Raw genomic sequence first — 72,089 nt, 5'->3', positions numbered from 1 at the left:
AATTGAGTCGAGTCCGATTTGTAAATAGTCCGAGCAATTACTCCAGCGTAGGTGATGAAATGCAGCTTTTTCACTCGCTCTCTCGATCCCAGGTCTCAGTTGCAAAATAATTAACAACTGTGAGGCCTGATTTGTGTGTTGGTGGAAATTAGTAAAAAAAAACATCTAGATGTTTGGTGGGAAACTAAACAAAATTGACATCATAAAAGGAAATAATGGATTCAATGTGTTTCGTATGGCCACATTGTCAGTCGACTACTGGATGAAGGCCAGCTCTGTTGGTCATGGGGGTTTAGTGGCCATACTTCACCACGCTGGTCACTGCTGTTTGGTGAATACGGATATGGGAGCAGTTGTGGTGGAGGGTGGTGCCCAGTACCGGTACAGATATCACCGCTCACCGACCGATGGTGATATCACCCCGCTCGCCGCGCTGCGCCTGTTCATCGCACGTGCGCGGCTACGTGGCCCGTGATCACCTTTAGACGACTGCGGGTTTCACACAGGCTTCAACAATCTCGGATTGAAAATGAATCGCGAACCAAATGATCAGAACCACCGATGGGTGAAAATACATCGAATTATCAAGTGGATCGTTACGAGCTCACTTGAAAGGCCAAAATTAAAAATAGTAATCAAAAATAAAAGTCCGATCGGCTGTTGTTTTCCATTACCCTGCATCAACCCAGACGTGAAACGGCGGGAGAGCATTCTGAATGTAAAAAATTATTAATGTTTCCGAGCGTAAATGGAAAGAATGAAATAAAAAAAATGTAGCGTACAATACTGGACACGTATCCCTCGTGTACAGTATTCTACACTCAAGGAAAGAAAATTGCGCGCGTCTGAACCCCCTCAACGGAGAGGCTGGGAGGGCCGCGTGGCCAGGGACCGGCGATGGGCCGCTGGGGAGACGAGTCGGACACACGGAGACTCAGCGTGTTCAGCGGCAGCAGCAGCAGCAGCGGCAGCAGCGGCAGCAGCGGCAGCAGCAGCAGCAGCGGCAGCAGCGGCGGCAGCAGCAGCGGCAGCAGCAGCGGCGTCATCGCGTGCAGGAATCTCGCAGTCAGCCGCGAGTGGTCGAGCGATCGGCGAACTGCGGCTCAATAAATTTGCCCGCGAATGCACAAATCCACGGCGGTTTTGGTGCTCTGTCATTTTTCCCACCAAACATCGCCACGGAAGGCTTCTCCATCGGGTCGCGCGTTATGCCTTTTTGCGAGCTTAGCTTTGGCGTCACGATGTAAGGAAAACTAAAAGTAATAATTCGTGTCGTGGTTGCTGCTGTATAATTGTAAATTGTCATATTTATTGTGCCTGTTCATGAACGAAACCCGGTAGTTCACGACGAGTACACGTGTTCGGATTGTGGCCGTGTTGCCTCGGCAGTAACGTGGCTTCGATTAACTTGCGCAATAGTTGTGTCACGTGTTGCAGTGTTGCCGGGCTGTGAATTAAGCCGCAGACGTTGTCGTGACTTTGGTGTTGACGATAGTCGGAGGCATTTACTCGATCTCCAAATAAGCAAAACGCTTTGTGCCACGGTGGGGAGATGTTAACTAGCTCGCCTGGTATACAGGAGGTCGTGGGTTCGATCCTGACCCTGACACCTGCTGTATATTTGGGAGTTTGCGTGTTCTTCCCATGGTCGCGTGGATTTATCTCCGGGTCCTCCGTTTTTTTCCCCTCCACATTTAGACTCGATATGCATTTAGAGTATTTGGCTGCTATAATGTCCACGTGATAAGCCGCTTCGTTGAGCTATCATTTGTGGCCAGCTCGCTTCTGATGAAGAGCTATGCAGCTCAGTGGGCCTTACCTGGTAAAATACAAATGGTTTAGAGCTTTCACCGGTCGTTTTCTGCAGTGCCCGATATTCACGGATGCGACCGCGCGTCCGCTCAAGCGAGGTCAAAAAGTTTTGAGAGCGACGAGTCCAAGAACCGCGATGGCGTTAAACCTCAACACAAAAGAGCGAAGTCTACGGTACGCAAAGTCCAAACTCGTGGCGGTTGGTGGACTGGCACAGGGGTTTGTGGGAAATGTGGACTTTCCGTGACCGTCTTCTTGGTTCTTTCGGTAAAGTCACGTAGAAGGGAAGTAATAAAATAATAAAAATATGTTTTTTTCTTATTGTATTACTTCCCTTCTACGTGACTTTACCGAAAGAACCAAAAAGATGAATCCCTGCAGTCACGAAAGCTTTAAATCGAAATTTCCATGACCGGCTCGCTGTTTTGCCAACAGAGAGATATATATATAAACACAAAGTCTGAAATGCTCATTTATCCGATAATGGATAAGCGCATCGATTACATGTACACTTGATTTTGCAATTGTTCACATATTTTTGAATCTCAAACCTCTTTGACACGGGCCGGTTCTGCTACTACCACGATACTAAAACGTGATGCTCAGCCTCGACTTCAAATGCTCCCTCTGTGGTTGTCGCTTCGTTCCCGCACACTGCGCTGCTGTGCGCAGTAGTGCTGGAACCAACCCCTCGTTTTGCATTCGCCCGCTTGTAAATACAGACGACGCGTGCCTGCTTTTTCGAACGACATCAAACTCCATGTGCCGAACGACGGAGTTTGACGACCCGCCCCGGACGCGCCGCTGCTGCCGCCAAGTCCCCCCCCCCCCCCCCCCCCGTGTACAAATCTTCGCCGCGTTGGAATTCGTTCCACGCCTTTTTCTAGATATTCGCTTTGGGATTTTCTAACAGACGCGCGCGCGCATCAAGGGCGTCCATTGTGGCGGGCTCGCCAATCCCGGTTCGCCTTGCGGTTCACGTGGCGGAAAACCCGCGCGTGCGGTTTCCACGTGGAGAGCTGGTCGCGGGGGCCTTGCCGCGGTTGAAACAGTCGACAAACGCAGAGGTTGGAGTTAGGTTGGCGGTGAAAACAAACGCGAATCAAAATAAACGAATGCATGCTGCTCGGTTTTTTCGTGGCTGCCCGCCACCCCACCTCCATCGGAATTCTTTTCCGTGAATGTCCATGTAGGTTCGTGAAAAGTCATGCAATAAAAACTGCCTCTTCAGCAACGCGTGTTTCATGAATGTCACGTTGACTCGGCTTCAAATGAGCACCCGGTGCCGCGTGTGAACAGAGGGAGACAAAGGTGGCCGGGCATGGTGCTGGCCACCCAACCCGGTCGGCCTTCATTAGGTGCTACTCACCATTGGAACCTCCTTTTGCAAGTGGAAAAATATGATAATTGGTTTTTTACCCTTTTTATCTGGCAACAAAACGGACACCTTTTTTTACAAGGAGTCATGTTTGCATTGACCACAATACCTGCGGTCGGAATGCAAACAAAACACACAACTCTGATAATGTATGCACTAAATTTCGATTTAAAGCTTTCGTGACTGCAGGGATTCATCTTCTTGGTTCTTTCGGTAAAGTCACGTAGAAGGGAAATAATAAAATAATTAAAATAAAACATAATAAAATAATTCTCACGTTTCGGCCACAACACAAGCAGCCGTCCTGTTCTCCACCTGAGGACGGATGCCTGCGTTGTGGCCGAAACGTCGTGAGAATTATTTTATGTTTTATTTATATTTTATTACTTCCCTTCTACGTGACTTTACCGAAAGAACCAAGAAAATGTATGCACTGTCCTTGAAATTGATTGGTCCACACCCGAGACAGCTTTCCTTAGAGCCTAGTCTCACATGGTGTTGGACGCCTTTTGGCGTCATCTGGTCCAACACCATGTGAGACTAGGCTCTAAGGAAAGCTGTCTTGGGTGTGGACCAATCAACTTCAAGGACAGTGCATACATTATCAGAGTTATGTTTTTTGTTTGCATTACGACTGCAGGTACTGTGGTCTATGCAAACATGACTCCTCGTATGAAAAAAAGGTGTCAGTTTTGTTGCCAGATAAAAGGGTAAAAAACCAATTATCATAGGTGCGACTCGCTAACAGCACTTGCCCCAATGAGTCTTAAGGCTACACAGGGGATCTTGATCTTTGTTTAAACATGTCCATGAACCCTCATGAGTGACGGGTGAGGTGTCTGCGTGGGCTGAGGTGAAAGCGTTGAGCTGGCGCCGCTCAAAGGCCTGGGCTCGAATCTCCAGGCAAGCTCCCTGCGGGTTGAGGGAAGAGTTGCTGGTCTCGGGCCGCTCACAAATAACCGAGATGTCAAACATCACGTGGCCTGACTGCCAGGTGATGAGCATTACCCTCAGCGGCACGGCTCGCGGGCAACTGCTGCCTCTCTGTGGTCCGAAGTCACTTGGCGGGATCTCGGAGGGGAGCTCTTCGCTACGGAACGTTTGTTTACCGTCGGTATGCTTGTGCACAGCGTTAGCTCGTCGTTGGCGAGGGGCGTGTTCCCGAGATCTTCGTGAATAGAACACTTTGCGGGTAATGATAAAAAATAACCCTCATCTCATCATTTTCTTTTGATGCTGTCGTGTAGAGTTCCAGAAGGCGCTTCGCGGGTAGCCAAAACCGCGGACAGAAAGTTCGTGAATAACCAGGGAATGCTGTAATTTAAATGTCTGATGATCAACGGCACCTGTGTTATGGATTGCCCGTGTTGTTAGTGAGCACTTATTATGGTTGGCATGATGCAGGATGAAGCCTCGACTATGTTGTACCACCTTTGTCTCCCCAGTGATGATGGAACCTAATCCAGTACTCAATTAAGGCTGAGTTGACCTAGGAAAGGCCCAGAAGAGAATGAGATACACACGAAGCCTTCATCGTGCAGCAACGACCGCCAAAAGCCATTACTTGTGTCAACCCACGGCGCTTGTACCAGGCTAGGTGCACTTTGAGGTGAAGGAAAGTGTTGACGTCTTGTTGGCAGGTCACTGCACAGGCCCAGATGAAATGGATGAACTGAGATGACTGGCACACACGACACACACACATCTAACCAAATATAATTTAAAACAAAATAACGCTGCATAGACGATCTAAGCAAACAGCCAAGCAGATGTCTTTTTCTTTAAAAAAAAAAAGGTGTAATCTTTCTTTTTATTTCAACACATACAGCCGACAGAGTCACAGATCTCATGAATCTCATCGGTGGTACGTTTTGCCACGCGCCGAATCAATCGCTCGCTCGCACACACACCTTCTTGTCCACGGAAAGGGGGGGGGGGGGGGGGTGAGTGCGTGCGTGCACTCACTCGTTCGCTGTAAAAGCCGGAAGTACAAACGCCTTCGCGCGACGACCCCACCGCTAAAACGCAAATCGCTCGCGCCGAGTAAAAGCACGGACGGTCGGCTCGGTCGTCCCTCGACACGGCCGCTCTGTCGGCTTGGTGGGGGGGGGCTCCGTTACTCGAGACAAACGCGTTCCACGTTGCCACGGCTCGCTCAGAGCTGCTCACAGCAGCGTCGACGGCACTGCGCTTGGACAGCCCCGTCACCCACGTTTGGCGAGTGGGAAGAAAAATATTAGGGCGGGCGGGCGATGCGACGGACATCGTCACGAGGTCGACACCAGCCTCGCAACTCCGATAACTTTCTGGGCCCTGCCATAATAACGTGGAATTTCCACCGGCGGCTCGAGAGCCGTAGAAGGGAGGCGACGGACGCCGCCGCGCTCGTTGGGCCGTGGAGACGTTCCCCGCTTGTTCCGCGACATCGTAATAAAAATATATTTTCCAGATGATCAGACAAGACACTGTAATGTGCTTCGCGGTGACGTAATGAAGTGAGTAATCGGAAATTGAACAGTGTGGGGAGAATATTGTGCAGGAGACGTCAGGGGTGAAACGATCTTGGGTCATGATTCGATTCACAGATTTTTTGTTTTTGCAGCGGTCAATGATAGCGCCTCTAGTGGTTGTGGAGGTCAAGTGAACCTATTACATACACTGAAGCAAGTCGAAAATCATCGATTACCACGCACCTTATTCAACGCACATATTGTGAGCTCGATAATCGATACTAATCACTGGATGGATCCATCGCTCCACTCCTTGAGTTAAAAAAAAAAACATCTGCCGACGTCAGCACGGAGAAATTTATGTTCAACGACAACCAAGTACGCGAGAGAAACTCGGATGAGGTCAACGTCCCACGTCCCAGCTCCAAATGAAATTAAAAGCAACATCGGATAGCCGCTTACAAGGGGGAGGGGCCTCGGGGGACCCTTTAGGGCCTCGAGGTCAAAAGGAACAAACAAAAAACACCCCGAGACAGGCCGCGTCTAAACCGGTCGTAAAATATATACACGCACACACACGCGCGCACACACATGCGCGCACACACACACATGCACGCACACGCGCGCACACACGCACGCACGCACACACGCACGCACACACGCACGCACACACACGCACGGCGGCCCATTGAATCGGAACGGAGCAAAATCTCGCCGCCGAACTGCGGCGGCTTTCGCAAAAGAAAACGCGTCACGCTCTCGACGGGAGGGGGGCGGCTTCGTGGACATGCGCCGCCCCCCCCCCCCCCCGGATGTCGCAGTTGGAACCCCGTGGGGTCAGATCCCAGCCAAGGGGGAGGGTGGTGGTGGAGATTCTCCGAGATTCCAAAAACGACGAGAGAGAGACGCGACGTCGAAACCAAATCGACAGAAACGGGCCACCCCCCCCGCCCCCCCCGCCCCGCGATCACCGGCGCGTCGTCGGCAATGACCGCGAGCCACCGAAACGAGCCACAAATCGCCGAGAACAACACACGGGGGTGGAAAGGGAGAGGGAGGGTGGGAGGTGGGGTGGGGAGAGGGGGGGAGCGGCGGCACCGTCGCTCAGTTTTCGTCGACGGCCGAGCCGGCCTCGGCGTCGGCGGTGCGCTCCTCCGTGGCGCCGGCCTCGTGCTCCTTGTCCTCGCGGCTCCGCTTGGACTTCTTGTGCTTGTGCCGCCGGTGGCCGTCAGAGTCGTCGTCGTCGTGGTGCCTCCTGCGCGTCGCGCGCACGCACGCACACGACAGCGCTGTCACTATGGGAACCTAATTTGCTAGTAAAAATATGATAATTGGTTTAAAACCCTTCTATCTGGCAACAAAACTGACACCTTTTTACAAGGAGTCATGTTTGCATAGACCGCAATACCCGCAGTCATAATACAAACAAAAGAACATAACTCTGATAATGTATGCACTGTCCTTGAAGTTGATTGGTCCACACCCGAGACAGCTTTCCTTCGAGCTAGTCTCACATGGGTTGGACCAGATGACGCCAAAAGGCGCACAACTCAAAAAAGGTGTCAGTTTTGTTGCCAGATAGAAGGGTAAAAAACCAATTATTATATTTTTACTGGCAAATGAGGTTCCCATAGTGTAGATGCTTGCCCCGAGCTCTCATACTCTGATGGTGCATTGTCTTTGAGTTGTGATGTGGTAAAAAAACAATTATCAGCGCTGTCACTCTCGACGGCCGCGGTTCAGAGCCAGCTTCACGCCGCCACCGGCTGAAGCGAAGCTCTCGAGTTTAGCGGATTACTTTACACTGGTCAACACACTTTTTCTGGCAGAAGATAGTCCAACGGTTTTATGTCTTTATTTTCATTACTTTCGTGAGACGGCGTGCAATTGAAGCTTCGCGGTATCTTGTTAACAACAAAAAGCTTTTGATTAGACTAATTGATGGGTTCTGTTATCAAGGGTCCTTGGAGTGTTATGTGCAAGGGTGTGTGTGTGTGTGTGCATGAGCACGTGTGTGCGTGCACAACACCAGTGACGATTATACACTGGTCAACACACTTTTTCTGGCATAAGGTATTCCAACGGTTTTAAGGTAATTTTGGGGTGCTGATTCCAAATCTGGCATCAGTTTTTGTCTATCACATCAGGTTTTTGAGATATCGAATATTGCATTTTCAATAAAAACTGCAGAAGAAAACTATTAAATGTGGATTTCTACATAAAATGATATGATAAACACACTATCCTAAAAATACAGCACCGTATTTTAACACTAAAGCAGTCACTGACTCGGGTAAAATCAATGAAAATGGGGTGGGGGGGAATTCATGTTCTTTGGGTCTTTCGGTCAAGTCACGTAGGAAGGTTCAAAGAAGAAACTACGACGTTTCGATCGCAACACAAGGCCCGATTTCTGTCTTACAACCATTCACTGGTAAGACCTCCTCAGCTGGACTTAACTCAGCTCACTTGGTATCGTTAAGAAATCTCACTGTCTCCAGGTGATTTGCTCGTTAGTTTCGATGTAGTCTCTTTGTTTATTAAAGTTCCTGTGCCTGACACCATTGCAATCATTGAAGACTTGCTCCAACAAGGACTGAATGCCGATGTACCAGCCCTGATGAGACACTGCCTCACCAACACTGACTTCACCTGGAATGGAACTTTCTACAAACAAGTTGAAGGTACCCCAATGGGTTCTCCCTTATCTCCAGTTGTAGCCAATGTTTTCATGGAAAAATTTGAGACAGATGCCATCCAGGCATCCACTCGACGTCCGTCCCTTGTGGAAGAGGTACGTAGATGACACGTTCGTCATCTGGCCACATGGCCTACCAGCTCTCAACCAATTTCTCAAGCACATCAATTCCATATACCCAGCCATCAAATTCACCATGGAGGTGGAAAAGGATGGCAAGCTACCATTCCTGGATGTTTTAATCGAAAGGAGACCAGATGGCTCAATGGGACGCTCTGTCTACAGGAAAGCCACCCACACGGATGCCTACCTAAAACCTGACTCCCACCACCACCCTTCCCAGAACCGTTGGTAAAGAACCATCTGAAGACCCAATCAAAACAATCCCTTTGCCCTACATAGCAATGGTCACCAAAAATATCTCCAAAATCATGAGCAAACACACGATCCAGGTTCGATTTAACAGTACGTAAAATTCGTGATCTGATCCAATCTGTGAAGGATGTGATCCCATACATGCAATACCCCGGCGTCTACAAACTAAGCTGTGTCTGCGGCAGTGGTTACATTGGGGAAAATAAGCGACATGTCTCGGACCGTGTTCGTGAACATAAGGCAGATCTCAAACACGGTCGGACCAATACCTCGGCCGTGGCTGATCATTGTTTTAATGCGGTGGGCTCACACAAAATTGATTTCTCTAAGACGAAGGTACTCTGCAAACCCACTGGCTATCAACAAAGATTCGTTAATGAAGCCATCCACATATACAGAAACAACTTTAATCGAGAAGATGGGTACAAACTGAGCAATCATTGGAAGGACGTTATCAACCAGTTTAAGTGATAACTACCACCTTCCGATGTTAGTTGTTCTTTTCGGCTCTCTGATTTTACATGAACAGGTTAAACTTCCCACTCAAACACAGCCACCTCGCTCACCAAGCTCGACTTTGCTACTCTGTGATCCGCCATTAACATGCTAATCTCTCACAACAGGACCCTGCGGGGTGGGCTGGTAGGAACGAACAATTGAATGGCTATAATAAAATGAAATGGCAAAAAATGGCCGCCAATAAGTGGATGCCCCGTGGCCCCGCCCTCCACCCGCGTAACCCCGCCCCGGCCACTCGTGGCCCCGCCCCATCTCGGTGTCCCCGCCCCCAGCTCGTTGCCCCGCCCCTTACCGCCATAACCCCGCCCCAACCCAGCCCCAACCCCGCGTAGCCCCGCCCTCCACCTCGTGCCCACGCCCCCTGCCGCCGTTGCCCCGCCCAGCCCCGCCCTCTGCCGCTGTAGCCCAGCCCAATACACCCCGAGCGGGGGAGAGATTCCCAGGCCTGGCTCTAGGCTGGAGAGCCGCCGACGAGGGGGGGGTAGGAAGTTGTTTTTAATGTAAAAGCTTTAAATTTAAATGTTTCTATTAAAAAACATCAGGGAATGTAACATTGTTAAACATTAACTCCCTTTCACACACGCGGGGGAACTATACGAAGGGAGAGTTTGAGGCCTAGGTCTAGCCTTTAGGCCTAGCTGTAGGCTTTAGGCCGCCGTGAGTTAATTGTTAATTTAAATGTTTTAATTATTTATGTAAAAGCTTTAAATGTAAATGTTTCTATTTAAAAACATCAGGGAATGTAACATTGTTAAACATTAACTCCCTTTCACACACACGGGGGTATGATACGAAGGGAGAGTTTGAGGCCTAGGTCTAGGCTTTAGGCCTAGCTGTAGGCTTTAGGCCGCCGTGAGTTAATTTTTAATTTACCTGTGTTTATTATTTATGTAAAAGCTTTAAATTTAAATGTTTCTATTTAAAAGCATCAGGGAATGTAACATTGTTAAACATTAACTCCCTTGCACACACGCGGGGGTACGATACGAAGGGAGACTTTGAGGCCTAGTTCTAGGCTTTAGGCCTAGCTGTAGGCTTTAGGGCGCTGTGAGTTTTTTATTTAATTTCAAAGTTTTAATTAAAAGCTATCTCAGGGAATTATAAGGGAATGTTACACGTGTTTAGCCAGGAAAGCCTCATTAATTTAAATGTTTTAATTAAAAGCTATCTGAGGGAATTATAAGGGAATGTTACACTTGTTTAGCCAGGAAAGCCTCACAGAGTCTAAAGGTTTTTGTAGGGTCATGCCAAGTGTTTGCAGTAGGGGGCGATGTTGCTACACGGACGGACGATATAATCTATTGTAGGCTGGTCCACTTCGTTCCTACCAGTATTAACATGCTCATCTCTCACATTAACATGCTCATCTCTCACATTGACATGCTAATCTCTCACATTAACATGCTCATCTCTCACATTAACATGCTAATCTCTCACATTAACATAGCCACCTCCGCGCCCTTCGTCGTGGAGGCCGCTCTCCGATCTTGCATTGACATGCTAATTTATTACATTAACATAACTAGCCCCGCCCACTTTGTTTATGACCCTTGAGCTACACCCATTTTAATCCTTTAAAACAGTCTGCTCCAGCAGCTTTCCCCCTCTTTTTTCTTCCCGATGACGAACGCTTGTGCTGCCATCGAAACGTCGTAATTTTTTGCTATTTTCTTTGAACCTATCTACGTGACTTTACCGAAAGACTCAAACAATATGAATTCCTGCAGTCACGAAAGCATTAAGTCAAGATTTAAGGGGGGGGGACTTGTTGGATGGTATGGGGCACGGTCAGTGCAGGGAAACACGGGCGAGAGGAGAGACACAGCAGCGACAGCACAGCCGGAACAACCAACCAGGGCCCAGCACGGACAACAACAACAACGACAACAACGACAACAACAACAACGACAGCCCCAGTGAAAGCTGGGGCAGCCACGGCAGCAAGAGGCCCGTGCCCCGCTCGCTCCCGCCCCGTCTCACCTGCGGGACGACTTGTGTCGGCTGCTGCCGCCACTACCGCCCGCGCTGCTGCCCCCTCCGCCTCCTCCCACTCCGCCCCCCCCCTCCCCCTCCTCCTCCTCCCCCGTCGTCCTTGTCGCGGTGGCGCCTGTCGCGGTGCCGCTCCTCAGTGTCGCGGCTGCCCCCCCCGCTGCCCCCCCCCGCTGCCCCCCCCGCCGCCGCCCCTGTCGCGGCTGCCGTGCCGCCGCTCGCGGTCGTAGCTGCGCTCGCGGTGCTCCCTCTCCCGCACGTCGCCACGGTGATCTCGGTGCTCACGCGCCGGCGGCTCCCGGTGCTCGCGCTGCTGCTGCTGCTGTTGTTGTTGTTGCTGCTGCTGCTGCTGCTGCTGTTGTTGTTGTTGCTGCTGTTGTTGTTGTTGCTGCTGCTGCTGTTGCTGCTGTTGTTGTTGCTGCTGCTGTTGTTGTTGCTGCTGCTGCTGCTGTTGCTGCTCGCGTTCGTACGAGCGCTCCATCTCGCGCTCGCGCCCGAACTCGCGCGTCTCGCGCTCCCAGTAGCGGAAGCGCTCGTCCTCGCTGCAGGGCCCACGGTGGTGGTGGGGCAGGGGGGGGGGGAAGAGACGACGGTGAGGGACGGCCGGCACGCGGTGATGACGGGCAGGCCCCTGTGGGCTTCGCTCCGTCGATGACTTTGAGATTACCACGATGCGTTGGCCTAAGGCCGCTGCCCAGATTAGTCGAGCGGTGGGTTGCGTGTGGGTGAGCCAACCTCTTCCGAGACACATGTCCACCGTGGGACGGTAGGCAACTAGGCCACAACACCCTCTAGGGCAGCGGTTCCCAAACTTTGAGTGTGCGGACCCACTTCCCAACCTCCAAACATTTAGCGGACCACTACAAGCCACTATCAGCTCTTTAAAATTGTAAATTTCCTTTGTGAGAACCGCTGCTCTAAAAGGGGGACCCCCCTCCCCTCCTATTCTCACGGTGCTCTCCAGAACTCCCTCAACGTTGGAGGCCCTTCTGGCAGCAGTGGAGCGAGCGGGCAATTGCAGGGCTGCCCCTCGTAGATGCTCGCCGGCGTGTTGACTCGCAGCAGCGGGCGTGGGGCAGAGGTCGCAACCGGGTACCCGATACCCGTACCCTACCCGATACCCGGCTACCCGTACCCGGCCGGGTACAGGTACGGGTACCCGTTTGCGACCCTGGTGCGGCCGGGAACGGGTAGGCCGTGAGTCACTGGTGAGTCACTGTTTGTCACTCATTTCGGGTAGGGTACGGGTAGGGAACGGGTACCCGTACCCGGCCGGGTACGGGTACCCATTTGCGACCCTGATGCGGCCGGGTACGGGTAAGGAATCAAAACCCGTTTGCGACCTCTGGCGTGGGGGAACCGAGAGGAGACGGGGCCGGACACGGCTCGCTACTCCGGTTTGTACGGCGCCTTGCCAACCGCGAGGCCTCGCACTGGGGAAAGGCCCCCGGGCGAATTACATTCATCACGCTCTGATAATATATTGGCATTGTCCTTGAAACTGATTGGTCCACACCAGAGACAGCTTTCTTTTGAGCCTCGTCTCAAACGGTGCTCGACCAGAGTGTGTTTTTTGTTGGCATTTTGACCGCAGGTATTGTGGTTAATGCACACATGAATCCTCGTAAAAAGGTTTCAGTTTTGTTTCCAGAAAAAAGGGGGAAAACCCCTATTATTATATTTTGGTACTGGCAAAGGAGGTCTAATGATATAAAGAACAATGCCAAAAGGCGGACAGTGCAAAGATAATGCCACATGTATCAGAGCATTTATAGCTCGGCTTGAGAAGTTATACCTTATATATATATTTAGTTTTTATTTTACCGGGTAAGGTCCAATGAGCTCCATGGCTATTTATCAGAAGCGACCTGACCACAGATTATAGCTCAACGAAGCGCATTATCACGTGAAAGTTTCGAGCTTACAGACATACACAGAAGCCAAATACTCAAAGCGCCCATATTTCAAACATGTGGATGGAAGAACCGGAGGACCAGGAGAAAAATCCATGTCACCATTGGGAGAAGATACAAATTCCAAATATCGCAGGCATTTGTCAGGGTCGGGATCGAACTCGCGACCTCCTGTATACCAGGCGAGGCAGATAACATCTCGCTAGAGTGACACACAGAAAGGGTAATTTTTTTCATACTTTGATACTGGCAAAAAGATCCCATTTTTAAAAGGTAAACGAATCGCCTAAAACACATGTACAAATTATATCGCTGCACATATCCTATTTGCTCTCATCGAGTATTAGAGGGCAGCTTCCTTGGCCAGAACACAGTACACGCCTCCAGCGTCACCACACACAAACCACTTCTGTAACCGCAAGGGCCTTCTCGCAGTGACAGCGATTCTAATCTCACGTGAAAGAAAATATACAACAGGAGAAATGCATGTAGGTATATTGAATTTCTTTCGCAACGCACGTAGCCCACCGTGCTAACCGGAGGTGCGGGATAACAAGCAATGAGAGCATGCAAACTCCAAATATACAGCAGCAGGCATCAGGGTTCGTGATCGAACCCACAACCTCCTGCATACCAGGCGAGGGAGTTAACATCTCGCCACTGCGGCGCCCCCCGCTTGCACACGTAACATCAATTTGACCGGATCATTATATGGTTGTCTGGTTTGACCACTTGAATTTGAAATTGTAGTTGTTGCTTTGCACCCACATCAACCGTACGCAAGAAGAAGAATGACATGGAACAACTCAAAAAAAACAATCGGTTGTGAATCAGTCCATGAAAGCGCTCGGTTGGGAGGGTGAATCGTTGCTGCCGGTCACAAAGACAAATATCCCCCGTATTGCCTCAACAGACTGTTGGGGAAAGTGCTGTTAGCGAGCACCTATGAAGGCCGGCACGGCACACGAGGGGGTGGGTGGCCAGCACCACGCCGGGCAGCCTTTGTCTCCCCAGTGGCGATGTTTTTACACACCGCACCAGGTACTCATTTGAGGCCGAGTCGACCTAGGGGAGGCCCAGGACTGGTTCAAATACTCCTCATTGGTGGTGGTCGTCAACGGGAAGCGCTGCTCGTCAGACACGCACGCACGCACACACGCACACACACGCACGCACGCACACGCACGCACGCACACGCACGCACACACGCACGCACACACGCACACGCACGCACACACGCACGCACGCACGCACACACGCACGCACACACGCACACACGCACGCACGCACGCACGCACGCACACACGCACGCACACACGCACGCACACACGCACGCACGCACGCACACACGCACGCACGCACGCACGCACACACGCACGCACACACGCACGCACACACGCACGCACACACGCACGCACACACGCACGCACACACGCACGCACACACGCACGCACACACGCACACACGCACACGGGCATGTGTACACACACGGGCATGTGTACGCACATGTGCACGCACACATGCACGCAGAACAATAGGCAGCACTTAATGCATTGGAAGAGGCACTCCGAGGAAAAAACACACGCATGCAGACGCGCACACGCACCACCACCGTCAACCCCAGCAAATGACGCTTTTGTGGAGGCAATTACCCCATTTTCCACACTTTTAAATTATCTCTGCAAACGGAAACCTTAATTGGGCTCATTATTTCATTAAAACACTGGCAAATGGTGCTATAAATTGGCTTACATTGTGTATCAAATAGTCGGGCGGTTGTTAACGCTTTATGTAAATGCATTGTGAGGGCTTGGGGAGGGGGGGGGCAGATTTGACGAAAAATAATACGGGTGCGCAAATGCCCCCCTAATATTATTAAATTATCTCACGCAATTAAATCCCGAGTCGCCGGTTCCGCTATTTAGTGCGAGTGACGGCCCCTTTACTTCGCGCAATCCACGCTAACACCCACACCAAGACTCACGCCAAGACTCACACCCACACACACTCACGCCCGCACTAACACTCACACCAAGACTCACACTCACACCAAGACTCACGCCCGCAGCAACACTCACACCCACACAAAACACTCACGCCCACACAAACACTCACACCAAGACTCACACTCACACCAAGACTCACGCCCGCAGCAACACTCACACCCACACAAAACACTCACGCCCACACAAACACTCACATTAAGATTCACACTCACACCAAGACTCACGCCCGCAGCAACACTCACACCCACACAAAACACTCACGCCCACACAAACACTCACATTAAGATTCACACTCACACCAAGACTCACGCCCGCAGCAACACTCACACCCACACAAAACACTCACGCCCACACAAACACTCACATTAAGATTCACACTCACACCAAGACTCACGCCCACACTAACACTCAAACACACACACAAACACGCCCGCACCAAGACTCACGCCCGCGCCTGGACTAACGCCCGCACTAACACTCACCCACTATCACTCACCCACTAACACTAAGGCCCGCACTAACACTCACCCACTAACACTCACGCACTAACACACACCCACTAACACACCCACTAACACTCACTCACTAACACTCACCCACTAACACTCACGGTCGCGCGCCTGCCGTCAGCGGCGGTCACCGTACAGGTGACCGCCTATTACAGGGGTCCTCACACTTTTTAAACAGGGGGCCAGTTCACTGTCCCTCAAACCGTTGGAGGGCCGGACTATAGTTAAAAAAAAACTATGAACAAATTCCTATGCACACTGCATATATCTTATTTTGAAGTGAAGAAACAAAACGGGAACAAATACAATATTTAAAATGAAGAACAAGTAAAGTTAAATCAACAAACTTGCCAGTATTTCAATGGGAACTATGGGTCTGCTTTTGGCTAATGAGATGGTCAATGTCCGGTTCCATATTTGTCACTGCTAGTCGTAACAAGTGATGCACGTGTGCATCCGTTAGTCTAGATCTGGTTGGAGATTTCAAATGTTTCATTCTGGAAAAAGTCTGTTCACAGACATAAGTGCTGCCAAAGATGGTTGCCATTTTGAGTGCATGGTTCCTGAGATGAGGATATGTCTCAGAGGGGAGAAATGCATAGAAATTATGAAGGCTGCTTGACTTGAATGCGTCTTTCAGAGAGTCACAATTCTGCAGTTCAGCCAGTCCCATTTGGTAAATTGTATCCACATTTTCAATGTCAATAGAAAATGGGTTACGGAAAAGCTGTATGTCCTGTTCATGGAGATGAAGCTTTTAAAATCCAAATTGGAACTCCTTTTGCAATTTTTCCAGTGAATCCACACATGTTTTGTTTGGGAATGCAACCAATGGTTTTTCCGCTAACAGATTTTGAGTTGTGGGGAGATGGCAGAAGTTTTCCTCCTTCACTTGTTTCATGAGGAGGCCTAATTTTACTTCAAATGCTTTGACATGTGATTGCATATCACAGATGAGCTTCCCCTTTCCTTGAAGTTGCACATTGAAACTGTTGAGTAGCTCTGTTACATCTGTCAGAAAGGCAAGGTGCCATTTCCATTCTGCATCATTGAGCTCTGGTACTTCTTTGTTTTTTTAAAGCAGAAAAGCTGTAATTTGTGGAAGTAAGTCATAGAAACGTTTCAAAACTCTCCCACGACTCAGCCAACGGACTTCTGTGTGATACAGAACATCTTCATAGTCAACATTTAGCTCAGACAGAAATTCCTGAAATTGTCTGTGGTTTAGTGCATGAGCTCTAATGAAGTTAACACAAGATACCACAAATTTCATAACAAAGTCCCACTTCAGTGATTTACTACACAGCGCTTGTTGGTGGATGAGGCAGTGTATGGCTATTGGATGAGAATGGTTATGTTTGTCCATCTCTTGGTTAATGCGAGCAATCACTCCTTTCTTAGACCCCACCATGCTAGGAGCACCATCAGTTGTCACACTGGCTAGTTTAGCCCAGTTCAGCTCCAAACCATTCACAGTTTCATCTTCTTGGTTCTTTCGGTAAAGTCACGTAGAAGGGAAGTAATAAAATAATAAAAATAAAACATAATAAAATAATTCTCACGACGTTTCGGCTACAACGCAAGCAGCCGTCTTCAGGTGAAGAATGAGACACTGTCAAGCTAGGAGCTTATATATAAGCTGGGTTGGAGGTGGAAGAGCGCCTTAACAAAAAGAATGTGCATATGAAGAGGAATTTAGCATATTCATGGAAAATGCGTAGGAGGTGGGCGGGGGGGGTTTCAAAGTCATATTATGCCCATGCATTATGCAGGATCAGCAGCACCAAGGGGGGGTGCAGGGAGTAGCATTAACAAAGGAAAGGAATGTTAATGATATGTAGCTGCAGTTACTAAACAACCACGTAGAAAACTACATAAAAAGCTAAAGTATAAACTGCATAGCACCATCAGTATACTTACTATACTCTGGCAGTATATAGTACGGTATCTCATTCTTCACCTGAAGATGGCTGCTTGCGTTGTAGCCAAAACGTCGTGAGAATTATTTTATTTTATTATGTTTTACTTTTATTATTTTATTACTTCCTTTCTATGTGACTTTACCGAAAGAACCAAGAAGATGAATCCCTGCAGTCACGAAAGCTTTCAATCGAAAGATATCCTCTCCTGTAGTTGTTCCTTTGATGCTTTGCAGTGCAGCAAGCTCTTCTGTGACTTCGAAATAGTCATTCGTCCCACGAATAAAAATTAGAAGTTGTGCAGAATCACGAACATCATTGCTTTCGTCGAGTGCCAAGGAAAAATAGGAAAGTTTTTTTGTGGAGTTTTGCAAATGCTGATGCAAATTGTCTCCCATTTCTTCAATCCTCCGTGTAATTGTAGGTCCTGAAAGACTCACTGTACTAAATAAATCGGCCTTCTCTGGACACATCTCTTTGGCAACAGAAAGAAGGCATTCTTTAACAAATTCTCCCTCCACGAATGGTCTGCCAGTGCACGCTATTAGCTTGGCAACTTGCAAACTTGCTCGCAGTGATGAAATATTTAGCTGCTTCTGCTTCACAAAAGTATTTTGCTGAGTTGTTAATGTATTTTTCAGTTTTAATATTTTATCTTTTCTCACTTCTCCGACCAAACAATAATATTTATCTTTATGTTGAGTTTCATAGTGTCGACGTAAATTGTATTCTTTGAACACAGACACTATATTCTGGCATATCAGACACACAGCTCTTTCCTTGTACTGCGTGAAAAAGTAATCATAAGTCCACTGTTCTTTGAATATCCTACACTCCGAGTCAATTTTTCTCTTTCTTGACATCATTGTTTCCTAGGGAGTCAAAATTGATATTAGTAAAATACCAATATATATAGAGCGCTACAAAAACAATATACCAGCAATAACTTTGCCCACACAGAGACATACAGACTGCACTGCCCATCAATGCAGTCTGATTGGGGGGAACTCCGCCCCCTCTCGCTCTTCCACCAATGACCGTCCTTCTCATGTAGAAAAAAAGTAACAGACAGGCAGCGGCGGCAAAAACACCCGGCGGGCCGGATAAATGTCCTCGGCGGGCCGCATGTGGCCCGCGGGCCGTAGTTTGAGGACCCCTGGCCTATTACATCAAATTATTTGTGCGCAAACAACTAAATTGCATAAGCAAATCGCCGTTAACCACGACACGCAAGCGACGTGGGCGTTGATACGCTCGCTTAAATACGTAAAAAAATATACGGGCTCACACACGCACGCACGCACCGGGGAATAATAGTGCTCGGTTAGTTTTAGGTGCAAACAAATGGAAGAACCAGGGCCATGTTGCAGCATGAGCGCGCAGGCTAACGCCGGGGGTGGCTGCTGTCGCGGCGGTGCGAGACATTGACGTAATTTGTCAATTCGCGATTCGCAACCACAGGCACGCAAATAACGGTTCGCGTCCCAGTCAGGGACCAGGCTCGCAAAGCATCGCCCGTCCCGCTTGCGGTCGATAGGTACACCAACATTGTGACGGGTCAACCGTCGTTGTCGTCGTCCGGAGATGGACAAGGTGGGCATCGGGGGGGTTTGTAGAGCGCGAGACCTGGGTTCGAACCCAGGGGGGCTGCCGTGGGTAAACTCGGCCCTCAAGTCGATTGAGTTGATGCTCTTGAACCCAGTCACCAACCCAGTGACAATGCACACAATGCCCGCCGTAGTAAAATTGGTTCACGTTGTCAAATTTCCAGCGTTGTGAATTAAGAACGGCGGTTTGACCGCCGTGCGTAGGACCCGAGGTCACTCAGGTCACTTGAAAGGATCTCAGGGGTCAGCTGCGTGGTGTCCACTTCCTGTTGGACACCCCTCGCGTTATTCTCTAACGTGATGGGGGGTTGTGCGACCACGCGGCTTACGACGTCAATACCCAACAGCACGATGGGGATACAAATTTGGTGGGGAGGGGGGAAAAAAGATACGAAGCTCTGTCGTACAAACTCGTGAAAAACGTCGGTAAAAACCGCGAGCTGGGGACCTTGAAGTGGCTTTCGCACGAACAAAAGACAACTGGTGGCACTGCGCTGGGAGAACCGCTCGTGGGGCCAGGAGCCGCTGTCCAAATAAGTAAAGTATTCTTATTTTAAAATAAAACCAAACGTTAAAAAAGGTTAAAAAACCAATTATCACATTTTTTTACTGGAAAATGAGGTTCCAATGGTGTAAATGCTTTACCTCGAGCTCTCATACTCTGATGGTGCATTGTCTTTGAGTTGTGCGCCTTTTGGCGTCATCTGCTCCAACACCATGTGAGACTAGGCTCTAAGGAAAGCTGTCTTGGGTGTGGACCAATAAACTTCAAGGACAGTGCATACCAGAGGTGGGACAAAGTCATTGTTATGCAAGTCCAAGTCGAGTCGCAAGTCATCAAATTCATGACTCGAGTCTGACTCGAGTCCAAGTCACATGACTCGAGTCCACATCTCATAGGTGGGACAAAGTCATTGTTATGCAAGTCCAAGTCGAGTCGCAAGTCATCAAATTCATGACTCGAGTCTGACTCGAGTCCAAGTCACATGACTCGAGTCCACACCTCTGGTGCATACATTATCAGAGTTGTGTTTTTTGTTTGCATTATAACTGCAGGTATTGTGGTCTATGCAAACATGACTCCTTGTAAAAAAAAGGTGTCAGTTTTGTTGCCAGATAAAAGGGTAAAAAAACAATTATCGAAGTGGCTTGTCGTCGTGGAAATTTAGAGCAGTAGCCAAATACTCTGAACGCGTGATGTCGATACTAAATGTGGAGGGGAAAACCCGAAGGACAACGGAGAAAAATCAACGCGACCATGGGGATAGAAACGCGCAAACTCCAAATATGCAGGTTTCAGGGTCAGCATCGAACCCACGACCTCATGTAAACCGGGCGAGGGAGTCAACATCTCCTAGCCACCGTGGTTGCCCTGCAGCGGGGTTTCATCGGTCTGAGAAAGTTCACGAAGGAGGCGATCTCCGAGCTAAACGTAAACAATTCATCTTGAACATACGTGCGGCTTGTAAAGTTGAGTAAAAATATGGTTGCGCGATGGCGAGCGAGTCAAGGTATCAGGCGTGGCACGAAGGAGTCGTCGCAACGTCTGGGTACGTCCGACACCGCGGTACATCGCGGCCGTCTCTGCTTTGTCAACAAGTTGGACAAACGAAGCCCAGGTGACGGTGCTAAGTGAACGAGAGCCCGGTGCGTGAGATTGCCGCGCGACATCTCAGACCGTGCAACTTAGCGGGGGACGGCTGCCCCAATCGGATCGTTAAACGGCGATCGAAAACAAACCCACGCGGCTGCTCCTGAAGCAGGCGCGTGGGATGCCGAATCTCGACGTTAATTTGCAATCTGTTGCCATCCCCAAAAATGCCACGTGAAAGAAGATAAAAGTGGTGCTAATCGGTCGACATGCCAGGCCCACGTCAAGAGCCACGTCATGATTATAACGACGATAACCAACATCTTGAAAGTGTCCCAAATGTAACCCCCTTAATAATAACACTTTCATTTTATACGGAGTCATTCATCGTGGAACTGCCCCCCAAAGTTTTCCCATGCGAGGTCTATTTTTAGCGACTCCACTGCATATTTAAGGACATCAACCCAGGGGCATTGATACTTGGCAAGCAGAACAGACCGAGCTGTCACTGGTTGAGTGGCAAAATGCGTGAAGAGCGATTAAAGTAATCAAACAATGTACCTGATGTTAATCAAATGTTCCGAGAACACATCTGGCAGTGGTTTAGAAAAGCCAAGACCACAAAGGTCTAATATTAGCATTGTCCGGGAGCACTTTTCGAGCTGCGATTGGTGAGCATAGCAGCCCGTTGAAATTGACAAAATGACCGCAGATTACTCGGTAGGTGCGAACCACGCACGTTGGCAAACTACACAACGCAAATGCGATTTATAAAGCGATGAGGTCCTTTGAACTCAGGGGGGGCTGCTTCACCAGCACCGCGTCAAAGTGTCTCTGGCACAGCCGTTGAGACCCAAATGGGACAGACCCCCCCCCCCCCCCCCGGGGATCTCGGCCGCACTCGCTTGAGTATTTACGAATTTACGAAACGGCCACGGGAGATCCCAGGATGAACGGTGCCTGCTGAGTGTCTCCGACGTGGCCGTCATGAACTTCCAACGATCCGGCAACGGCCTAGCTGCTCGTGCATCGTCCGCGTGAGAAAACTCTGGAGATGAAAAACCTGGGATCTCAGCTGTGCCGGCACCGTGTGTATGACACGGCCGTTAGGAACCTCCTGGGAAAGAGACATTATCCCATTTTGCACGAACCGCAACACTGACATAATCAAGTTGCAGCTGCTGCTACTGCTGCCCAACAGCCCCTGTGTTTCAATGTTAGAAGCCTCAACTCTTTGGGCAAGATGTTATCTACCTCACCTGGTATGCAGGTCGTGCTGGTTCCATCCCGACCCCGACGCCTGCTGTATATCTGGAGTGTTCGTGTTCTCTCGCCGTGGTCACGTGCACCTTTCTCCGGCTCCTCCGATTTAGAATCACCGTGCGTTAAGAGTATTTACCTATTGCTATAACTGGTCCACACGATGAAAAGCCACTTCGTTGAGCTATCATTTGTGATGGCCTGATCGCTGCTGAAAAAGAGCCACATGAGCTCAGTGGGCCTTACCTGGTAAAATTAAAATATTTTAGTCAGTTTTGTTGCCAGATAAAAGGATACAAAACCAATCATCATATTTTGCTACTGGCAAAGGAGGTTCCAATGGTGAGTTTAGTTTTAGTTGAAGTGGCATCGCCTTGAGGCGCCGTCCACCGGATGACCGGCGTTGTCATCTCACCGGTGCCACCTCGCCAGCGACGCCGCACAGTTCCCCACGACCCGTTCCCCCCCCCCTACTCCCCCCCCCCCCTCCCCTCCTGCGCGTGTGCGCTCACCTGACGTAGCTGCTGACGGACGGACTGCGCGTGTGTCCGTCCCGGGACGTGGTCAACCGCTCGCGGTCCCAGGGCGACGCCCCTCCGCCGGGCGGGCCCAGGCCTCCGGGGCCTCCCGGGCCTCCCCCGCCGCCTCCGATCCCTCCCACCCCTCCACCGGGGTTCCCAGCGGGGCCGCCGCCAGCGGGGCCACCGGGGCCGACGGGGCCACCGGGGCCGCCCACCACCACCATGGCGCTGCCCTGGATGGGGCCCGGTTTGTCGACGGACGCTCCGGCCGGAGGGCCCCACGAGGGCGCGGGGACAGACACGGGCGGGTACGAGACTGGGGGGCGACGGTGGGGTGGGGGGGGTGGAGGGGGGAGGTGGTGGGGGGGGAGTCAGGGCATCGTTGGCATCAGGGTCGCCAGTGACCTCAGCAGCAGTGTCACCATCATCGTCGTCATGAGTGTCATCATCGGCAGTGTCATCATCGGCAGTGTCATCATCGGCAGTGTCGTCGATATCATCATCATCATCATGAGCACCATTTCCATCAGTAACACTGGGAGTGGTAGAAAATCATTTCCATCAGCGTTATCAGCATCAGCAGCATTGACACCGCCATCATTATTAACACTAGGGGAATCATCATCAGCCGCAACAGCATCAGCAATATCAGCATCCGCATTATCATCATCAGCAGCACAAGCAATATCTCCAATAAGCATCATCCAGCATTACCACCAATTTCATCATCATCATCAGCAGCAGCAGCGGCATCAACGGTATCATAAGTGGCATCTTCAGTCATAGCGCAATCACCATCACCACCACCATCGTGAGAATACGGCTTCGTCCGCCCCGGTGCAACGGGGCCACGGAGAAGTCGAGCGGGCAGCCCCAGGGCCTCTCGGTCGGGCCAACTCACCGACGTTGGAGTAGCCAAACGGCATGGGCGGGGGGCGGTTCGGGAAGCCTGGCGGGGGCCCGCTGAGGAGGCACAAAGAGAGGACACAAGCAGACGCAGCGGCGCGGGGTGAGGTGGTCGCCCGGGAAAAACCGCCGTTCATTTTCGTTGAGATCGCGGGCGGGGGAAGGGAGCAGGGTCACAAAGACGGTGGTTACCACATCACGCGGCGCTCTCAGACACGCTTCTGCGGCTGTCTGGAAAGCTCTTCCTTCCGATGCTAGGAAGCCACTGCGGAGCTGTGCACTCTCGATAGAAAATTCAATTTCAGAAGTGACCTGCCACACAAACGACAGCTCATGTTGGAAAATTCACACGACCACGGCGGAGAACACGCACACTCCAAATGTATAGAGCAGGCATCACGGTCCGGATCGAACCCACGACCTCCTGCATACCAGGCGAGGTAGTCAACATCTCGCCAACCGTGGCGCCCAAAAGATCATGGGGGCCTTGACAATTACCTTCGAGCGCAATACGAAAACAAAAGTGGCACTCAATATTAATTAAGAGTCACTCAGTCATTTGGTCTTTGAGCCATTCTTATTGCGTGAGGCTATCACCACCTCCAATTAGCACGGTTGGCAACGTACGGTGCGAAAGAAGTTCAACATGTTGAACTTTCTTCGCACCATACGCGATAATCAGAGGTGCGGGGGGGCAGGAAAACCAACTAAACACAAAAATACATACACGCGATGGAAGGCGCTGCTGTGTGTTACAGACAGAGTCCGCGGTAGTTTCTCAGTGGGGGGGGACGATGTTGCTCCGTGTAATCCCAATCGAGTCATCTGCATTTGGCAACACCGTAACGCCGGTACCCCATGGCCTAGCTCTCTTCGAATGCCGTCACGGGATCTTTAAACGTCTGCCGTGAAAGCAGACGGCATTTTTTGTTTTTGTTTACGGTCAATAACGCCCGGCGGTATTAACCGGGGCGGCCCGCCAGATGTGAACCGCGCACTTCTGCTCCAAGCGGTCACCGCGAACCCACACGCGCGCACGTTTCTTACCTGTCCATCGGTGGCACGACCATGGGCGGCGGGGGTCCCGGCATATGCGGCGGCATGAACCCTGCGAAGGCACGACACGCGACCAGGGATCGAGCGTTACGACGGCGGGCCACTGCGCCGTTGCGGCGACGTTCCTCAAGAGTCGCGTGCTCCGATGCGCGTCGAGCGAGCGATTCCTCCGGCAACAAACGGCGCCCGTCGGAGCTGCGGCGGACGGGGGTTACCGCGTTCCTTGAATTGCGTGCGGTAAAGAAGACGATGACGGCAAAAAGGGAGGGATTTTCCAAAGTGTGGCAACGCGAGGGAAATAAACAGAAAGAGAAGTGTTGTGGCCAGCAGTGCGCGGTGGTGGTTGAACAAAGTGCGGATTGCGACGACAACGAATGACAGAGATGGGCTTTTAGGAAAGCTGGCACACAGCGGCATAGAGCGCTGGCACACAGCGGTCAGCACACCGCACTACGAACCCGGCGACCCGAGTCCGATTCCTGGACCACGGCCAACGTCAGTGGCGAGTGACATCCTAAGCGGTCCTTCACCAGCCCACACCAAGCAGCGGGGAAGAATGGTCAAGCAATGCCTCGACTGCTGAGGCATGCAAACACTCCGGATGGGGGTCTCAAGCTTCGAGGACTCATCAGCAGAGGCAAGCTTGCTAAATGAACGCAGCCGGGTTGCCGGAAGTTACCGGCAAGAGAATTCTGCTGCCGAGACGGAGAAAGGCGAAACCGGTCAACGGCCTGTCCGCTTGAACAAACACTGCCGCCGGATAGCATCGGCCTGGAAGGCCCATAATAGGCCGCTGATGTGGATAACAAAATATTTTACATGCAGGTGGAGACACAGAAAGGGACGTCTGTTTATAAATCCGTTTCAATGAGTAGCTCACGACGTGGGCTCATCAATGACTTGAGGCGGCAGCGACTCGGTGGACGAATGTTTTTCAAGCGCTGCGCATCGGACCGATCGCGGCGATAAGCGCGCAGCGGAGCGGAGAAACTGAAAAGTGACAAGAGCCGGGGAAATATGGTCGGTTGAGGGATTAACGCTCTTAGATTAAAAGCGCTCTTTTAAAACATCAAGAGACCCAAGCAAAGTGCTTCACTCCATCATCGCATCGCTTGTTTGTGAAGCAGCCCGCTCTGCAATGCACAATTTGAAAGTAGTTTTGTTAATTTATTAAATGCCCATTACAGCCGAGAACTTGAATTCTTAGCAGAAACTTAATTTCATGCAATTTTGAGTGAGCGATGGAGACAATTGTTGTAAGTGCCGCTTTTAGCTCACGGACTAAATTAGGTGAAAAATTTAAGTCCAAGTGTTTTTTTTTCTTCCATCGACTAAAATTTATTCTGATACTCATGAAAAGCGGATCGAATCACAACGCTGGAAGTATTAATTACACACGCAAACCGTACGCTGCTACATTCAGGCTGACTGAACAAACTAACGCAAGAAACAATACCAATGAGGGTAGAAACAAGACGGACAATCAATTCTTCTGGGTATTCTTAGGTTTTTTCCGGTAAAGTCACGTAGGTAACGAAACGTCGTGATTTTTATTTTATTTAACTTTTATTCATTTTCATTTAAATTTTTTACCTACGTGACTTTACCGAAAAAAACCTAAGAATATGAATACTTGCAGTCACGAAAGCTTCAAATCTAGAATTCTTCTGGGGTCGAATCGTAACCCTGAAATCATGAGAATTCATCCACCGTTTGGTTGCCGGCAGAGATTAATGTCGTGGAATCAGACAATGTGATGGAGTTGCTTGCGAGTCCCATGTTGAGGAGGAGCTGTCAATTGAGGATCCGAGGCAGCTGGAGAAACAACGACCTGAGGAAGAGGTTGATGAAACGATGCCACCGCCACCGCCACCAACAGTAACTGGCAATCACCAGAGGTGTGGACTCGAGTCATGTGACTTGGACTCGAGTCAGACTCGAGTCATGAATTTGATGACTTGCGACTCGACTTGGACTTGCATAACAATGACTTTGTCCCACCTATGAGATGTGGACTCGAGTCATGTGACTTGGACTCGAGTCAGACTCGAGTCATGAATTTGATGACTTGCATCTCGACTTGGACTTGCATAACAATGACTTTGTCCCACCTCTGGCAATCACTGCTACAAGGAGCTGTACAAGGAGCTGAAGAAGAATGCTGCCCCAGCTGTCTTTGGGCAGATTTCTTTTTAAATGCTCTGCGATCAAGCAAGAAGGTCCAGAGAAGAGCCCAGAAAAGAGGCAAGCTTCCTGCGCTCACCCCAATAGACCTCGATCAGCAAGCTCTTCAACTCTGACAAGTTTGATCAAACTATTTGTATCTATTATGAGTTAAATGTATCGTAACTTATAATCATACGTATTTTCGTACACTTTCAGACACGCAGTTTTTTTTCCACACAAAAAAGTCAGCGAGCAATAACATAACGCCTTGCGGGGAATTAGTTCGCTTTTAGTAATATCGAATTAAGTGTCATTTCCCCAGGAAACGCAACCCTCGTGTATAGCGGGCGATTCCTGCATTGTCATCAAACATCCAGTTCTCGTGAAAGGGGCAAACGACGATGATGTTAACCACCCGACCAATGGCACACGTGTGTCTTTACACGTTGAGTGGTCGATAGGTCCGTGGCCTGACGCGTAAGCAGTCTTGCTATAACCAAGAGAAAATGTAAAAAATTCTTCTTAGCAACAGAGCTCAAATTGCGACAGATGTTTTATCGCGTCTCACGTGCAAGGTAGCTAATGCGGGCAATGTAATGATGTGAGACAAATATCAATGATGGATTTTTTTTTTTTAACCATCGAAATCTGGGTGAAAACACACTCAACCAGACCAAGTGCCTCTCCAGTGTTGCCATGGCTATAGGGTCACTCGCACGGACGGTGATTTTGCTCGTGACAGCAAAGTGACACGCGCTGCGTTGAGAAACAGCACAAGGTGTTCTTCCCGGCAGCAAGTGAAAGTCTTGGAGCATCAATAATGGCCCAAGTGCACTGCTCTTGCGGTGCACAATACACGACACAAAGCATCGTCCAAAAGTCTTCATACACGCGCGCAAAGCCGGAGGAGGACTTGTCGACAAAAAAAAAACCTCGCGTCCCTCCGCGCCCCGTACGCCCCGTGCCCATCTCACGCCGACAAGACATTTACCTGGCAGCGCATATTCCTGGCCGCGACTGTGATGCACCGCGGCAATTAGCACGCACGGACGAGCCCACAATGCCGCCCCCCCGCTCCCTCCGCGCGCGCACGCACACACACACACAGGGGCGACCACCTGCTCTTAAAGACCCAGCGATTTTCCAATGAGCGGCTTTTACCTCATTCAAAAGCGCGCGCATTTCAGACCCTCGTTCCGTAAATGCCACTTCGTGCGGAAGCCATCATTGGTCATTACGCACATGTTTACTCTGTGTACGCACGGTAGAACAAAATAAAAATATATATACGGACAAAGATTACCTCCCCCCCCCCCATAGCCTTAACAGACTGTTGGGGCGAGTGCTGCTAGCGAGCCCACCTACGAAAGCCGGAACGGCACACCAGGGAGTGGGTGGCCAGCACCGCATCCGGCCGCCTTTGCCTCCCTAGTGTCAATATTTACACACCGAGTCGACCTAGGGGAGGCCCAAGGCCCGGTTCAAATAATCGTGACTAGTGTTGATCGTAAGCGGGAATCGAACCCTGGTTGCCGGGTTCGTAGCGCAGCGACACTCACCACTGCCCCACCTACGCGCACGTATACACGCAAGAGTGCAGGGTCCCATTAAAAGCTGAAAGCCACGAATGCAACATTTTTTTTTAGTTTACCACGTAGGCTTTCGCGACCAATATCATCCACAATAGAGTTTTTTTGGGTTAGATCGCGATCATACCCAAAAACCTCTATTATGAACAATTGGTTCAAATCGACCGTGAAAAGAAAGTGTGCAAGATGTATTCGGAAGCCAGCTACATTGGACATTGGATATGTAGCGGTGGCCGGGAGGAGGCTCGGTAGTGGGGGGGGGGGATCAGGGGGATCGGGGTGCAGAGCCGCCACCGCTGGCACCGCTGACACTCTGGCTTCGATTCCAGGCAAGCAACCCGTGTTTGAATCGGTTTATCAAAATATGTATGAATGTTGAACTTATTTCGCAACGTACGTAGCCAATCGCGGTAATCGGAGGCTTTCAACTTGGTCGCCACTGACGGCACAGATTTAACCTAAATAAGCAATTTTTACTTGACCAGGTAAGGCCCACTGAGCTATGTAGCTCTTTTTCAGAAGCGACCTGGCCACAAATGATAGCTCACCAAAGTGGCTTATCACACGGAAATTTATAGCAGCCAAATACTCTAAACGGGTGATGTTGATTCTAAATGTGGAGGGGAAAAACCGGAGGACCGCGAGAAAAATCCACGCGGCCACGGAGAGAGAGAGAGAGAGACACACGTCAGGGTCGGGTTCGAACCCACGACCTCCTGTACACCAGGCGAGGTAGTTAACATCTCCTCGCCACCGTGATGATGATGAGATAGAGAGACACGCAAATTCCAAATATACAGCAGGCGTCAGGGTCGGGATCAAACCACGACCTCCTGAATACCAGGTGAGGTAGCTAACATTTCCCCCAGCCACCACAGCACCCCCCCCCTGCAAAAAAAAACCGCCCGTCGCATCCAATTTTGTTCCGCAACTAAACTTGGCTACATCTCTCAACTGCAATGCAAGTTTGCTCGCGCAGCTAAAGAGCTGCGGTGGGCTGCACTTGCAACCGAAGGTGATTTCGATGGAGTTGCAGTAGTGAACCCAATCGGCAGTTAATTATTATTACGTCACCAGGGCTCAACTGCCATCAGTCGATTCCAAAGATGCCGAATTTGTCGGCCTAACCACTGGAGCATGATACCACGTGGCAAGAGTCTAAAGCACGCCCGTGTGTCGTGCGTAGCAACGCTCGAATGACCGTGGACCAGGAGCGGATGAACTCAGTTCATGTGCAGGCGCGGGAGGGATTACTGCATCGCGGAAACCGTGACAGATGGCGATGTCTAGGGGGAGGTCTTCATCCAGCGGTGGATTGATCACGGCTGATGTTGATGACGACGATCTGCAAAGTACCCCTAGATCGGTGGGCACAAAGACAAAGATCCCCCGTATAGGCTTAACAGACTGTTGGGGCAAGTGCTGCTAGCGAGCACCTGTGAAGGCCGGCACGACACACGAGGGGGTGGGTGGCCTGCAGCGCGCCCGGCCACCTTTGTCTCCCCACCGGCGATGTTCAAACACCGCACCAGGTACTCATTTGAGGCCGAGTCGACCTAGGGGAGGCCCAAGTCGCCGGGTTCGTAGCTCAACTCAGCACTCACCGATACACAAACCGCTTCATCCAACAGCGGAACGACGATCATGGCCGACGAGCTGCAAAAAGTAGCGCTACATCGGCGGACAAACACCGTGCCAAGTCGCTCGCTCGGCGAAATTGCTCGGCGCTACTCTGCGTGCGCTCGCGGCTTTCTTGCTTCTTTGCCCGGCGCGCCGATACAATAGGAAGCGAGAGAGCCACTTTGTCAAAACATTACAAAGAGGGCCTCCGCGCACTTTAAAACTCAAACAAAAGACCATTTATGAGGCCAAATGTACGAGTTTTTTGCAATCAAAAAGGAGACGTTTTATCCCGGCGGATGCTGGTGTGTTACGGAGGGGGGGGGGGGGTTATAAAAATAAAACCCGCTGCTCACATGCGCCGCTCGCATTATACGAGCATAATGCACCCGCCAATTTTGCGGCTTCTCTAATGCTATTTATTCAAACTCTATCCCACACGGGCAATTTCAAAGGCACATTTTATCATTAGCAAATAGCGCACTGGCGGGGTAAAATTAGCTTTAAAACAGCAGTCATTTAATCATCTTAAGGACCCCGAGATTAGCCCTGTTTGGACCGGAGTCATACAAATGCGCTTTTGTCGCCTACAGCCTGTCGCTAAAAGCCTACAAGTGGCACAATTACCCGGCACAAGTGCCTAATGTGGTTCCTATCATCTGCCTATAATTACGCTGCGCTGTCAACACCTCGCGTGCATTAGGGGGGGAGGGCAGTGGGCGCGTGTCTGGTGGGGAGAGGAGGGAGCTGGGAATCCTTGCCCATGGGGTGGACGGTGGTTTAGGGGGTTACAACCACACGATAATTCCAGCCGTCTTTACGCGCGGGGAGAGAGAGCGAGAGAGAGTTGGGGAAAAGTTGGAAAACGCGTACCCTGCAATGTCGTCGCGCGCCCTCACCGAGACGGACCGTCGCTTGGGACGGAGGCGCGGGCGGTTCCGGTGAACGGGTCGGATGTGTGAAGGCATCATATAAACGACGGTGGTTACACCACCACCACCACCACCACGCGTACATATACGGCACTGGGTGTGGGTGGTAGATTGGTCACGGACTCACTCGAGTTTGGATATCGCTGGTCACTGGTGTTAAGTATCATAAGCAGGAATCGAACTCAGGTTAGTGAGATCTGTAGTGCTGTGCGTGAACCATTATGCAACTGCTTCCCTCGCCGCCACCACCACCACCACAAAGATCCCCGTATAGCCTGAGCACACTGCTGGGGCAAGTGCTGTTGGTGAGCACCTATGAAGGCCGTCACGGCACACGAGGGGGTGGGTGGCCACCTGTGTCTCCCGAGTGGCGATGTTTAGAGACCTGGCACTCATTTGAGGCCGAGTTGACTTCGGGGAGGCCCAGGACAAGTTCAGAAAACACTGGTCAACAACAACAAAAAAACATTTTTTTCTGGCCTGGACTTTTGCAGCTGTTTTAGACTAATTTCATTTTTATGCTATCGGCATACCCCATTTTCATTGATTTTACCCGAAATTAACTCTGTCACTTATGATTGCAAGTTGTTGCGAGTCAGTGACTGCTTTAGTGTCAAAATATGGTGCTGTATTTTTAGGATAGTGTGTTTATAATATCATTTTACGTAGATATCCACATTTATTTAATATTTTTCTTCTGCAGTTTTTATTGAAAATGCAATATTTGATATCTCAAAAACCTGATGTGATAGACAAAAACTGATGCCAGATTTGGAATCAGCACCCCAAAATTACCTTAAAACCTTATGCCAGAAAAAGTGTGTTGACCAGTGTATAATCGTCACTGGTGTTGTGCACGCACACACGTGCTCATGCACACACACACACACACCCTTGCACATAACACTCCAAGGACCCTTGATAACAGAACCCATCAATTAGTCTAATCAAAGGCTTTTTGTTGTTAATAAGATACCGCAAAGCTTCAATTGCACGCAGTCTCACAAAAGTAATGAAAATAAAGAAATGTTAAGAAATCTCACGTGCGTGAACCAGCAATTAACAACATGTGATTGCACCTTACAAAATAAACAATGTTCAAGGTGCGTATTCCATTAATTTTAGGTTGTAAGCGGTTAGCGTCGGTATTGTGGTGGAAAAAACACAGTGACGGGGGCCTAAGGGTCTCCCTGCTCAAACCAGCAACAGGACAGCACACACCTCCACCGGCTATTCTAAGGCAGCAGCAGCAACTCCACGTTCCTATGGCAGGGACCAAAACCTCCGTAATGACTAGCCGCCGTCTTCCCACAAAGTGGCACTTATTCAACAGACATTCGCACGGAGGATGAGGAGTCAACTTCCGGCCTGGATTCCAAATCGCGGTGGTGAGATCCTTAAACTACCTCGCCTGGCATAGAGGAGAATGTGGGTTCGGTCCCGACGCTGACACCTGTATATGTTGAATTTGCGGTGTCTCTCTCACCGTGGTCGCGTGGATTTTTCTCCGGGTCCTCTGATTTCCCCCCCCCCCCACATTTAGAATCAACATCACGCGTTTAGGAGTATTTGGCTGCTATAAATGTCCACGTGAAGACGCCACCACGGCGCCTGTGCCAGGCCAGGTGCACGCACGCACAAACGGACGCACAAACGGACACACAAACGGACGCACAACCACACAACGCCCAACAGCTGATCAAGCTACCAGTCCACCACCACCACCTACCCAAAGAGCCGAACTGCCCGACCCGGGCGTCAAACTTCACGGAAAACGAAGCGCAAAGAGACGAAAGGGGCCGCAACGATCGCGAAACGGCGCGCAGCGCGCCTGAACCCGCTCCACCCCCCCCTCAAGGGCAGCCTAAGGGGGATAACGCAAGTTCTGCAGAGGGGGAGGAGGGCGGCAATTCGTTGGGCCGTGGGGGTGGGTGGGAAGGGATGGGTGTGGGGGGAGGAGGCTGGGGGGGGAGCGAGATAGAAGGGAGAAGCGCAAAAAGCCACCGAAATTGGCCAAAATTACTTCTCGCATGAAACAATCCGACTCATTTGACTGCATTAGAGGCATTAGCGGAGTGCGGCGTTAGCGGGAAAAGGGGGCGGAAAAAGAAAAAAAAACGCCTCGGCATAAAAGCGCCCGCGCGCTCGCCCATCGCGCGCTCGCTCCGCCAGAGCAAGGCATCGCCAGGAAACGAGCGGTGAATCGCTGCGGCGGCAGCGGCGGTGGGGGGGGGGGGGCGGCGTAAATGGCTCTAAAACAAACTAAATGCTGTTCCCCAGTGCTTCAATTACTCCCCGCTTGCTTTAGAAGTTTTCGACCGCAATTTTGCGGGGCGGGGCGGCGGGGGGGGAAAGGTGCAATTTTGCCTTTTTTTTGTTTGCGCTCATTTGGTGGCACTTTGCCGCTGCCGCCGCCGCTTAAGTCCCCGGCTGTTTGTCCACTTAGACGCGGGCCCACGCGGAGGCCAAGGACAGGTTTTGGTGGGGGGGGGGGGGGGCAGGAAAATAGCCGCGTGAGTGCCGTAATGCCCCCACTTTCGTTTGCTGGGTCAGTCCTTACGAAGGGCTTAGAAGGAGAAAACAAATAAATATATAATAAACTTTACCCCCCCCCTCTTTCTCCGGGGGGCTCTTTCACTTCCTATCCCCCCACCATCACTAGCCCCCCCCCCCCATCCCCCCCACCACTACCCCCCCCCCCATAGCCCACTCTCCATGACCCCCCCCTCCCCCCTTCTCCCTAACAACAACAACAACAGCAACAACAGCAAAGCCATCACCCACTTGGGGCTTTTTGAGCGTCATTGATTTGGAAATCATTTCGTTTCAAGACTGAACAGTAATAAAATGAATAATAATCAAGACATTAGTCAAATTGCACAAAGCAGTGAAATCATCTGCCCGTGTTGCGATTCCTCAGCGCGGATGATGAAATCGATTGCGCCGCACGGAGTTTTGGAATTCGACGACCGGTCGGAACTACTGCGGCCGCCGCATCCTTTATTTAACCGCGGGAACGCACCACGAAATTGAATTCTCTCTTTTGCAAGGGAGAGTTGGGTTTTTTTATAGATCCAGTAAATAGGTAACTGTGATTAGGTCATGTTACAGACAATCGCGTTTAAAAAACATTGAAACTTTTTTCCCCAGAAAACTCATCGATCATTTGCTTTGAGAACGCGTACGTAACACTATCACGCACTGCACTCCGTTGACAAGACTTGCAACATTAAAAATGCAAGTTCAAAATCCCAGTCAGGGGTCGCCTCAGCACACCACTCCTCCAATGGTCGATAAAACAAGCACCGCTTTGTCGACAGCGTTTGTCCTGTGGTATGAATTCTCCCACCGCCCGACCAGAGGCATGTGGAATTTCCTGCACTGCCTTAGGTCGGCAAACAGGAGATATCCGAGCTGGAAACTAACAGCTTCAGCATTTCTGTGTACCTTTGTTAATGTTCATAAACGTTCTCATATTTACAGCCCTCAATTATAGGGTCGCATTTATTACACACAAAGTGCTTCCCACAAATGAACCACGATACCTCGCTGATCTCGTCAATGAGTATAAACCATCACGCGGATTTTGGCTCGCCATAGAATAAAGACGGCCACCGCATCTCGCACTTTCAGACGCGCTTCTGCGGCTGTCTGGAATGCTCTCCCTTCCGATATTAGGAAGCCACTGGAGCTACGCACTTTTAAATCATCATCTAGAAAACTAATTTCTTTAGAACTGCTTTTCGCGTTTAGTTTCTTGTCCTTCCCCCGCACATCCGATGAGCACGGCTGACTACGTACGGTGCGAAAGACGTTCAACATGCGTACATATAAGCGGCGCTCCGCATGCTGCGATGCGCGTCGGCGGAGTTATTTGACGATACGTAACTATGCTGGTCAATGTCGGTTGGAGAATTAAAGGGGTGGGGGGCCTGTTATGGGGAGGCAAGACCGGTTCAGAGGTCGATCGCCGCCGATGTTAGCCGGCTTTACTGCGTGATGCGCTAACCGCCGCACCACCACCACCTGACCGCCACACATTAATTAACAACAAAACATCTTTTGATTTAAAGCTTTCGTGACTGCAGGGATTCATATTCTTGGTTCTTTCGGTAAAGTCACGTAGAAGGGAAATAATAAAATAATAACAATATTAAACAATAAAAAAATTTCACGACGTTTCGACTGCAACACAAGCAATCATCATCAGGTGATTTTTTTATTGTTATATATTTTTATTATTTTATTATTTCCCTTCTACGTGACTTTACCGAAAGAACAAAAAATAATAAAACATCTGAAAATGTTTGAATCAAGTGGCCAGGATATATACTGGCCACTAAAAGCTGTGCCAAACGTTAAAAAACAAATTAATTACATCTTTAACTAAATGAGCCTTTTTTTGAAACGCAATATTATAATAATGACAGGGGACACATTGCGGTACACTAAAAGACGCTTTCAAACATTTTACAAAATCGAGTTAGCTTCAACTCGAAGCTTCGAGGGCTGTTTTCACATCATGTTTCCTTCTCCAAAGAGAAAGCACGTGTTCAGGAAGTGATTAATCGTCCCTTTTAAACGATAAGCCGCTTCACAAATGCCCTCTCGATAACCATCGCACGATCACATCAGGATCACGACGAATATCGTACAAAGACGTGAGAAGATCGGAACCACATGCGGACACACCATACCCCACCAGTTGTCTCTCGGCCTTAAAAAATAATTGTGTACAACATCCCTCGGGTCAATCAACACAGGTCACGGCGCGTCGTTTTGCCCTTGCTTAACCGCGCCGGTGGGCACGGGTCGGCGACGTGGGCGATGGGGTCCCAGGTGCCACGCGCCACTGATGCCAGCCGTGGCCGGGTTCGTATCGCAACGGCACGAGCCTCCGCTGGTCGCCACCCCTCCGCGCCGTTCGCTGGACTGCACCGAATAAAAACGAAAGCTTACAAGGCAACTTACATGTTCATGAAGAGAACATGCACACACTCTGCGTGCTGTCGAGTTAAAAACAAATTGGCCAGATGACCCAACGCAGAACCCTCCGAAAATAGGAGTCTTGAGAATCTCGGCAGGTTGGCCTTGGGGTGAATGAATTCAGGATTCGTTTTTCATCATCTTTTAGCGATTACTTATTTAGCAGCGCCGCTGGTCCACTTGAAACATCTTCAGAGTGAAGCGTGTTTATTCTGACCGCCTCACCGTCGATCTGAGCGCACCATCTGGTGGTCTGCCGACGGAAGGTGTCGGGCATTCGGGGGGGGTGGGGGGGAGCTTACGTGCTGCCCCGCACACCGCCCCGCATCCACGCGCCCTGAATAACGAGACGAGGCATGGAGCGACGCGACTCGTAAGCGAAATGGTCCCGGAGTTCAATTGCCCATGAGGGGTCGTCGGCTCAGGAGGCACCGTCAAAGGATCAAGGCCGGCCGAGTCGGGTCAAGTGTAGGAAACTCCAATATTTAAAACACGTGGCCAGGACGAATGGGTGACGGGGCTGCAAAGAAGAGGAAAACCGCGATCCAGCTGGCACGGACGGGACGCAAGGACAGAGAGAAGTGGAGAGACCGCCGCAAGGAGAAATCGGTGAAGGCAACGGTCGCGCTCCCCGCAGAGCCCCTAAAAACAGGTGAAGGGATGAGAAAAAGATGCAGCCAACGGTGGTCTTCCTCTGGCTAGACCGGCACCCGCTATGGGAACGTGGAATCTCCACCGTTGCAAAGACAAAGATCCCCCGTATCGCCTTAACAATGTTGGGGAAAGCGCTGTTAGAGAGCGTCTATGAAGGCCGGCACGGCACACGAGTTGGGCGGGTGGGCAGAACCACGGCGGGCCGCTTTTGTCTCATTTTGAGGCCGAGTCGACCTAGGGGAGAGCCCAGGACAGGTTCAGATAATCGTCACCGGTGTTAGCCGTGAGCGGGACTCGAACTCTGGTCGCCGCGTTGGTAGCGCAGTACGCCAGACCACTGTGCCACCGCTTCCCACACCAATGCTCGTCCAGTCAGAGAAACACTCCCCGCCTGGCTGTGTTCACACCGATTCCCCTAGTGGCCCACGCGAGTTTCCCTCTCACAGAGATCCACAACTTCAGGCCGCATTTCTTCCACGCCTTTCCAGGGAGCCCAGGGCACGCGGCGCGCAAACACGGCGCGCGCCAAACGCTCGCTCTGTAGGCGGATAAAACGCTTCCGCTTTTCTTATCCTTCCTCTAATCTTCGCACCGACATCACCGCCAACGGGAGGCCTTACGTATGCGCCGGGGTCACCGCGCAACTGGGGGTGGGGGGCGGGGGGGGGGGTTTCGAGAATATTCCCAAATTGCTTCTAAATGCGAAAGGGAAAACTGGAGGATCTTGAGAAAAAACATCCACACGAACACGGAGAGAATTTGCAAAGTCCAACTATACAGCAGCAGGCGTCAGGGTTGGGATCGAACCCACGACCAGCTGTATACCAGTCGAGGTAGTTAACATCTCGCCGGCTCCATGTGGTTGGTAAGCATGCGCGTCACATGACCCAAGTCATCCTCAATGAACGGTTAACCGCATCACAGAGTCAACTGGAAATCAGGGGAAAAAACTGACTTGTCGTCATCAAAGAAATTCTGTTCCTAAGCAGTCAGCGTTTATTTAAACATCTTAATAACACTAACGCTACCTTTGTTATACGGCCAGGGAGTCCTTGTTGCGGTGCTGAACTCAATTGAAAAGCTGTGAGCTAAAATCCCGGTTGTGGGTCAACTCAGCCAATCATTCTGGTGGGGTCAATAAAATTGGTACCACTTTGCAGCAAGTCACCAATGGTCACAGTAACATTTCCCGCTGACTCGAGGCCACCCAAACGGCCGAACACCCTCCGACTTACGAACCACGCTGGCCGTTTGCCATGAGAATGTGGAATGTCCACCAATGGCTCAAATAGCACCACAACGCACCACACGTTGCTTGAGCAGGGGAGTCACTTGAGCCCGCTTTTTTAGGAGCTCACCCACACGAAGGTATCCGAGAGACCATTCTACAGACAGCGTCTTTACGCCCACTCACATCTGGCTCCCAGCGCAGGGCCCCCGTTTATCCCCATCTGGCTCGGCGCTGCCTACGTGTTGCTCTTGAAATTTGGGCACGTGCGTGCCGATAAAGCCAAGATGAGGAGCACATTTCTGTACCCGTGCCTAAAACCACTTCCGCCTCGGCTCGCTCGCAGCTGCCTGCCAAACACCCGACTCTCCCTCCCTCCCTCTCCCTCCTCCTCCTCCCCCCCCCAGGCGAGAGATAAGAATGCTCGCAGACGCTCGGGGCTGGACGCTGCGCACCTCACGGCCGCTGCGCATGAAGAATGGGAACAGTGGGGTGAATGAGGTGCGCGCGACGGGACGCGCCGCTCCACGTCGCACGCACGAGCACTCTGTTGGTTTAAAATTTACAAAGCTGTGATTGCCGTGGGGTTTTTAAACGCGCATTAAGAGCGAATTCATTATTCAAAAGCCGTTTAATAACAGCGCTCATTCATTTAATCTTCGGCGAGGCGCGTGAGGATATGAAATTGACGTTCTATCAATGCAATAATAAATCATCTACAGCCCTTTGCCAATCCACTGCTGGATGGAGGCCTCCCCGCAGCGTGCTGGTCATGGGGGTCGCTTGACCATATTTCACCACGCCGATGAGTGCGGGTTGCTGATGGAAGGCATCCAAGCCTGCTTCAGGCATCACTCACCACCACCGATGTCGGAAGTGGCCGGGAATCAAACTCCGACTGCCAGGTTTATAGCGAGGTGTGCAAACCACAGCGCCACCCACCACCCCCCCCAGCCCCCCAATAAGCACAGCAGTTCTCAGCAGCTGTGAAGAAACATCTGCACCAACTCAACATCATTGCCTCGTTGACCCTGGCCTGGTGGTGCTGCAGTGCTCTGCGCTTCGAGCCCGATGGTCGCCGTGAACCCAACTCGAGTCCAACGGGTTCGCGACACAGTGCGCTCGATAACCACGGCACCCCCCCCCCACCCCCATTTCCACGATGCCCATCGGCTCATGGGCGCTGGCGAGCCCTTGGCAGCGTCGAGCGAGCCGGGAGCCCGTAGCCGGGGCACGGCCCAGCAAGGCCGACCGGCGTCGGAACATGCGACCGTACCGCTCTGTGTACCGCTCCGTGTACCGTACCGCTCCCCCCGCCATCTCCAGCACCGCCACCGGGGCCCAACACCAAACGCGCGAGCAGATTACGCAAAAAAATTCAATCGATCGCGATCGACCTTTCCGCCGCGCGCCAAACGGGCCCCAGATAGGCACGCTCGGCTTTGACGAGCGGCAGCAGCGGCGAGGCATGGGGGCTAAGGTCACATGGCGGCGAGTCAGCTCGTTTACGAGGCGAGGCTGATGAAACGGATGCCGAGGACGCAATCGCGTTCAAAGCGTCGCCCGTTAAAGCTGGGCTCTCACGATGCATCGGCTTGACGCTCGTGACAAAGCTGGCCGCCTACGCCTCGCTCGTAAGCGACATCGTCGCCGGGGTGCTAAGTTGACGGGCCACCTGTCTTCGGCTCGGCGGAACGTCGCGTGAAGCGGCAGCCACGATCGCGGCTGGGGTCGCGCAGAGGTTCGTGCAACTGGCCGCTAACCCGGCAAACCGAGTTCGACTCCTGGCTACAGCTGACGTCCAGCCGGGGGTAGGGTGGGGGTGGGGGGGTGATGTCTGAACCAGTGCTGGTTCCCCTCTTCCCCATAACTAACAGTGATCATCAGCATGGTGAGTGTGGTTAAACTAACCACATGACCAGCAGGGCCAGTGGAGGCCGTCATCCAGCAGCGGGTTGACAAACAGCTGTAAATGTTACAGCTTCTGAACGTCAAACTATTACCGTCGTTGGCGAATGTTTGCGCAAATTGCAGCGGGCTGAAGATGATTGCGTTCAATTAGGGCTTGTGGCCACTGTAATCCATACGGATCGGCCAACTCAACATTCCTTGCTAATGGATTCGCTATTTAACTCAATTCAATTACTTTAAAGAACACAGTGACATTGTGAGCGCGTGGGGGTTTTTTGTTTTACCCAATACATAAATGCACGGAAGATGAAGAGACACAAGCACATGATGACAATCCTTAAAGTGGCTCCGAAAACGTTGGGCTTTTTTTTCTGTGGGAAAGGCAACCAGTCGCAATCAGCGTAATGGGTTTGAAACTTCGGCCGGAATAATGGAACGCGAGTGGGCGACCAAGGGGACAGCAATTATTGGACCTCACGGGGACAACCTACGGGGCTTCAGAATTTTCAGAAACTGGCAAGCGACATGTCCGGGGGGTCTACGTGCCCCAGGTGAACGGAGGGGGGGGGCAACGTGGTACACAAAAGTCACTTCCGTCGACGGCGAGTCCTCGCTTAGCGTGTGGCGGTGTTCACACCATAACGCGGTTCTTCCATTCGGGAACACTTTTCGCACAATGCGGAATGCGCACGATGATAAAATGCACCCCGTTATAACGTGGAACCACGTGCGCTTATAACGCGGAACATGCACCGATATAACACACAACACGAACCATTTTAAGGCGGAACAGCGCACCGATATAACGCAAAATGCGCGCCGTAATAACACGATTCCTGAGCGGTCGACTACGAACCGATTTCTTGAGCTGCATGGCTGAACGGTACAGTAACACAGTTATTTGTCCCGCCAACTCCCCTGCTTGTGCGTCGTGTCGTGAAATTATTTACGGGGAAATTGTTTTCGCTTGACGCGTTTTTCAGTTGCCACGCAAATTTTCAGGAACACATCTGCCGCGTTAAACGAGGACTTACTGTACGTGCTTAATATGCGAATTAAACAAACAATTGATCAGACTTTACGAATCCACTACCGGATGAAGGCCTCCTGACACCGCATCGGTTATGAAAGCTGTTTGACCATACTTCACCACGCTGGTCACTGCGGGTTAGTGATGGGGTTGGGGTCAAGTTCAGATATTCAGAGCCACTCATATTTGCCATGGCAGAGAATCGAAATCAGGTTCCACGATTGGTAGTGTAGTGAGCTAACCACTGTGCCACCATTCTACCCCCAATGTAAAAGCTCACCTCCTAATTGTTTCACAAAGCATACGATCTGGACATGTGAAAAAGAGCTTTATAGCTTTTTGGATTCCTCCAGTATAAATATTTGATTCCGATATACTAAACAGATCATAAATTGCTGTCTTCACACACACACACACGATTTGATGCACGTATACCGTGAGAGTAACTTACGGCCAAAAATAACCGATGAATCAATAATAACAAAAATAAGTACAGCAGATATAACAGCTCCTTTCATACAATCTCAATGTCAACAGGGGTGGGGCTCGGCAAGAAGTCAGAAATGCTTTTTGATTGTAATTGAAGATCCCAAGCGACGAACACTCACGCAAAACAAGCACACAAACCCTATCTCGCAAGTGCCAGGCAAGAGAAAGGGTTCTGGGTGGGGTTCGGGATGGGGTTTTTCAAAGGAGGTGGTGGTGTGAGTGGGGACGGCATGAAGGTGAACAGGTTTAGGGCAAGGTTGGGGTTCGGGGCGGGGTTGGGGTTCGGGGCGGGGTTGGGGTTCGGGGCGGGGTTGGGGTTCGGGGCGGGGTTGGGGTTAGGGGCGGGGTTGGGGTTCGGGGCGGGGTTGGGGTTCGGGGCGGGGTTGGGGTTCGGGGCGGGGTTGGGGTTCGGGGCGGGGTTGGGGTTCGGGGCGGGGTTGGGGTTCGGGGCGGGGTTGGGGTTAGGGGCGGGGTTGGGGTTAGGGGCGGGGTTGGGGTTAGGGGCGGGGTTGGGGTTAGGGGCGGGGTTGGGGTTCGGGGCGGGGTTGGGGTTAGGGGCGGGGTTGGGGTTAGGGGCGGGGTTGGGGTTCGGGGCGGGGTTGGGGTTCGGGGCGGGGTTGGGGTTCGGGGCGGGGTTGGGGTTCGGGGCGGGGTTGGGGTTAGGGGCGGGGTTGGGGTTAGCGGCGGGGTTGGGGTTAGGGGCGGGGTTGGGGTTAGGGGCGGGGTTGGGGTTAGGGGCGGGGTTGGGGTTAGGGGCGGGGTTGGGGTTAGGGGCGGGGTTGGGGTTAGGGGCGGGGTTGGGGTTAGGGGCGGGGTTGGGGTTCGGGGCGGGGTTGGGGTTAGGGGCGGGGTTGGGGTTAGGGGCGGGGTTGGGGTTCGGGGCGGGGTTGGGGTTCGGGGCGGGGTTGGGGTTCGGGGCGGGGTTGGGGTTCGGGGCGGGGTTGGGGTTAGGGGCGGGGTTGGGGTTAGCGGCGGGGTTGGGGTTAGGGGCGGGGTTGGGGTTAGGGGCGGGGTTGGGGTTAGCGGCGGGGTTGGGGTTAGGGGCGGGGTTGGGGTTAGGGGCGGGGTTGGGGTTAGGGGCGGGGTTGGGGTTAGGGGCGGGGTTGGGGTTAGGGGCGGGGTTGGGGTTAGCGGCGGGGTTGGGGTTAGGGGCGGGGTTGGGGTTAGGGGCGGGGTTGGGGTTAGGGGCGGGGTTGGGGTTAGGGGCGGGGTTGGGGTTAGGGGCGGGGTTGGGGTTAGGGGCGGGGTTGGGGTTAGGGGCGGGGTTGGGGTTAGGGGCGGGGTTGGGGTTAGGGGCGGGGTTGGGGTTAGGGGCGGGGTTGGGGTTAGGGGCGGGGTTGGGGTTAGGGGCGGGGTTGGGGTTCGGGGCGGGGTTGGGGTTCGGGGCGGGGTTGGGGTTAGGGGCGGGGTTGGGGTTAGGGGCGGGGTTGGGGTTAGGGGCGGGGTTGGGGTTAGCGGCGGGGTTGGGGTTAGGGGCGGGGTTGGGGTTAGGGGCGGGGTTGGGGTTAGGGGCGGGGTTGGGGTTAGGGGCGGGGTTGGGGTTAGGGGCGGGGTTGGGGTTAGGGGCGGGGTTGGGGTTAGCGGCGGGGTTGGGGTTAGGGGCGGGGTTGGGGTTAGGGGCGGGGTTGGGGTTAGGGGCGGGGTTGGGGTTAGGGGCGGGGTTGGGGTTAGGGGCGGGGTTGGGGTTAGGGGCGGGGTTGGGGTTAGGGGCGGGGTTGGGGTTAGGGGCGGGGTTGGGGTTAGGGGCGGGGTTGGGGTTAGGGGCGGGGTTGGGGTTAGGGGCGGGGTTGGGGTTAGGGGCGGGGTTGGGGTTCGGGGCGGGGTTGGGGTTCGGGGCGGGGTTGGGGTTCGGGGCGGGGTTGGGGTTAGGGGCGGGGTTGGGGTTAGGGGCGGGGTTGGGGTTAGGGGCGGGGTTGGGGTTAGGGGCGGGTTTGGGGTTAGGGGCGGGGTTGGGGTTAGCGGCGGATTTGGGGTTAGGGGCGGGGTTGGGGTTAGGGGCGGGTTTGGGGTTAGGGGCGGGGTTGGGGTTAGGGGCGGGTTTGGGGTTAGGGGCGGGGTTGGAATCAGGGGCGGGTTTGGGGTTAGGGGCGGGGTTGGGGTTAGGGGCGGGGTTGGGGTTAGGGGTTAGGGGCGGGGTTGGAATCAGGGGCGGGTTGGGTTAAGGGCGGTGTTGGGGTTAGGGGCGGGGTTGGGGTTAGTGTTGGGGCGGAATTGAGGGTAAGGGATCGGGTTGGGGTTAAGGTGAGAGGAGGTGTTGCGGTTACAGGCAGTGTTGGGGTTAGGGGTGGGGATGGGGTCAGGGGCAGGGTTGGGGTTATGAACGGGGGTTGGTGTTGGGGACGGGGTTGAGGTTAGTGTAGGGGCGGTGTTGGTTCAAGTTCAAGTTCATTTATTAGGTACAGCCCTGTGAGCCATGCGGCTCTTAAGTCGGGTGCAACCGCAACAAACAAAATATGAACACAGAACATCTTAAAGCGACGACGCGTAACAGAATCATCCTGGAATGAACCAGCAAATATTCAATATGTTGTAAGGTGTTGGTGTAAGGTGTTGGTGTAAGGTGTTGGTGTAAGGTGTTGGTGCAAGGTGTTGGTGTAAGGTGTTGGTGTAAGGTGTTGGTGCAAGGTGTTGGTGTAAGGTGTTGGTGCAAGGTGTTGGTGCAAGGTGTTGATGCAAGGTGTTGGTGTAAGGTGTTGGTGTAAGGTGTTGGTGCAAGGTGTTGGTGTAAGGTGTTGGTGCAAGGTGTTGGTGTAAGGTGTTGGTGTAAGGTGTTGGTGTAAGGTGTTGGTGCAAGGTGTTGGTGTAAGGTGTTGGTGCAAGGTGTTGGTGCAAGGTGTTGATGCAAGGTGTTGGTGTAAGGTGTTGGTGTAAGGTGTTGATGCAAGGTGTTGGTGTAAGGTGTTGGTGCAAGGTGTTGGTGTAAGGTGTTGGTGTAAGGTGTTGGTGCAAGGTGTTGGTGTAAGGTGTTGGTGCAAGGTGTTGGTGTAAGGTGTTGGTGTAAGGTGTTGGTGCAAGGTGATGGTGTAAGGTGTTGGTGCAAGGTGATGGTGTAAGGTGTTGGTGTAAGGTGTTGGTGCAAGGTGTTGGTGCAAGGTGTTGGTGCAAGGTGTTGGTGCAAGGTGTAAGGTGTTGGTGTAAGGTGTTGGTGTAAGGTGTTGGTGTAAGGTGTTGGTGTAAGGTGTGGGTGTTGGTGCAAGGTGTTGGTGCAAAGTGTTGGTGTAAGGTCTTGGTGCAAGGTGTTGGTGTAAGGTGTTGGTGCAAGGTGTTGGTGCAAGGTGTTGGTGCAAGGTGTTGGTGCAAGGTGTAAGGTGTTGGTGTAAGGTGTTGGTGTAAGGTGTTGGTGCAAGGTGTTGGTGTAAGGTGTTGGTGTAAAGTGTTGGTGCAAGGTGTGGGTGTAAGGTGTGGGTGTTGGTGCAAGGTGTTGGTGCAAGGTGTTGGTGTAAGGTCTTGGTGCAAGGTGTTGGTGTAAGGTGTTGGTGCGAGGTGTTGGTGCAAGGTGTTGGTGTAAGGTGTTGGTGTAAGGTGCTGGTGCAAGGTGTTGGTGTAAGGTGTTGGTGCAAGGTGTTGGTGCAAGGTGTTGGTGTAAGGTGTTGGTGCGAGGTGTTGGTGCGAGGTGTTGGTGTAAGGTGTTGGTGCAAGGTGCTGGTGTAAGGTGTTGGTGTAAGGTGCTGGTGCAAGGTGTTGGTGTAAGGTGTTGGTGCAAGGTGTTGGTGCAAGGTGTTGGTGTAAGGTGTTGGTGCGAGGTGTTGGTGCGAGGTGTTGGTGTAAGGTGTTGGTGCAAGGTGTTGGTGTAAGGTGTTGGTGTAAGGTGCTGGTGCAAGGTGTTGGTGTAAGGTGTTGGTGCAAGGTGTTGGTGCGAGGTGTTGGTGTAAGGTGTTGGTGCAAGGTGTTGGTGTAAGGTGTTGGTGTAAGGTGCTGGTGCAAGGTGTTGGTGTAAGGTGTTGGTGCAAGGTGTTGGTGCAAGGTGTTGGTGTAAGGTGTTGGTGCAAGGTGTTGGTGTAAGGTGTTGGTGTAAGGTGTTGGTGTAAGGTGTTGGTGTAAGGTGTAAGGTGTTGGTGCAAGGTGTTGGTGTAAGGTGTTGGTGCAAGGTGTTGGTGTAAGGTGTTGGTGCAAGGTGTTGGTGTGAGGTGTTGGTGTAAGGTGTTGGTGCAAGGTGTTGGTGTAAGGTGTTGGTGCGAGGTGTTGGTGCAAGGTGTTGGTGCGAGGTGTTGGTGTGAGGTGTTGGTGTAAGGTGTTGGTGCAAGGTGTTGGTGCGAGGTGTTGGTGTAAGGTGTTGGTGTAAGGTGTTGGTGTGAGGTGTTGGTGTAAGGTGTTGGTGTGAGGTGTTGGTGCAAGGTGTTGGTGTAAGGTGTTGGTGTGAGGTGTTGGTGCAAGGTGTTGGTGCGAGGTGTTGGTGGTCGTGCCGTGCTCACCTGGAGGAGGTATGTGCGGAGGGCCCACGCTCACGGGTGGCGGCAGAATGGGTGGCGGTGGCATGAAGTTCGGCGGGAGGCCCATGGGCCGCAGGGGCGGCGGAGCTGTTGGGGGTGCGAACGACGGCGGGGGCTTGCCCTGGTTCGCACTGTAGTCCCCGGGGGGCGGCAGCGTCCCAAGCACCTGGGGCACGGCCACGGAAACGCGGCAGAGTCTCAGGTGGGCTTGGGGTCGTGGTCGGGTTATGTTTGTTAGGGGTTCGGGGTCAGTGTTATGGTTTAGGTACGGGTCAGGATTAGGTATGGGTCAGGGGTCGCCACGGTGGAGGTCAAGGGTTCAATCTCGAACTGACGCCGGTATATTTGGAGTTTGCGTGTCTCTCTCCCCGCGGTCGAGTGGATTTTTCTCCAGTTGATCCCTCCACATTCAGAATCAAGATGCATTTAGAGTATTTCGCTGCTATACATTGCCACGTGATAAGCCACTTCGCTAAGCTATCGTTTGTGGCCAGGTCACTTCTGAAAAATAACTATATAGCCTAGTGGGCCTTACTTGGAAAAAATATATATATTAGTTTAAGGTTAGGGTCTGGTTATGGTTATAGTTAAGGTTTGAGATAACATTGCCATTGGGATTGGGTATGAGTTATGATTGTTAGAGTTGGGGTTAATTTAAGATTGTGTTAAGATGAATGTTGGGTTAGGATTAAGCTTTGGTTAGGATTAGGGTTGAATTAGGTATTGGTTGGGATTAGGGTTGGCTTACGATTAAAATAGTGATAAGGGTTGTTACTCTTTGTTTTTTTCGGTAAAGTCACGTAGGTAAAAATAAAATAAATGAAATCAACTAAATTAAATCACGACGTCATTGTAGTAAGTGACTTTGGCTGTAACGGTTCCACCTGAAGACGGAAGCTTGTGTTGCCTCCGAAACATCGTGATTTAATTTAGTGGTCTTCATTTATTTTATTTTTACCTACGTGACTTTACCGAAAAAAGCTAAGAGTACGAATCCTTGCAGTCACGAAAGCTTCAAATCTAAAGATAAGGGTTGTGTTAGACTCGAGTTAGAGCTGGTTTAGACTCAGGTTTGGGGTCCATGATAATCGGGACTCAAACCCCAACCCGCTGGGTTTGTGGCGCACAGCGCTGAACCACCACATCGCCACTCACGAGACCAAACCACACGCGCGCAATTCCCGGCACACGCTCTCTCTCTCTCTCTCTCCATCTCTCGCACGTGCGGCAACAAATCCCCCATCGTCCACTGGCGTGCACCTACGATATCAAAGCCTCTTCGCAGGTCAACATTAATGGTGCGCGACGTGGCGACAAGCCGCACCAGGTAAAAAGCAAGCATGCGCACGTGCGCGAGTGTAAAGCGTGCATTAAAAAACACGCGCCCCCAAGGGGCCGCGCGCAAACTTTCGTTCTCGTACATCACCGTCCGGCAGATTAAAAGCTTCCGTCGCTGGAAATCATTACCGGGCTCCGCCCGCCAAACCGCTGCGGAGGAGGAGGCCGCGTGCGGGAGCGGCAAAGGTGGAACGGCGCCACTTTCTAGTCGGGCTGCGTTCGGCAAGATCGCCCGTTCGGCAAGATCGCCCCGTGCAGGCCGCTTGAGGCCGATTCCTCACTCAGCGTCTTAGGGACACGGCCTTTTTTTTTTTTTCCCTCAAAAATGTACCGTTTCCCACAATTACACTCGGACCGCGCAATCGGCGTCGCAGCGCGAGACGACCACGTTTTGACATCCACTTTGCGTGCAGTGAGCGGCGCACCACCCTGTGTGTCAAAGAACTGCCAAGGAATGTAGGGATAGGATTTTCTTAGCCACACTACGTGCACACCTTTCTTTCATCTGGCGACAGCACGATCCACAATTCTGGCCGTCACCCGATGATGCTGGTTGTAATTACTGGCGAAACGTCGTACTCAAATTGTAAATGATTGTGGGTTTAACTCTCCAACACACCGGTGTGCTGTACGAGTAACGAATTGGTATATTTTGTTCACGTGACGAACCTTACCAATTTGGCTGTCGGTCGGTGGCGTGTTTAACAACACGTCACGCGATCTCACCCAAAAGCCTCTATTATGGATAATATTGGTCGCGAAAGCCAAACAAAACTGTTTGTTGCATGTGAAACAATGTTTTTTTTCATTCACTACCAGAGGTCGAATAAAAGCTGCGTCGCGCAAAAAAAACAACTTCTAAAAAAATATTTAAAAAATTCACAGTCACAGCCGTGTTACCATTGGGAGCACCGTTCATTTCCGGGCGGCTGAAACCCAAAATCACCGCCTGAAACTCGCCAGGGGTGGCTCAGTGCCTCCGAGCCCAGCGCCACCTGGTAGGGTCCCCCTCAAGTCTTGATGAGTGGACATGGTTCTTTGCACTTTGCAATTTTTTTTTTACTGATTACTAAACGTGTCTCAGCTCAGGACCTTTGAACGCCCGGCTGTCAAGCCAAAGTGTCTCCAAAACCCAAGCAGGTACAGAGTGTTCATCTGACGGTACCACTTTGCCCACGCCCGAGAATGTGGCATTTCTGTTGCTAGCGATACAGAGGTAATTACCAGGGTCTCGTTATCCGATTACAATTGCACAATTAAAACCCCAACGCGGGCGGCAAGGAAAGGAAACGGAGATGTTCTTTCGAAATCTTGACCAAAGCAGGCAACGTCAAATATCAAACACGCGCGAGCCCTTTGCTACGAAGCCGCCCCCCACCCCACCCCCCCCCCCCCTTCAAAGACGGCAAAAAATGTTCACAGGGCACCTCGTTCACAAAACTCGCCGCAGCGATGAATTTCAAAGACTTTGCCCCCACCCCGCCCACGTTTCCCGGTTGCCGGGCTCGTATGGCTTGACACGTGCCCCCCCGCCCCCCCCCCTTGTTCAAGTGTAAGAAGTAGGGTCGACACCTGCATGCGTTTAACTCCTGCAAGGGGCTGCAGGCCAGGCAGCCGTCTCAGTGGCTTCAGAGCGGCACGCGACTGCGGAACGGCTTCATAACGGCAGGTGGGATTGGGCAAGCGCCTGTCGGCAATTGCCAGCTCATCCCGGATACCGATTAGCACGGCTGGCTACGTACGTGCACAGCTAGGTACGTGCACAGCTAGGTACGTGCACAGCTAGGTACGTGCACAGCTAGGTACGTGCACAGCTAGGTACGTGCACAGCTAGGTACGTGCACAGCTAGGTACGTGCACAGCTAGGTACGTGCACAGCTAGGTACGTGCACAGCTAGGTACGTGCACAGCTAGGTACGTGCACAGCTAGGTACGTGCACAGCTACGTACGTGCACAGCTAGGTACGTGCACAGCTACGTACGTGCACAGCTACGTACGTGCACAGCTACGTACGTGCACAGCTACGTACGTGCACAGCTAGGTACGTGCACAGCTAGGTACGTGCACAGCTACGTACGTGCACAGCTAGGTACGTGCACAGCTAGGTACGTGCACAGCTAGGTACGTGCACAGCTACGTACGTGCACAGCTAGGTACGTGCACAGCTAGGTACGTGCACAGCTAGGTACGTGCACAGCTAGGTACGTGCACAGCTACGTACGTGCACAGCTACGTACGTGCACAGCTAGGTACGTGCACAGCTAGGTACGTGCACAGCTAGGTACGTGCACAGCTACGTACGTGCACAGCTAGGTACGTGCACAGCTAGGTACGTGCACAGCTAGGTACGTGCACAGCTAGGTACGTGCACAGCTAGGTACGTGCACAGCTAGGTACGTGCACAGCTACGTACGTGCACAGCCAGGTACGTGCACAGCCACGTACGTGCACAGCCAGGTACGTGCACAGCCACGTACGTGCACAGCTACGTACGTGCACAGCTAGGTACGTGCACAGCTAGGTACGTGCACAGCTACGTACGTGCACAGCCAGGTACGTGCACAGCCACGTACGTGCACAGCTAGGTACGTGCACAGCTAGGTACGTGCACAGCTACGTACGTGCACAGCTAGGTACGTGCACAGCTAGGTACGTGCACAGCTAGGTACGTGCACAGCTACGTACGTGCACAGCTAGGTACGTGCACAGCTAGGTACGTGCACAGCTAGGTACGTGCACAGCTAGGTACGTGCACAGCTAGGTACGTGCACAGCTACGTACGTGCACAGCTACGTACGTGCACAGCTAGGTACGTGCACAGCTAGGTACGTGCACAGCTACGTACGTGCACAGCTTCCAAGTGAAGCCACTGGAGCTATGCACTTTGAAATCGAGATTGAAAACCCATTTCTTTAGAACTGCTTTTTGTGTTTCGTTAGTTGCCCTTCCAAACGCACCTCCGATTAGCCACGGGTTGTCTACGTACGGTGCGAAAGAAGTTCAACATACAGACATACCAAACACGGAATCTGATTTTGGGGCTATCGGTGGTGGGCACTGCAGCAAAATCGATATTTTTTGCACTGCGCCGCACCATCGAGAAGAGCTCAGTTCGAAGGCGACGACGGCAAGTCACTTGTCGGATGCCGTCGCCCCCGTCTTGACGACCAAACCACCAGCAAAACCGCGCACTTCGGTTGGCGGTTGACGCTCGAAGCGTACCGCGGCCCTCTAAGGAATGGCGCCGCCCCCCACGACCCGCACACAGGGGTGCTGGGGGGTGCCCCTCGCCCAGCAGCGGACGTTCAAAACGGCTGTACGCCAAAACCTCGCCAGGACTTGACAGCCCCGGCACCGCCGATGAGCGCGGTTGGTTACATACCGTGCGAAAGAAGTTGAACGTGCATCCGTACGGCGTTGTGGTAGTGTGGTGGGAGCTGCAGCGGTGCGGCGGTGTGGTTTGCTGCGACGGTGGCGCGGTTGTGGTGCGGTAGTGCGGTGCGATGGTAACTCAGCGGTGTTGTGAGTGTGGTGTAGATATGGTGGTTGCAGCGGTATTGCGCGGTGAGGCCGGCCCTTGCCTGGATGGGGCTGGGCTCGGGGAGGCCGTCGCGGTCTCGCCTCCTGCCCTCCACGCGGGTGATGCCGATCATCTGGCTCCCGATCACGTCGATGGTGCCTGACAACTTCCTGGGTTCATATCTGTTCAAACGCAAACGCGAGCCTCTGTAAGTCCACCGATACCAGAATCCACGCCACTGCACGTACATGCCACCAGCTCGACGTGCGCGCCCCTCTTGATTAATTCGCTGCTACAAGAGGGCCGTCCGCACGCCATACGGGCCTCGGGATTATTTACCCACGCGTCGGCACGCACGTACGCATGCACAGACGTATGCTCAACTTCTTTCGCACCGTACGTAGTCAACCGTGCTGAACGGAGGTTCGGGGGAAGGAAAATTAAAACGCGTTCATCCAGACTGCACTATCATCGGGATGTCTGGAGGGGAAGAATTCATTGGGAACTCTCAAAGAGCAGTGCGAGTGTCACAGAGCTACCACGGCGATCCCTTCTAGAGTGACCTCTGTTCCACACGGGAGGGGGAAACACTTTCTACCTCCTCTGCCTTCAACCATAATGTTCACTGCAAGTTCTCAGAGCTGGAATTTAGCCAAAATTAAAGTGTAGAAGCACAAATGTCATTTGCTTTCTTGCGTAGTCATTTGCAAACGATAAAACACCAACATCTCACTCATCCTCAACGGCATAACTGAGGCTGCGCTGCAGGACACTGCAGGACACTGCAGGACACTGCAGGACACTACAGCGACACTGCAGGACACTGCAGGACACTACAGGACACTACAGCGACACTGCAGGACACTGCAGGGACACTGCAGGACACTGCAGGACACTGCAGGACACTGCAGGGACACTGCAGGACACTGCAGGACACTGCAGGACACTGCAGGACACTACAGCGACACTGCAGGACACTACAGCGACACTGCAGGACACTGCAGGACACTGCAGGACACTGCAGGACACTGCAGGACACTGCTGCTGCTGCTGCCGCCGCGTGGCCAGGTTGTGCCGTGGGGGTGGAGCGCTACCTGTGAGGCGGGGGTCCCATCCGTCGCAAGCCACCCTGCTGCAGCGGGAACTCGGTCTTGATGAGCGTTGGTCCGGCCATGTCTTGCTCCTTGTCGAGCAGGTTCCCCGTCCGCCCTTGCTGCACCTGTGGGTGCCACGGTGGCGAGATGTTAACTCCCTCGCCCGGTACACAGGAGGGCGTGGGTTCCATCTCGACCCTGACACCTGCTGTATATTTAGAGTTTGCGTGTCTCTCTCTCATCATCATCACGGTGGCTAGGAGATGTTAACTACCTCGCACGGTACACAGGAGGGCGTGGGTTCCATCTCGACCCTGACACCTGCTGTATATTTAGAGTTTGCGTGTCTCTCTCTCATCATCATCACGGTGGCTAGGAGATGTTAACTACCTCGCACGGTACACAGGAGGGCGTGGGTTCCATCTCGACCCTGACACCTGCTGTGTATTTAGAGTTTGCGTGTCTCTCTCTCATCATCATCACGGTGGCTAGGAGATGTTAACTACCTCGCCCGGTACACAGGAGGGCGTGGGTTCCATCTCGACCCTGACACCTGCTGTGTATTTGGAGTTTGCGTGTCTCTCTCTCTCCCCGTGGTCGCAAGGATATTTTTATACGGGTCCTCCAGTTTTTCCCTCCACATTTAGAATCAACGCGTTCAGAGTATTTGGCTCCTATAAATTTCCACGCGACGATAAGCCACTTCCTTGAGCTGTCATTCATGATGGCCAGGTCGCTTCTGAAAAAAGAACGACATAGCTCAGTGGCCCTGACCTGGTAAAATTAAAAATGTGAAAGTAAAAAGTCCACAAGCGGGGGCGGCAATAGAGCGAGGCGTGCGAGCGGACGCATTGCGAGCGACAACGCGCCCGTCCGACGCTCTGCGGCGCCTCCTCAGCTCGCGACGTACGTGCGTGGCCCTCGCGTACACGTGCGTGGCCCTCGCGTACACGTGCGTGGCCCTCGCGTACACGTGCGTGTCCCTCGCGTGCACGTGCGTGTCCCTCGCGTGCACGTGCGTGGCCCTCGCGTGCACGTGCGTGGTCCTCGCGTGCACGTGCGTGGCCCTCGCGTGCACGTGCGTGGCCCTCGCGTGCACGTGCGTGGCCCTCGCGTGCACGTGCGTGGCCCTCGCGTGCACGTGCGTGGCCCTCGCGTGCACGTGCGTGGCCCTCGCGTGCACGTGCGTGGCCCTCGCGTGCACGTGCGTGGCCCTCGCGTACACGTGCGTGGCCCTCGCGTACACGTGCGTGGCCCTCGCGTACACGTGCGGCCGATCGACCGCTCGGGCGGCCGCTCGCCAAGCTAATCCTGCTCGAGCGCGGCCCTTCTGGCAATCAACCGCCGGGCAAGCGAGCGCCGCCCCAAGTCGAGCAGGCCACGAGGGTCGGTGAATAAAGTTTCCTAACGCGGTCAGCGCGGGTTGGCGAAGGCTGGGAGCACGGACGTGGTGGGAGAACAGAAGTACAGTACAACAACAGATTTTGCCGCGCAGTATTCCCTCGTTATTCACGAGCTTGCTATCCGCAATGTTCACTATCCGCGAATCGCATCTGGAACTCTACACGACTGCATCGAGAGAAAGTGATGAGAGATAAAGTGATGAGAGAGAAAGTGATGAGAGATGAAGTGATGAGAGAGTGATGAGATAAAGAGATGGAGAACTTCTCGAAGCTTTAAAATCTTCTGCAGACGTTGTGCGCACGATAATCGTAGGCCATTACCACTATCCGTGAGATTTGTTATTCGCGAGCATCTCCGGAAAGTATCCCTCGTCGCGAATAACGAGGACATGCCGTACTGCCCCCAGCGTTGAGGAGGCAACAAAGCCCCGGTGATGACGACAACGACGACGCGTGCGTGCGGGCGGACTAACCAATGGTGATGAACACAAGGCAACGCGTCGCTCCAAGGACCGATGGCCGGAGGTCGCGGCTCGTGATGGAAGCGGCGTTGAGAGGGGGGAACGCGCCCCGAGAGGCACGTCCAACGAGGAGATGGAGAAATGAAATTGGGTTTGTGTACAGGAGCTAAACGAACCGCGACACCGCGAGATGGCAGCGGCTTGGGAAGGGCTTCATCCGGCAGTGGATATATCATGGCTGATGACGATGATGAATAAAGCACGATAGCGAACCGAGACTCGCGCTGGGACAAACGACTGCCACTTAGAGCCGAAGCCCGGTCAAACGGTTCACAAGCGCTCTTTAAGTGAACGGTGCAAGAACAACAAATGAGTTACAAAATGATAAGTGCACTGGATTCCACAAGTCACACACACACACACACCTCTCTGCGTAATGCATCATTACGTGTGCTGGACACGCCGACCTCCGCAGAGCTGTGACGGCAGTACCTGCCGCCTAACGATCGTCGTGACGCACGGAGGGCCCCCCACCCAATCACAGCACGGGGAGCGAATGAGACGCCGCGGTCGTCTAAACTCAGATGCCCCCCCTAATGGACAGGTTATATCGGACATATAATAGCACAACAAAGATAAAAGATCCTCCGTAAAGCCGTTAACAGACAGTTGGGGCAAATGCTGTTCACGAGCAGAAAATCGTCACTGGTGTTGGCCGTGAGCGGGAATTGAACTCGGGTCACCGGGTTCATAGCACAGCGCGTTAACCACTGCACCACCGCTCCCCACAACAGCACAACAGAGGCACATACTCGCACAAAAAAACTAAGATCCGTGAATAGCCTAAGAAAACTGCTGGGGGCAAGTGTCATTCACGAGCACCTATGAAGGCCGGCACGGCGCACAAATCGGGTGGTGTTGACAACATCCCGCCCGGCTGCCTGTCTCCTCAGTGCCGATGTTGACACACCGCGCAGAGCCAATCTAAGGAAGGCCTCTCAGCGGTTCACTTAACCGCCAACGATGTTACCTACGGCCGAAAATCGAACTCAGGTCGCCAGGTTCCTAGCTCCCGCGCGCTAACCACCCGCGAGACATGCAAACTCCGAATAGACAGCAGGCGTCAGGGCTGTTTTAGAATTAGGCTTGGGGTCCATCGCGATCACGACTCAAACCGCGACCGCCTGGACTGCGGGGCACAACGCTGGCGCACCACGGCGCCACTCCCCGAGACCAAACCGCACGTGGCGCAACTTCCGGCACGCACGCGCTCTCTTTCTCTCTCGCAAGCGCAGCAATAAATATATGACCACCGCGAGGCCACTGGAAAAAGATCAGCGATCGCGGCGGAGGCACGGGTAACGGATCGGCAGAGCGGCGGGCGGACGCGATGGAGCGAGCGAGCGAGCGATCGCACGATGGAGCGAGCGATTGAGCGAGCGATTGAGCGAGCGATTGGGCGAGCGATCGCACGATGGAGCAAGCGATTGAGCGAGCGATTGAGCGAGCGATCGCACGATGGAGCGAGCGATAGAGCGAGCGATCGCACGATGGAGCGAGCGATTGAGCGAGCAATCGCACCGTGATGCGGTTCATGGCCGGGCCGCTGGGCAGCGGATCGAGTCCCTGGCGAAGACGCTTCTGCTTCTCGCAGTACGCCTTCCACGTGTCCTCGTTGAAGCCAAAGTTGAAGTAGTCAGACAGATCCGCGCCTGCAAACGGAACACAGCGACAAAGACAAAGATGCCCACTTGTAGCCTCAACAGACTTTGGGGGCAAGTGGAGTTAGCGAGTAGCACCTATGAAAGCTGGCACGGCACACGAAGGGGTGGGTGGTCAGCACCATGCCCAAACACCTTTCGCTGCTTCGTGGCGATGTATACACACCGGACCAGATACTCATTTGAGGCCGAGTCAACCTAGAGGAGGCCCAGGACCAGTTCAGATAATCGTCACTGGTGTTGGCTGTGAATGGGAATTGAACCCAGGTCGCCGGGTTGACAGCGCAGGACGCTAAGCGCTCCCCACATCCACGAACCATGCACACACACACACATCCACTAACCATGCACACACACACACACACATCCACTAACCATGCACACACACACACACACGTCCACGAACCATGCACACACACACACATCCACTAACCATGCACACACACACACACACATCCACTAACCATGCACACACACACACACACGTCCACGAACCATGCACACACACACACACACGTCCACTAACCATGCACACACACACACACGTCCACTAACCATGCGCACACACACACACACACGTCCACGAACCAAGCAAAATACAGCTCGCACACCGCACACAAACACGTGCCACGCACGCACACATTCACAGACACACATATACTCCTCATACACGGACACACGTACCACGCACACCAACGCAAAGGACACACAAAGCACATACACAGACACACACACGCACCAGGCACACACGCACCACACACATCTGCATTCTTAAACGTGTATTGCTCTTCATTTACCCAGGAAAGTCTGAACGAGTCAAGACTTTTTTGCAGGAGGCTCTTATATCCGCTACGGCTAAACAGGGGCCTTTGTCATTGTCGTTGGTGAACTTGCATCTTCGATGCCACGAAGCATAAACTAAACTATTTTTTATTTTACCAGTTAAGGCCCAACGAGCAGTGTCGCTCTTTTTCAGAAGCAACCTGGCCACAAATGATAAATGAACTTAGGGGCTTATCACACAGAAATTAAAAGCAGCCAAATACTCTGAAACGTTGTGACGTTGATTCTAAATGTGGAGGAAAAGATCCGCGTGACTACGGGGAGAACACGCAAACTCCAAATATAGAGCGGGCATCACGGTCGGGATCGAACCCACGACCCCCCGCATACCAAGCGAGGTAGTCAACATCTCCTAGCCACCGCAGATGCCCTAATGAATCCAGCCGGGCTCTCTCTCGCCCACCGAAACAGAGCACAGAGGAAGCATTCTGCGAGCGGCGCGGTGCCGTTCCTGTGGCTGTCCGCACCTGGTTTGCGCCAGGGCTTGTCCTCAAAGGAGTCGAGGTCAACCTCGAGAACAGGAATGCCAGCGATGCTCCCCGGCGCGTCCAGATCCACGCCCTTCACCTGTTTGGGTCCGGCTGCGGGCACGGGAAGAGAGAGGGGGGGGGAAGATTCGAACACGCAGCAGGCAAATACTACACTCGCAACCGAGCACGGGCTCGGATTGTGCGTCGATGCTACACTCATGCACGCACACAGCATGTGAGCACTACGCTTGCGCACAAGTAGGGTACACGCAGGAGCACGTTGATGAACTTGCTGTCGGCGATTTTGGCTATGAGCGAATCGCATCTGGAACTCTGCACGACTGCAGATAAGGTGATGAGATGAAGGTAGTAATTTTTAAACCGTTATTTAATTATTTTACATTAATTATTCATTACTTTGTTCATGGCAACCAATTCAATGTTTTTGTGTCACTATAATTTCATATATTTAATAGGTTATTTTTATATTTAATTCAGGTAATTCTTCGCACCATTTTCTATCCACGAGCACCTCCAGAACGCATCCCTCGCGAATAACGAGGGAATACTGTACAAACACAAAGATACCCCGTAATGCTTTAACAGAGGATTGGGGCAGGTGCTGTAGCGAGCACTTATGAAGGCCGGCACGGCACGTGGTGCTGGGTGGCCAGCACCACGTCCGTCCATGAGTGGTGATGTTTACGCACTGCTCTAGATATTCATTTGAGGCCGAGTCGACCTAAGGGAAGCCCTGGAGGGGTGCAAATAATCGTCCCCGGTGTAAGCCGTGAGTGGGAATAGAACTCAGATCGCCGGATTCGTAGCGAAGTGCGCTAACCGCTGCACTACCGCTCCCCCATTGTCCGTGTACGAAAACACGTACACGTATTCTTTGGTTCTGTCGGTAAAGTCACGTAGATAGGTCCAAAGAATATAACAAAATAACAAAAAACTACGACGTTTCGAACGCAACACAAGCGGTCATCACAGGGAAAAGGGGGGTTAGCTTCTAAAGAGAACTGCTTATAAAGGTTTGAAATGGGCGTAGCCCAAATGTCAGCCTCCCTCACGTGCACATACACACACACAAACACGTAGACGCACACACAGTCAACACACGCAGACCGAAACAAGAAACAATATGAACTGGGTAGCAGAAACGAGAGAAAAAATCATCGAAATGAGACCGTGAATTGTGACGATTCTTCAGATCGCGCGGCGTGTGGGTGTAAAACACGGCACACCTATTAAATACACTCACAACACTCCACAACGGACGTAAAGGTGTGGAATCTGTACGACGCCACGTGCCGCTGTACCTGCTGAGGATGCCCCATACGGCCGTGCGCCGGGCTTGATATTCAGGTTCACGCCACTGAACACAAAACGGGTGGGGGTTACAGTAATGACGGCCCATCGTATAATCCAGATTGTTGCTTCATCACGTAACAGAGCAGATATAAACGTGCACGTATGAGTCGAGTAACTTTCTTTCTAAAATGGAATCATTTCTAACAGCTGCTGCTACAGCGTTCTATGATTTACACATTGTTTTACGTCAGCCTCCCGATTGCAAGCGTAATTAGATGGAACACACAAACGTATTATTTAATAAAACAAATGTCGGACCAAAGATGTAGGATATTTTTTGGAGGAACATACATTTTATCCACGCTACTATTTTTTTTATCTAACATGATTAAAAATAAATTGTTATAACAGTGATACTTGAACAAAAATAAACTGCTAGCAGAGACTTGCATTGATAAGTTGGTTTAAAAGTTAAAGATGGAGTACAGCTCTTCTCCACTTGTAACCTATTTCAGTGGTGGATATTCCACAAGGGACAATCTTTGTGATTGATCAGTGGTGTACACTCAGTGACCGTGAATTGCTAGTTGGTATAGACCAGGGGTCGGCAACCAAAATAACAAGAAGAGCCATTTCTTTCAAATTCGGTACAAAATTCAGTATTTCAAGAGCCGCAATGCATCTGAGTACATACTGTACATACGTACATATCGTCAAGAAGCAGCCCGTAAAGAGCCGCATGCGGCTCCGGAGCCGTAGGTTGCCGACCCCTGCTATAGACGTATACAGTGTAGCTTACATGCGTCCATGCACGTGTGTGCAAAGGCTATGGGGGTGTGTGTGTGCATGTGTGTGGGGAGCGGTAGTGTAGCGGTTAGCACGCTGCGCTATGAACCTGGCGACCCGAGTTCGATTCCCGCTCACGGCCAACACCGGTGACAATTATCTGAACCAGTCCCAGGCCTCCCCTAGGTCAACTCAGCCTCAAATGAGTACCTGGTGCGGTGTGTTAACATCGCCACTCGGGAGACAAAGGCGGCCGGGCGTGGTGCTGGCCACCCACCCCCTCGTGTGCCGTGCCGGCCTCCATAGGTGCTCGCTAACAGCACTTGCCCCTACAGTCTGTTAAGACTAAATGGGGGATCTTTGTCTTTGTGTGTAGTGCAGCGGAAAACTAACCCTCGTTATGGAGTGGTAGTACAGTGGTTAGCGTGCATGTGTGTGTGAATGGAGATACTAGTTTGTGTGTACGCAATATGTATGTGCGCTCATGCGAGAGTATTTCAACAATGCGTGGACTAAGTTTTGCCCAATCCTAGCCAGCTGGTTCAGAAACTGAATAAACTAATACATGTGAACAGCTGTTTGTAATGATGCATGTGGGTGGGTGTAACTGTCAGCATGCATGTGTGTGCCTGTGTGTGCAACCGTGTGTGTGCCTGTGTGTGCCTGTGTGTGCGTGTGTACCTGTGTGTTCCTGTGTGTGCGTGCGTGTGCGTGCCTGTGCGCCTGCCTGTGTGTGCATGTGTGTGCGTGCGTGTGCGTGCGTACTCACGTGTACTGTGGCGCCCCTGTCTTGATGTCCCCAATCGTGACCTGCACGTCGTCGTCGTCGCTATCACTATCGCTGTCGTCTTCGGCATCTTCAGTCCCATTCTACACAATAAATGCACAACGTGGACATGTTTAGCGTCTACACGCGACCGCACATCAAGTTACCGCACACAGTCGCAGAGTAGAAAAAAGCACAGGACTTGACATCGGACTTGAACCAGGGCAGGGGGTCGATGGCAGACGGCTGGTGGGAGAGAGTTCCAGGCTAGAGATTTCCCACACCTCTAATCAGCCACTTTCTTTGAGATATCATTTGTGGCAGGTCGCTTCTGCAAAAGAAGCCAATAGTTCAGTGGGCTTGACCTGGTCAAATAAAAATTGTTGTCATTTCTTTTTTGCAATTTGCTTATTACCTTTCCTATACTTTTCACTCCGATTGGCACGGTTGGCGACATACGGCGCGCAAAAGAAGTTCAACATACACACAAACGGAAGGAGCGATTTCCCACTGAGCAAAAGTTGACTGGGAGCTTCGACAGAACGCTGGAGTGGAGAGTTCCAGGAGGGGAGTGGAGTGAGAATGGCGAGGGGGAGAAGTAGGCATGTGCACGCCTGATGACTAAGAGCACGATCTTAACATTTATAATGTCAATTAACACAAAAAAAGTTTCAAGTAACAGGGTCTGCTGAGGTTGTACTGTGGTTAGAGCCCAGGACTCGCAGTTGGAACGTGGCAAGTTCAAATATTGAGAAACTCAATTGAGTATTTAGTTTTTGCCAACTCGAGTGTAAAAGCATATACAAGCAGAACATCCGACGTCTCCTCATATAAGCAAAAATGTTTTAATCTATAAAACCTAATGGCTTTCCAACCGATGTTACCCATGGCGATAATTCAGTCGTTCCACAAAACCTCCACCAGTTAACGCCCATGTGTCTACTCTTTGTACCCGTGGTCTTCCCCTTTGGCCTGTGCATCTGCGAACCAGAGCGAGAGACAAACCGGAGCGGCCACGGCCTCGGTGCCGTCGCCGTTGGTTTCTTCGGCGTTGCCGTTCAAAGGGAGGTCGCCGCCTTTGTCGTCGGCAGCCGCGGGCACGTCCGCAGGTGGCCTGGAAGACAAATGGAGAGCCGCGACACACGCCGCTTCAAGAACCACCGCGCTATCGGAATCGGAATCTTGATTTATCCTGGAGAAATCCGATGAGCTACACCCACCACGTGCAAACACGGGCATGTTCGAGGAGAGCGGCGGTGCAGCTATTAGCGCACCGAGATCCGTGCGACGCGAGTTCCGTTTTCCAGCCACGGCTAACATTAGTTGCGGTGATCCGAACCGGTCCTGGGCCTCCACTAAAGTAATGTCGGACTTAAATGAGTATCTGGTGCCGTGTGTAAAAATAAGCAGTGGGGAGACAAAGGTGGCGAGGCACGTTGCTGGCCACACAACCGCCATGCCGGACTTAATAGGTGTTCGCTCGCAACACTTGGCCAAATGGGATCTTTGTGCTGGCTGGGAGGCCCGTGGCCCTACAGCAAATGGATTCTTCAATATCTCTGCAGAGCTTTGAGTGCTATCCACTCATACGCGTGACTTTTCGCAGGATACTCCAGTCTCCTCCCACATGAAGTCACCGATTAACGGAACTGGCCAAACACCTCAATGATGGACCCTCCTGACAGAGTCGAGCTAATTTAGCACAAGTACCATGGTGTTATCACCGCTGCCGAGTGGTGAACAGTAGTGGGTGTTACTGATCTGGTAGTTGGCGTACTATGCAATAAAGCTCACTGACCCGAGTTTACTTTCTGACGATGAATAACGCGAGGGGGAATTGGAATCTACACCAGGTCTGAGCCTCCTCTATGTCAAGAGGCTGAAAATAAACATGTGGTAAAGATGTGAACATCACCACTGGGGGAAGAGGGCTGGGTGTGTGTGGAGCTTTCTACATTTACATCACTCTCTTGACTGCTATGCCAGCCTTAAGAGGTTTCCATTGGCAGTACTTGCCCAACAATACCTATCGCGGATTTGTGCGCAAGCCAAAAAACTATACTCGGCCTGCAATCTTACAGAAATAAATCAATGTTGTCATGTCAACATCTGACTGTTATCTGCTATGTTTTACATGTACAGCTCTTTTGTCAGCCTACTGCTGGATGAGGACCTTCCTCACGCCTTGCCGGTCATGGGGTTACTTGACCAGACTTAATGTAGCTGATCAATATGGGTTGCTCAAGACACTAGAGCATAAAAAGCACCGTCCAATAGATATAGCTGCAGGTCTCTCTGCTGCCCACCACATTACCATTTACGCAATAGGACATATGGCGTTTTGCAGTCAACCCAAGTTAATCAATCACATGGTCTGTACATTATTCTAAATCAATGACATTTATTTAAAATGTTTGCAAAAAGTCTACTTCTTTCATTCGGTTCGAATACCAATGTTAATAAACGTGAGAGGTATGTCATCAACAGCCCAAATGATAGAAAATGAGCCTGTTCCCTTGGACAGCTCACTCAACCATGTGCGGTCCTAATTTTTTGTAACATAAACTTCACAAACGTACAGAATTCTTCAAGACCATCCGTAAAATCATTCGGCCTTCCACATTCAGTGAGCCTAAACCTTCCATTTGTCTCACGGGGATGATGACTCAGGTTAAACTGTACAGCAGTGATCTTCACGTACATGATACAAGTGTAAATATGAACTCCTTGTTATGTAAAAGTTAGGCATTGCAGAAATGTAATTTAAATGCAGCATTCGTGCAACAATTAAATTATAAAATTTTAATTTGCCCGACTTTCCTCATGATGGATAAGACCCCTCAACGCCCCTCCTCCCACCCCATTGGGCAGTGTGGATGTCTTTGACTCTGAGTGATGTGCACCTACCCAACAGTTGCAGGTTCACCCTCCGCTTTGTCAGCGGCATCTTCATCTGAAATAAAATGTGAAATGCAGTGTGATAAAATAAACGGAGGGGCTTTTTTTTATGAAAGACTCAGACAAGAACGGCAGGCAGGTATCTCCACGTGCACTGATAAGGTGATTATTCTAAATATTTAGGCCGTTATGTTAACACAAAACACATTTAAACACCAAATACACTTCAGTGCCTTATCTTCATTTCCAGGATACATTTTTTACATGTTTGGAAACAGATGCATACATATGCAATGTTTGCATGTGTACATTTTAACTACTGTCATTTATTTAACCAGTTTAAACAGTGAGTTTGTATCATTGTCTTAACAAGGAAATAACAAGCGGAATAAAACAAAATCCATTTAGTTACTTGTTTTTCTTTGGGATGTGTAACCTACACTTTTATACGGATTTTGCTCGTCTATATTTTTGTCCTGAGAGTGCACAAGCACGCTTTGGTAGTCAAAGACTCCATGTCTCTTTCACGATGACCACAATCACGTATGGCCTGTTTTTTTTACATTTTAATATCTCGTTCTAAAACATGTGGACGTTAAACAAATTACGTTTTGGAAGTTTGTATTATGCCAACAAACGCCTTTAAAAATGTTCTGTTAAAAACACGTAAAATGTAAAAACCGCTATGTTCTATCCCCTAGTTAAGTGCCTTGTTAATTGAAACTAGAAAAGTACAAAGAATGTTTGAACCTAATGCATATTAAGAATGACACGCGTACGATCAAAATGTATATGCAGCAATGTTTTATTCCAAAAACCTTAAGACTATTCATTCCAGCGACACGCGATGAACAAATGTGCACCGGGTTTTATTGACGAAAAAGTATACATGTACAACCTTATGATTTATGGTTGTTGCAAAGCAATACTTAAGCACAATATTTAAAACAATTATCTTTAGCTACTAGCACAATACAGTGAAGCAAATTACTGGAGATAAACCAAGTAAAAAAACCACAAGCAATAACAAAATCCCGACAACTTGGTTAATCATTATTCAATATTCAGGATCTTAAGCTAGTGAATAAGTTGGTCTAAGCCAATGGTCGAAATTTACCAGGTCTGCGGTATATTCTAACTAATTGTCAATCATAATGAATTACAACCACACCGTAATTGTACATTCATTTTCTTTTTGTCATCATTTTATGTATCGAGAAAGTTGGATGTATCAGGCAAACTCTCTGCCCCATCTGCCTAGAAAGGTCACTTTCAGTCTCTAACACGGCAAGGGTTAATAACGAAATTTGGAGATATATTTGACGTTTTGTGCAACACGGGGAACTCAAGTTCTTCAAATCTCTTTTTTGTCCAAAATAAATAAAATATTAGGTTAGTTTTTTTTTTTGGGGGGGGGGGGGGAGTTGGCAGTGAGATTGCGTAAATGTGTCGTTAACCCCGCCACCACCCGACACAGCCAATTAGTAATGGAGCACGTAAGCGGAACATGGCAATTAGTTACTAGTACTGTACACCAACATCGGTGTGTTGGTAGTTGCTGCTGCTGCTGCTGTCTTCACGCACAAGGGATTCCCCCGTGTAGGTTAGCAGGGGCAAGTTTAGTTTCTACCTACGTGACTTTACCGAAAGAACCATAGAGTATTGATCGCTGCAGCAGTCACGAAAGCTTCAAATCAAGATTGTAACAGGGACAAGTTACGAAACAACCCTCTGTAACAAATCATTTTAACTCTAGGCAGCTACTACCGCCAACCCTCAAACGCTGTTGCACATTCCGAATTTACCCTCTTTTAACAGGGCAAAAGATGACACAAACGAACGTAGAGCAAGCTGAAAAAGCACGCGCGTTTAAATTAATGTAAATAAACGAACCTCCATACAACCATTGCTCTTCATCTTCCCCGCCCAAGCCTACGGCGTCGCCTGCCGCGTCCCCCACCTCCGCGGCCATCCCCGCGGCAGAGCTTCCAGGCAAGACGGGAGGCTGCGCGGAGGGCCTTGTGGCGATTGGGGCCTACGCGTGTGAACACGAACCTCTTGCGAGCGTCCAATCGCGCGCGCCTTCTACGACGTTAAAAAAAAAACTATACGCACGTGTATATAAATAAAAAAAAAAGGATATTAAAATTCAAAAGCACGCGTGCCTTCTGAGTTGTTCTGTTTGAAGAACTTTTGGGTGGAAGGGGGGAAAAAAATCACCACCCGCCCTCGGTACAGGCAGTCGCGCACGGAGCGCGCGAACTAATGACGCCACACCGGACGTGACGTACCGCGCCGCGACGTCATTCGTTAAAGCCACGCCCATGGCTTTGTGACCTCATGCTCGAGTTATTATTTTATTTCTATTATTTTTATTTCTAATATTATTTATATTATTTATTTAAACTATTTGACTTTACCGAAAAACCCTAAGAGTAACGTTTTAAAAGTTATCTAAACTCACAGATGTCAACCCGTGCGGTTTTCTCCGTATTCTTGCACAGGGGGCCTTGATTTTTCAGGTCCATACGGCATACGGCCGTTTCAATAGGGCAAAAAAAACAAATAATTGTTTATCTTCTTGGTTCTTTCGGTAAAGTCACGTAGAAAGAAAATAATAAAATAATAAAAATAAAACATTAAATCATTCTCACGACGTTTCGGCCACAACGCAAGCAGCCGTCTTCAGGTGGAGAACAGGTCTATCGAGAAGGCAGACTCTGCCTTCTCGACAAACAATGATTAAAATTTCGATTTAAAGCTTTCGTGACTGCAGGGATTCATCTTCTTGGTTCAGTCTGCCTTCTCGACAGACCTGTTCTCCACCTGAAGACGGCTGCTTGCGTTGTGGCCGAAACGTCGTGAGAATTATTTTATTATGTTTTATTTTTATCATTTTATTATTTTCCTTCTACGTGACTTTACCGAAAGAACCAAGAAGATGAATCCCTGCAGTCACGACAGCTTTAAATCGAAATTTTAATCATTGTTTGTGTTACGACCTTGTCATTGGACTTTGTTGGAAGAATGTTGAGATTCATAAGGGACACGGGGTGGCCAATAAGGTCCGCGTTGGTCTGCAATAAGCTAGGCACTGATAAGGGGTTCACAGGTATGTAAAAAATGAATCTATAAATTATTAAAGTATTTATTTTTATTTTACTAGGTCAGGCCCAAACTTGACTTGAAGCTTTCGTGACTGCAGGAATTCATATTCTTTGGGTCTTTCGGTAAAGTCACGTAGATAGAACAATAAATAATAAACGTGAAAATAAAGTGAACAAAAATAATCAAATGTTATTATAATAATAAAATGTTATTATTTTTTATTCACTTTATTTTCAGAGAACAATAAAATAATAAAAATGAAAATAAAGTGATTACAATGAATATTTTATTATTTTTTAATTCACTTTTATTTAATAAAATTTAAATTATTTTTTAATCACTTTATTTTCATTATTATAATTTTTAATCACTTTAGTTATTTTATTGTTCTTTCTACGTGACTTTCCCGAAAGACCCAAAGAAATCCGATCTCCAACCACTGAGCTGTGTAGCTATTTTGTCAGAAGCGACCGGGCAATCACCAGTGATAGCTTAAATAAGTGGCTTATCATCGTCACGTGGGCATTCATAGCAGCAGCCAAATACCCTCTAAACGCGTGATGTCACTCTTTGGTTCTTTCGGTAAAGTCACGTAGGTATAAAATAAAATAAATGAAATCACGACGTTTCGAAAAAAAAATTGCCGTGGTTTTCCCACCTGATGATGATTGCTTGTGTTGCAATCGAAACGTCGCGATTTAATTTATTTTCTACCTACGAACCAAAGAGTATGGATCCCTGCAGTCACGAAAACTTTAAATCTCGATTGAACGCGTGATGTTGATTCTAAGTGTGGAGAGGAAAAAATTAACCCGTAAAAACAAAGTTTTTTACTATAAATCCTTTATATGCGTGTTCAATGGGCCACAACCCAGCCCACATTGGTCTTTGAAACGGGCGGCTAAAGTCCTCTCGTCCTCTGGCTTGAGATGGCTGCCACCTATGGGTCAGATGATTGCCTGCCACCATTAAGCAATTGGTAATTAAATATATTTTTTTTTTACCTAAAAAGTGTAAAATTTTGGAAAAAAATTTTCACGAAAAAAAATTGTCACGCAGAACGAGTCTGTATGCAAAATGTCAGCTCGATTGGATCACTGGAAGTGGGTTAAAAAACGACCGAAAAATTTGCACGGTCGTAAGCGCGCAAGCAAGCAAGCAAGTGAACTTAATATAAAGGATTTTAAAAACAGAGGACCCAGAGAAAAGTCCACTCGAGCACGGGGAGAGAGACACACAGCAGGTGTCATGGTTGGAATCGAATCCACGACCTCCTGTACAGCAGGCGAGGTAGTTAACATCTCGCCAGCGTGTTCTCCAAGAAGAGACCTCTAGAGATCGGGGCAGTGTCTCACTTGCAAGTGAGCCGAGCCACCAACATGACAATCAACATAATACCGGACAATAAATTATAACGAAGCACGTTGAAAACAAGTGGAAAAACAAGCAAATACAAATCTGAGGAGCACATTGAGAGAAAATGTGGTTTCCATGTCGGAGCGTCCCTGCCTGACACCACATTGCGGCTCCACAAGCTGCTCAACATTCCGCGGTGGCGAGATATTAACTATCTCACCTGGTTTACTTGACCTTGACGCCTGCTGTATATTTTGAGTTTGCGTCTCTCTCTCTCTCATCATCATCACGGTGGCTCGGAGATGTTAACTACCTCGCCTGGTACACAGGAGGTCGTGAGTTCGATCCCAACCTCGACGCCTGCTGTGTATTTGGAGTTTGCGGTGTCTCTCTCTCATCATCATCACGGTGGCTAGAAGATGTTAACTACCTCGCCTGGCAGAGGCGTAGCTAGGATATTTTGCGCCCGGGGACGAACTATAAAATTGACGCCCCCCCCCCTCCCCCCCGTTTAATCACATTTTCCTATTACATTGTATTTAAAGAAGCAAATATATAGAAATTATATTACATGGCTCACTCAGCCACTGTCGTAGACTGGATGACATAGTCTACAAAAGATTAATTTTTCTTGATTTCACTGTCGCAAACTAGTCAATCACGTAATAAAAATCTGTTTTTTCCAATGTTTCTCTTTCAACGCTAAGAAGAGCAAGATCGCTGAGACGATCTTGTCCCATTGAAGCCGCAAATACGACAAAATAAGTTTCAATTTGCTGAACGACCGCTTACAGCTTGCAATTGAAACTGCTATTGTTAATACAATTTGCAGTGAAATTCGCAAATTCGGAAATATGTCGTCTCCATAAAACACAATAAAACCAAGAAGATCCAAAGGAGTTTCTGGTAGAACTTAATTCCGGTTACTGAGCAGCATTTTGCAACCTCCAATTTCTGTGAAAAGTTCGTGGCCATTGGTGTCTGTGTCATAGAAATTTCCAAAATCTGTGCAATTTCGACGAATTGCATCGACATCTGTGTCGGATAGAAGAGTTTTGACGTCCAGCAGAAATCCAAATTTTGTGTTCAGGTCTTTTAGTCGTAAAAACCGTGTTGACATCTCCTGTTGAAGTCGATAAAATACGCTCTTCATAACGAACACAATTTCTTCTGCTGCTGAAAGTTCTGCATCTCTTGCCAGTCCTCCTGGAATCTAATTCTTCTGTCCACATCGATCCCCCAGGCTGTGCATCTTGTTTTGGCGTTTTCTACAGCAACTTGGCTCAAATCATCACGAAGCTTGACAAATTCATGCTCCAAAGATTCAAGATCAGTTGCTGCTTCCTTGAAATTCATAGTAGGATCCTGTAAGCGCTTCTGAACACGATCAATTTTTCCAAGAATGACATTCCAGAAATGTAATAAAACTATGAAGTAAAAATTTAATACGCATGCCTGTAACTGTTCTGCATCGCTTCTGGTTTCAGGCGTCATAGTTACGTCCTCCGATAATTTGTCTAGCAGCCCTACTAGTTCATCCAGTCCTTCATAGATAGCTTTAACAGCTTCTGATCGTGCACTCCAGCGTGTTTCAGACTCCCGCTTTACTGTGATGGGCACAGCTTTTTTTTAACTCTTCACAACGAATTGTTGAACGAGAGAAAAACAAATATATACTGTGCGGTGGCTAGGATTGTTTTCATGAGAATTTAGTTTTTCTGGCTTTCTCCACTTGTTGAAACCGTTTGTTAACTCAAACGAAGCTCGTGAGTTTGAACTCGATGATGCAAATAATAGACAACAGAAACAGTACGCAGCTTTATTGATTGGTGAATATAATAGCCACGAACGATTCACTTCCTCTTCATTCGCTAGTCGGCGTTCATACCATGCGGATGTAATTGAACGTTCTCTGGATACTGATGATAGATTGTCTGTGCTGAAAAGGCAAGGATCCGAGAGTAATCATTTCATTGCGAAGAGGCTGTGATATTTTCGATAGCTTTGTCGTTTTATCATATTCTAAGTAGCCAACATCGTGAAACCTTAGTACAGCAGGAATAGCATCATAATGAGTATTTTCAGCTTCTCTATCAGAAGATTCTTCTATCTCATCTTCCCCGTTACTGTCAACAAGTTCATCATCATGTCGTAGTTTCCGCCACCAAAAAACAGGCCAGTGACTAAGGCTGAAAGACTGCGCCTGTCTGTTGTTTGGGACGTTCTTCCATGTAAGTTCTTAATAGGCACGCGTACCAAAATATAATTACATGACATGTAGGCTGTGTGTGGCGGGATATTTAACTTTTAGGTTGAGATGTAGATTTGTGCAGTAGTTTCAGGCTGCCGCGCCCGCCGCAATAAGTTATAATGTAACGTTGTAAGCCTCATTTTGGCGCCCCTTTACCTTGGCGCCCGGGGACATATGTACCCCCCTGCCCCCCCCTAGCTACGCCTCTGTCGCCTGGTGTACAGTAGGTCGTGAGTTCGATCCTGACCTAACGCCTGCTGCTGTATATTTGGAGTTGGCGTGTCTCTCTCTCATCATCATCACGGTGGCTAGGAGATGTTAACTACCTCGCCTGGTATACAGGGTTCTCCCCGTGGTCGCGTTGATTTTTCTCCGGGTTCCTTCCCTCCACATTAAGAAACAACATCACGCATTTAGATTATGCGGCCGCTTTAAATGTCTACATGGTAATCCACTTAATTTGTGGCCAGGTCGCTTCTGAAAAAAGAGCTATATAGCTCAGTGGGCCATACATGGTAAAATAAAATAAAAATTTTGTTTAGCTCTTATCCTGCTCAGATTGCATCACGTTTCATACCTCCTCAACAGATGACACATCAGCCAGCCACTCACAGGGGGTTGGCTACTTCCTCCAAACTCGTAGGGTCCATCCCATTGCCCCCACTCTGCCCCGTGACGTTGTTTAAGCAGAATAGTTCAAACCTGCACAACTTCACACCTGCAGACCTGATCCCTGGGGTTGGAGAACGGATTTGTCATTCTTTCCATTATCAAGTTTCCCACCTCTTGAAGTAAAATAAAACTGAGATATATCGGAAGAATTTCTCACAATACTATCAGGGAGCACCGCATAAAAATGCATTATATCGAGTGGTGTATTAGTATCCAACTGACAAAAAACGGAAAATGCAATGTCCTATTCTTAGGTTTTTTTCGGTAAAGTCACGTAGGTAAAACATTAAAATTAATAAAAGTAAAATAAAATAAAAATCACGTTTCGGAGGCAACACAAGCTTCCGTCTTCAGGTGGAACCGTCACAGCCACGACAGCTGTATCAAGTAAATGAGAGATTGCAGGAGCTACCACTCCGTTTATATAATGGTTGGAGAGGGGGGGGGGAGCGGCAAGCTCCTGCAATCTCTCATTTACTTGATACAGCTGTCGTGGCTGTGACGGTTCCACCTGAAGACGGAAGCTTGTGTTGCCTCCGAAACGTCGTGATTTTTATTTTTATTTTACTTTTATTAATTTTAATGTTTTACCAACGTGACTTTACCGAAAAAACCTAAGAATATGAATCCTTGCAGTCACGAAAGCTTCAAATCTAGATGCAATGTCCTGGGAACACCAACATACTTTACAGGATAGCTGCGTCAAAAAATAAATAAGAAGATTCTGGGAAAACCAGGAGAGGTGGCAACCCGACTTATGCAGCTCACAAGGCATCATCAAGTGCCAGTACTGTACGCACTCTACTTCAGGAAGGTTCTGCCCGATGTGTTTCGCAAAAAATTTCTTCGAGTATTTTTTGTGTGCGAGGAAAGGCACAGAGAAGAAAACACCACGCATGCCATGGAGAAACACTCAAAAGCCTCCACTGCGACAGGCATCATACCGGCAGGCGGTGAGCGACATCGTGTGGACTTCACGATTCCCATCCCGATGTGGTCCACCTACCCCGTGACCAAGTCCGTGAGCTGATATCCAGCAATCGCGAACACAACTCGGACGTGTTTTCGCGTGAATTGAGCGAATCTTTATTCTTGAAACTCTGATAACACGAGCATATTTTAGCGATTTCTAAAAAAAAAAAACAGCTTCCAAGCCTTTTGTTTCCAAACACAAAAATGCCATCAACGAGCTTTTTCTGTTTCGATTTAAAGCTTTCGTGACTGCAGGGATTCATCTTCTTGGTTCTTTCGGTAAAGTCACGTAGAATGGAAATAATAAAATAAAACATAATAAAATTATTATTTTATAAAATTATTATTTTATTATGTATTATTTGTATTATTTCCATTCTACGTGACTTTACCGAAAGATTCTAGATTTGATTCTAGATTTGAACCTTGATGCAGCTAATTCGGCTGTGACGGTCCCACCTGATGACGGAGACTTGTGTTGCCTCCAAAACGTCGTGATTTTTGTTTCATTTTATTTTCATTAATTTTGATGTTTTACCTACGTGACTTTACCGAAAAAAACCTAAGAATATTTACCGAAAGAACCAAGAAGATGAGTTATTTCTGGTTTTCCAAAAATACCATCATGTGCAGTTCACTCTTATAAGCTTCGAGCATTGATGTTGAGCAAGCAGTTCGTAAAACCCGGACTGGATTATTTTTTGTTTGCATTGTTGCATTCAAATGATTCCCTCAACATCTCAGATGCGTTTGTAAAGTATGTTCTTGAACAACACGTTCGTAGTACAGTCCCGGTTCTATTACAGCTTCTACACATGACCGTTCTGTTCCAAACTTATACATTTATTTGTAAATATGGTGCCTTGTACGAAAAGATGTGCCCCGTACAAGAAGTCCAGAGGCTTTGAGAGCAGTTCAAGCCAACGCACGTGTCTGTATGGTATTTCAGTAAATTATTAAACATTTCAAATTATTAAGTATTTCAAGTTTTTAAGTATTTCAACTTAATAATTTACTGGCCTTTTCCACGCTGGGTCGGTCATGGAGGTTGTTTTTTTAACATACCTCACCATGCTGGCCAGTGTGGGTTGAAGGGGAGGCCAGGACTGGCTTGTATATCATTCACCACCGACGCTTTAGCTGTGGCCAGGAACCGAACTCAAGTTGCTGGGCTCACAACACTCCGGGCTAACCACCGCGCCACCTTACCATCACTTGGTTAATGCACGTTATGAAATATATATACTCTACGCATAATCAGAATGTGATGGTTTTGGTTGATTTCTTTCAAACCAAATACCGCGCTTCTCAAGACATCGTGACCATTCCTCGTGCACTCTCGTTGGGCACCAGCGTCAAAGTCAATGTCCCCTTGCTCAAACAAGCCCCTTGCAAGATGCACATCATTAATTACAGTGCGCAGCCAGCAGTGAAACATTCCACGTTCAATATGCCAGGGATCCGAATGGACTTAAATACAACCGTGGCGACTCACGACCATTTTACCCTTCCGTGGAAGGACGGAGAATGATGACGATGGGCAGAGCTTGCCTTGGCCAGGATTTGAAATC

At 50.4% G+C, this 72,089-nt stretch overlaps 1 protein-coding gene across 1 annotated transcript; it reads right to left on the bottom strand.

Moving 5' to 3' along the window:
- Positions 1–11,357: 11,357 nt before the first annotated feature.
- On the bottom strand, positions 11,358–64,491 carry FIP1L1 (factor interacting with PAPOLA and CPSF1). The gene is made up of 14 exons (XM_078863400.1): positions 64,053–64,491; positions 62,169–62,214; positions 60,267–60,375; positions 59,265–59,365; positions 57,718–57,773; positions 56,393–56,506; positions 54,943–55,073; positions 51,498–51,622; positions 50,465–50,585; positions 45,527–45,710; positions 24,501–24,561; positions 23,449–23,510; positions 22,539–22,863; positions 11,358–11,763 (listed from the first exon to the last, which is right to left on the bottom strand). Exons 1-14 carry the CDS (start codon positions 64,129–64,131, stop codon positions 11,358–11,360), a joined length of 1,920 nt encoding a protein of 639 aa, XP_078719526.1. The 5' UTR covers positions 64,132–64,491.
- Positions 64,492–72,089: the final 7,598 nt, after the last annotated feature.

Source organism: Lampetra fluviatilis, chromosome 15, assembly GCF_964198595.1.
Source record: "Lampetra fluviatilis chromosome 15, kcLamFluv1.1, whole genome shotgun sequence".
NCBI lineage: Eukaryota > Metazoa > Chordata > Hyperoartia > Petromyzontiformes > Petromyzontidae > Lampetra > Lampetra fluviatilis.
The sequence above is the reverse complement of the archived record's forward strand: the minus strand, read 5'-3'. Positions and strand labels throughout refer to the sequence as shown.

What these genes read in the sequence shown, in the direction of transcription:
- FIP1L1 (XM_078863400.1), bottom strand. Translation starts at nt 64,131, where the DNA reads ATGGCCGCGGAGGTGGGGGACGCGGCAGGCGACGCCGTAGGCTTGGGC. An exon ending in GTATGGGGCATCCTCAGCAG is followed by an intron (nt 56,507 to 57,717) that starts GTACAGCGGCAC and finishes CCGTGCCCGCAG; the next exon opens with CCGGACCCAAACAGGTGAAG. An exon ending in GTCGTGCCACCGATGGACAG is followed by an intron (nt 23,511 to 24,500) that starts GTAAGAAACGTG and finishes GTGCCTCCTCAG; the next exon opens with CGGGCCCCCGCCAGGCTTCC.